General features: G+C 33.3%; 6 protein-coding genes and 4 non-coding genes across 10 annotated transcripts; 7 read left to right on the top strand and 3 right to left on the bottom strand.

Annotated features, from left to right (window-relative positions):
- The first annotated feature begins 4,765 nt into the window (after positions 1-4,765).
- Positions 4,766-9,061, top strand: LOC123884761 (probable protein ABIL5). The gene is made up of 8 exons (XM_045933959.1): positions 4,766-5,122; positions 5,260-5,342; positions 7,129-7,276; positions 7,967-8,066; positions 8,162-8,198; positions 8,415-8,563; positions 8,661-8,725; positions 8,820-9,061. Exons 1-8 carry the CDS (start codon positions 5,033-5,035, stop codon positions 8,907-8,909), a joined length of 762 nt encoding a protein of 253 aa, XP_045789915.1. The 5' UTR covers positions 4,766-5,032; the 3' UTR covers positions 8,910-9,061.
- A 745-nt stretch (positions 9,062-9,806) lies between these two features.
- Positions 9,807-14,740, bottom strand: LOC123884820 (rho guanine nucleotide exchange factor 8). Its single transcript, XM_045934035.1, has 7 exons — positions 14,494-14,740; positions 13,237-13,353; positions 12,719-12,873; positions 12,078-12,152; positions 11,652-11,927; positions 10,636-10,953; positions 9,807-10,217 (listed from the first exon to the last, which is right to left on the bottom strand). Exons 1-7 carry the CDS (start codon positions 14,738-14,740, stop codon positions 9,807-9,809), a joined length of 1,599 nt encoding a protein of 532 aa, XP_045789991.1.
- Positions 14,741-19,895: 5,155 nt separating this feature from the next.
- Positions 19,896-19,968, top strand: TRNAR-CCU. Its single transcript has one exon. It is a non-coding gene; the product is annotated as a tRNA-Arg (tRNA).
- Positions 19,969-27,876: 7,908 nt separating this feature from the next.
- On the top strand, positions 27,877-33,537 carry LOC123884391. Its single transcript, XM_045933476.1, has 5 exons — positions 27,877-28,487; positions 28,980-29,046; positions 29,181-30,873; positions 31,005-31,149; positions 32,517-33,537. Exons 3-5 carry the CDS (start codon positions 29,209-29,211, stop codon positions 33,215-33,217), a joined length of 2,511 nt encoding a protein of 836 aa, XP_045789432.1. The 5' UTR covers positions 27,877-28,487; positions 28,980-29,046; positions 29,181-29,208; the 3' UTR covers positions 33,218-33,537.
- A 1,710-nt stretch (positions 33,538-35,247) lies between these two features.
- On the bottom strand, positions 35,248-36,245 carry LOC123885705 (dynein light chain 1, cytoplasmic-like). The gene is made up of 2 exons (XM_045935013.1): positions 36,050-36,245; positions 35,248-35,594 (listed from the first exon to the last, which is right to left on the bottom strand). Exons 1-2 carry the CDS (start codon positions 36,185-36,187, stop codon positions 35,451-35,453), a joined length of 282 nt encoding a protein of 93 aa, XP_045790969.1. The 5' UTR covers positions 36,188-36,245; the 3' UTR covers positions 35,248-35,450.
- A 2,412-nt stretch (positions 36,246-38,657) lies between these two features.
- On the top strand, positions 38,658-38,755 carry LOC123887819. Its single transcript, XR_006801812.1, has one exon. It is a non-coding gene; the product is annotated as a small nucleolar RNA Z43 (small nucleolar RNA).
- Positions 38,756-39,187: 432 nt separating this feature from the next.
- On the top strand, positions 39,188-39,310 carry LOC123887747. The gene has a single exon (XR_006801747.1). It is a non-coding gene; the product is annotated as a small nucleolar RNA SNORD14 (small nucleolar RNA).
- Positions 39,311-39,528: 218 nt separating this feature from the next.
- LOC123887746 lies at positions 39,529-39,651 on the top strand. Its single transcript, XR_006801746.1, has one exon. It is a non-coding gene; the product is annotated as a small nucleolar RNA SNORD14 (small nucleolar RNA).
- A 3,388-nt stretch (positions 39,652-43,039) lies between these two features.
- LOC123887051 (NDR1/HIN1-like protein 12) lies at positions 43,040-46,472 on the top strand. The gene is made up of 3 exons (XM_045936324.1): positions 43,040-43,838; positions 44,999-45,184; positions 45,775-46,472. Exons 1-3 carry the CDS (start codon positions 43,389-43,391, stop codon positions 46,051-46,053), a joined length of 915 nt encoding a protein of 304 aa, XP_045792280.1. The 5' UTR covers positions 43,040-43,388; the 3' UTR covers positions 46,054-46,472.
- Positions 46,473-47,499: 1,027 nt separating this feature from the next.
- Positions 47,500-52,099, bottom strand: LOC123884296. Its single transcript, XM_045933370.1, has 3 exons — positions 51,762-52,099; positions 48,463-48,757; positions 47,500-48,301 (listed from the first exon to the last, which is right to left on the bottom strand). Exons 1-3 carry the CDS (start codon positions 51,961-51,963, stop codon positions 47,674-47,676), a joined length of 1,125 nt encoding a protein of 374 aa, XP_045789326.1. The 5' UTR covers positions 51,964-52,099; the 3' UTR covers positions 47,500-47,673.
- Between the last annotated feature and the right edge of the window lie 19,420 nt (positions 52,100-71,519).

Genomic DNA, 71,519 nt, shown 5'->3' on the forward strand with positions numbered 1-71,519 from the left:
AATGAGTCAGTGAAGTAGTCCCACGTGCTAAGCGTAGGACCAGTATAGGTGTCCCCAAAATTGCTGGGGATAGTAAAATCTTCTAGTCGGGATATGCTCATAGCTATTTGCTTGGCGTTGTTCTGCCCGGCTGGTTGTGGAAGTTCCTCCTCGACCGAGCTTGTCTCCGCGGCCTCTGGTCGAGGGTCATTGTTTCTTTTGACGAACTCCCTCAGGTGTCCGCTCCTTATCATAATTTCAATAGCATCCTTCAGCTGGATGCAGTCGTCGGTCCTGTGACCATAACTCTTGTGGTATCTGCAATACCTATTTTTGTCTTGGCCAGGCTTCAGAGGGGTTGGTTTTGGTTGTTTCACACCTGCTCTGTTGAACTCGGAGATGTGAACTGCAGCAAATATTTCTCCCCGAGATTTGATGAGGGGGGTGTAAGTGCTGAATGCGCTTGGAGGGCTACGAGACTCTCGTCTTTCGCCCCTCCTTCTGTCTCTGCCCCTCTCGCCACCCCTGTCGCCGCCTCTGTCGTTTCCTCTGTCGCCGCCCCTATCATCGTTCCTATGGGAGGACACGCGGGCAGGGTGGCTGCTTCCAGGTCGGGCAAGTCGGGCGACATCAGCTGCCTGGACTTCCTCGTACTCAATGTATTTTTGAGCTTTTAGGAGGAGGTCGTCCCAGGTGGGTGGTTTTTCTATGCCCACAGCCTTGGCAAAATCGCTGCCCGGGCGAAGGCCCCTCTGCAGCAAGTACTTCTTCATGTCGTCGGTTGTTTCGACCTGCACAGCCTCTTTATTGAACCTCTCGACGAAATTGCGGAGAGTTTCTTCCTCGGCTTGGTATATAGCCTCCAAGGCGTGCACAGTTTTCGGGTGCTTGCGGGAAGCAGTGAAGTGTCTACAGAACTGGTCTGTAAGGTGCTTCCACGAGTAGATAGATTGAGGGGGCAGGCTTTGGTACCATGCCATCGCTCCCTTCCTCAGCGTGGTCGGAAAAAGTCTGCACCTGATGGCACCGCTAATATTCCTGAAATCCAGGTTAGCGTTGACATTAGCTATGTGATCGTCGGGGTCGGTCAAACCATCGTACGCGGGGAGCGTAGGAGGTCTCTCGAAGCCCTTTGGAACACGCTTCCTCAGAATGTCTGCGGACAGGGGGCATCGGGGATCACCCTCGTCACTTCCGTTAGGAGAATGGTCCTCGGAAGACCGGGGAGAATAATCGCCGGGCATGGGCGTTGGACTGCGAGATTTGCGAGGACGATAGCTGCCTGACGCGCCATGCTTGGCCATGTTTGCCAACCCTTGAGGTGAATGGCGGCGTGGAGCTTCGTGTTTCCCTTTCTTGCCCGGGGAGAGCCTGCCCTCGCGATGTGGAGGAGTGCGATCCCTCTTCCGAGGAGTAACTTCGACCCTCTCTAGGTCGGGGCGTCGATGTTTGACGGCCGCCGGACGGGGAGGGGAAGGAGTAGCCTGGTGTCTCCGCGGGGGAGAGTTGGTCTTTTTACGGCGCCGGCCTCTTTCCAGCGTGGCGATTCTTTCGCTCTGTTCGTCTAGTCGACGGCCTTGAGCCTGCATGGCCTCCGTTGTTTGTTTTAGAGCAGCGATCAAGGTCGTGATCTCGGAATTGGCCAAGATGGCGGGCTGTCCAGCGTTGTTTGCCGGAGTTTCTTGTTTCAATTGCGGGCGTTTGCCCATCCGACGATCGGTTAGGTTCTCGACGTCTTCTTCATCGGAAGAGAGTGAGGTTTCCCGTCCGTCGCGGGAGTCGGTTTCTGGACCGCGTGTTCCGGTGGTATCGTCACGCACCGGTGATAGGACGGTATTATGCTGCGGCGGCGGAGAGGGTGGAACGTTGAGCACGTTCTCGTCGCCGGTATTGGTGTTGAGTTGCTGTGATGAACTAGCCATGGTGAAAGTTGTTGAGAGAATCAGTTTTGATCTTTGTTTCTTTATGAAAGACTAAAGAAGGGGAGGAACTCAGTTCCCACAGACGGCGCCACTGATCCAACCTGATGATCAGAAAGGTTGAGGCCGGTCCGTTGAGCAAGCTTCCACACCAAAAGGGGGTTTGTACCTGCAGGTGCTCCGATGCCTAAGTCAGCAAAGAGAACAAGAGAGATACAAGAGAAGAGAGAGAAAGTAGAATGCAGAATGATTCAGAATACCTGGCTCTCCTGTCTAGGAGAGCTTATATAGTGCCCCCAGCGCTGGGCCAAAGGTTGGTCTATTGGGCCGGGATAACCGGCCCAATAGACTCAACTGCCAAGATAGTCCCCGTATCGTAGGGGAAGGCCGTTATTTGCCTCTATCTTGGTTGGAGCCGTTCCTCTATTCGCGGGTAAGGGATAGGCTCCGTGACAGCTGTGGCTGGATAGAGGAGCACGTGCTAAACGTGCTGCTTAGCTGTTAAGCTACAATGGAATGGATACGAGCACGTATTTAACGTGCTGCTTACCCATTATGTCGAGCAGGGCACGTCATTGGCTGACGTGTCGGGGAGGTCTCCCCTTAGTGGGCTGTGCCCCAAATGTCGGGCAGAAGGGATTGGGCCAGCCCTTGGCCCAGTCCAGAACAATTATTAATAAACCAATCTCTGCATAAGATGAATAGAGGCCGGAAAAAGCGGAACTACAAAACAAGGCGCTGTATATAAGCGGAACACCAATGAAGAAAGCTAAAAACAGACACCATCTAGAAAATGTTCACTTCTAATCTCATTCTTAGAAGGATCCTCAATCCATACCACCAAAGAGACCAACAACCCGACCCTTAAAGATGCCAATAGACTCTAACTCTCGATCTCGAATAAAAAGTGATCGACCCATCAGAATAAAAAATGCAGCTCCACGAGCCAAAAATTGACGTGGCAATGGTAGAATGAAAACTTAAGCAGATAAGTCTCAGCTTGCAGTCCGCCTCCAAACAGGCAACACTGACGCGGAAGAAGTCAACCAGATACAAAAAAACTTGCAAATCCCACATATATACTAATATAATGAAGCATTTGTGCTAAAGTGATTAATTAATTTAATTAAGTAGTTGAACTCAATAAAGTAATGAACTTCTATTAATTTTAAGGACAAATCATTCAGAAAAATTTGTGTTCTATTATTGGAGAATAATTATTGGCTATATATATATATATATATATAATTTCTAGATAGTTATCCTAATGCTTATCTAAATCCTAATCCACTTATATCAATCAATTTTTTTTTTTCAATTAGCCATGTCATCCAATACATCTAATTCAACCACTCTATCATGCCACATCACTTCATATTTCTCTCTAAAACTCAATTTAGTAGTTAATTTAATTCTTGCTCCTCTTCCAATGCCTACCAATCAATATTTATGTATCAGTTTCATTTTCCTTTTCATATTGCACCATTTATATGCATTATCTTTTCATATGCTCTTTTCAAGTTTTTTCCCTTAAATGTGTCTATCCGTTACCCATATATATATATATATATATATATATATATATATATATATATATATATATATATATATATATATATATATATATATATATATTACTTCATTTATGCAACTTTTATGCTTCTCTCCATTTGTCCAAATTATGTGATTATTTGTTACCATTGTTTTGTAATATTTCCTTTTTGCAGATGATGGGTGACCATCATTCTTCTTCATAATTTTTGTTTTAATCTCTTTATTTTAGTGGTTTTGGTATTTTTGTGATGATTACACCCATGGATTTTTTTCAAAACTAAATACTTCGCATTAATTTGTGTCATTTCTCTGTTCATATGATTCATCCTCTTTTACGAATCTGCAGATCTTTTGTGAGGAGTAATTCAAATTAGCATTCCTATGGTAATTCTAAACCGACATAATTATCTATTATATCCATGTATCATTTAAATGTGTCATTTTAATTTTAATTTTTTTGTCAATTAAGTGATCTTCTATACTAACTTCCAAATAATTCAAGGTGTGAGTCAGATTACCGATTCCGTTGTTGTTCCTTTGGCCGATGATTTAATGCAAACACAAAGAATGACTATTGAGGAGTTCATCAAATCCCCTATTTATAGATTTATAAAACTAGATGCTCTAATTAATTATAAATTTGATATTTTTATTTGTGGACTAATTAAGCGAAAACACTTCAACCATGCTATGATTGGAGTTTGAATCTCTGATTCTCTATTTTATTATTTTAATAATATTTATTGTTTCAATTTCTCCAATTATAATATAAAACAACGCATCACACTCGTACATCCCACGGATAAGGGTCTAGTTTTATTTATCTTTCAACAGACCTTCAAATTGATAGAGTCTCTTCATCTGAAAATTGGATGGTTAACACACTGTTCAGTGTAAACACACACAAAAAAGAAGTTATTAATAAATTTCAATTAAGGATGAATAATTCAATAGTACCTAAATTCGAATCATAATTGAACAAAACATTAATCAGACTTTACTAACTTTTTCGACGACCTCGTGATTACTAGGAGTCATTTCTCATGAAAACAAAAGAGTTAATATACAAAAAAATAATACTAATATAATTCATTATAAAATTTAGTGAACTATAAGTAAGATCTTCAAATTCCAATCCATACCTAACTACTCTACCTTATTTAAATGTCATTTAAAAAATGAGGTAATTGAAATAGTATTTAGAGTAAATGCAACACAATAAATCTTGTCTTTATCAAAAGAATTTCAGATGTTAATCTCACTCAACAGTTCTAAATAACAATTATATAGTACTAGTTTTTGACCTGTTATATGTGTCAGTCACTACCATACTATAAAAAAAATATCAAAAAATTGGAAGAACAAAATGTCACGGGACTGAAAAACTGTGTTATTTGTCATTTTCCAACATGTTTTGAATTGTCTCTTAATTGAGTTTTGTTTGTTTCATAATGTCACAAACACAAGTGTGACATAATCCCTTTTGTGAACTCTTCTTATCTTTGTTGCTTTTAAAAGCATTGTTGTTTTTTGTTTTCATAACTTCAACTTTTGTTGATTTTTTCCTCTTAATCAGTAACATGGATGTAAGTTTTAAGTCATTTTCCTTTGAAAAATCAGAAGCTGAGCCAGAAGTTGAAGAAAACATGCACTTTCTTAAGTCTCTTCAGGTTTATATCATTTTTTTTTCTGTGTGAATTTTTCATCTTTTGGTTATCTTTTTTATGAAATTTTCTAAACTTTATAGTATTTTATACATTTTTGTTGTTGTTGTGAAGTTTTAATCTTTTGGTTATGGTTTTTGTAGGAGCTTAAAGAATTGAGGTCTCAGCTTCATTATGCTGCTGATTACTGTGAAACAACATTTGTGGAAAGTGAAAAGAAGAGAGAGTAAGTTTTGTAAACTTACCATATAATCATCTTAGATAGTTATTACAGTTAACAGTCTCACATCGGTTGATTAAGTGTTCATATACTAGAGGCAATCCTCACCTTACAAGCCGGTTTGTAAGGATGAGTTAGACCCAATACCCAACTCTAAGATGGTATCAGAGCCTCTCCACGATCAGTTGGACCACCTGTTATCAGGTTTCCGCTATCGGGCCACCTACCGTTTATATCCACGCACCAAGCCCAATAGTGCTGGGCGTGAGGAGGGGGTGTTAAGAGTCCCACATCGGTTGAAAGATGGCCTGATTAAGTGTTCATATACTAGAGGCAATCCTCACCTTACAAGCCGGTTTTGTAAGGATGAGTTAGGCCCAATACCCAACTCTAAGGATTACTGTTATTTTATATCAGAAAAATGTGAATGTTATTTTCAGCTTTTAGCTTCAAATTTAGTTGTTAATTAGCTGAATTTAGCTAACATGTTCTTTTGTTTTCCTTGATTTTCATTTATTTTTTATATTTTTTGGTTATTTTCTTAGATATCTTGAAAGGTTCAGAGCCATGTCAGGACATATTTGGACTTGAAAGCTCATTTCTCAATTCTTGTTTTGGGTCTATAATTGTACATTTTGTGTAGTAGGGACCACTCACCAATAAGGTCAGGTCACTATTGGTGCATTGGCATAACCCAAAAATCAATTAATCTAAATCATCTTGAGTTAATTAAATGATTAACAAAGTTTTTCTCTTGATTATTACATTAATTCAAGATTGATTGAGAGAAATATCTGTAAGACCAAATTCAACTGAAAAATGTCTGTGTGTTTTTACAAGTGTGATCCTAGTTTTGTCTATAAACCAAAACTAATATGAATAAGTTTTATATATTGTTCAAACTTGATGATCATAGTTGGAATCTGGATCGGGTGCAGTCAATATGATTGTGCAGTCGTGCAGTTAGATTTTAATGATTGATTAAGATCAGACAGTCCTGTTTTAAAGACAATATTTTTTAGATTATTGAATGAAATTTAAATGTTTTGTTTTTAGACCGTCCGATCTTAATCATACGGCTAAAAACTCTATGACTCATGTAATCCATATTAATCATTGTTGTGATTATAGAATCTCACATAATTTTCTTGGAAAACAAATCATGCTAAACTAAAAAAGGTTTAGCTTTTGTGTCCTTTTTACCAACTTTTTAATTTATTGCTCTTTCTAACTTTAGTGTAAAAGTGATTAAGTTTGTTTGTATGTTATTTGGACATGTTGGCCCAAAAATCAATTAATCTAAATCATCTTGAGTTAATTAAATGATTAACAAAGTTTTTCTCTTGATTATTACATTAATTCAACGATTGATTGAGAGAAATATCTGTAAGACCAAATTCAATTAAAAAATATTAATTTTGTTAGGTTAGACACCTTCATTTAAATTTGAATCTTGAGAACTCGCGGTTGTCTGCGTGAGTTTCTGCTGGTGATCTAATTTTGTCTATAAACTAAAACTAATATGAACAAGTTTTATATATTGTTCAAACTTGATGATCATAGTTGTGATTATAGAATCTCACATAATTTTCTTGGAAACCAAATCATGCTACTAAAAGGTTTATAGCTTGTGTCCTTTTTACCAATTTTTTTATTTATTGCTCTTTCTAACTTTAGTGTAAAAGTGATTAAATTTGTTTGTTTGTTATTTGGACATGTTGGCCCGTGACATTAAAATTTGTACATTTTTTTTTGTTGACAGTAATTAAAATTTGTACATCTTATGTTGCAGTGTGATGGAAAATACAAAAGAATACATATGTAGGGCAATGGTCACTGTGGTTGATCATCTTGGAAATGTATCCTCTAATCTTGAAGGACTTATTTCTCACACAAATGCATTTTCTGATGCTGAAATAAGAATTCAATGCCTCAAACAAGTTAGTGCTTTTACTTGCACAAATGCACTTATTTGCACAACACAACTATATGTTATATCATTAGTACCTCACTAATTTGAAATAATATTATCTTTGTTTTTCTGGTTAATTTATCTTTCTTTTTAAATTAACTTTTTAGTAGAGGTGGATATATAGGTTATGCTAGACTTTGAAATATTTGTGTTCCTTCTACTTTAAAAATGTTAGGTCCGACTCCGAGTCTAACTAATTATCTGTTATAAGTTAATTTTGAAAGTCTGATCTGACCTGATATTTTTAAAAACGTGACAAAGCTCGAAAGTTCGTTAAAAACCTAATTCACTATTTCTTTCAAAAAAGTCTACACCACTCATCACATGGTAAGTGGTATGGTTTTGTAAATAGACTAATAACCTACTTCACTATATGACAGTATGTTTAAATTATATATATAAAATGTTAATAAATTTATGATTTAATACAAAATACAAAATTTAATAAATTACCTATATCCGTAAAAGACTTTTAGGTGGTCGATAGTCTGACATTTTTAGCTGAATAGAATTCTAAACTAGTCCTCATACTGTCTATTTTAGAAAAGGTCGTAAACCTGCGTAGATTAGACTGTAGACCTCTAGTGATCGATCTGACATATTCTCACCTCTACCATAAAAATATGCAAAGCTGATATAAGATGATGTTTTTTGACAGAAACTTTTGTCATGTGAACAATATGCTGATAAAGTTGCCCTCTCAAATATGCAATGGAAGGAGAAATTGCCAAGATTCCATACCAGATATTTATCATCACGTAATATTCTTATGATTAATACACCATTGTTTTAATCCATTGCTGTTTTTAAATTTTCATTTATCTCATTTTTCTTAATTGTTTTTTATGACCAGCTCCTATTCTTGAGAGATCAAGAAGTGAAAAATTAAGGTACCTCTCACACAAATTTGGCAATAAATTTCGACAACAATTGGGATGATTAACACTTAAAACGGTTTAATAAATATGTGATTGATTAGGTTCAGCGGATGGTTAATGAACATAACAAGATGTCGTACGTGTTTCATTAATCATCCACTGAACGTACATAATCAAAATTTTAAACATCATTAACTACAACTTTTATTAAATTATTATCCAATGCAGTGATTCTAAAAGTGAAGTTCCTTCAAAAAAAGAAGATAAACATACACAAGAGGATTTGCCACTTTATATGTACACTCAGAATCCATTTACATCTAAGAATTTGAAGCCAGCCACTGCTACTGTTAGCAAGCACAAGAATTTAGCATTTGGTAACATTTCATGTTCTTATCAAAATACTATAATGTTATGTTCTTCTCCATGTGGCATCTCTAACATAGTTTTTTCTTCAATCCTTAACTATACTAGTGATGCCTGTTCGCGACGGTTTGTCAGTGTTAGCAAAAGTTTCAAATCCTACATTTCATTTCCAAGTGAGTTTTTCTTTCCTGATTCATGTTGCATAATGAATTTGGTTTCTCTCCTATTCATGGATTTGTAACTGTAATGGCTTAATTGTTTTTTTAGGCTACTCCAAAGTCTGCGCCGCGTCATAGAAGATCCTTGCATGGAAGCGATGTCTTATGGCTCATTAGGCGCTCTAAACGAGCACATTGAAAAACTAGAGAGATATATCTTAATTGCTTCCATGTTACATATCTAGTCTTAAGCATTTATAGTGTTAGGGCTTATCCTTTCCATTTGACAGTTTAGTGTTAATTGCATGATTCAAGAATCAAATATGATTAATAAAATATTTGTATTTGGAAGCACTTTGAATGTATAGTTCTTGTTTTTGTAAACAGATACGAAAACACAAACATAGAACACACGAGATTCGATAACTGAGTTCAGCCAATTGTGCCTACGTCTCTGACTGCAGAGTGACTGCAGTACCTTTCGATTATTCAGGCTTAGGTTTACAGATTGTTCATACTCATTGAACTTAAAACTATTGAACAAAACAAAAACAAGCCAGCACAATAGGAATCTAATATATAAAAAATAACACATTTCAAAGCATTTTTTAATAAATTCAAAAGCCTTTTGAACATTTCAACAGTGATGCTAGCAGAAGGACTATATGAATCTTCCACTATTTCTGAAGAAGTGAAGAAATAAAAGAATTTACAACAAGTACAGAAATTATACAACAACCTAAGAATCTGACTTACATAATGTATGTACAAGATGGTTATGCTAAGAAGAAAACTACACCAGAGTTTAACCAAGACATTGGGCTCAAGTGGTTAATGAGCTCCCCTAGGACGGATCGTTCGGCAGAACCCGTATTCGATTCCTGCTGGGAACAATTCTTGGTCAGGACTTTCTAACCTCGCGGCCGAACTCTGAATTACCAGCACCCCCTTCTCCTAGGAACCAGAGTGCTAATGCCAAAAAAATAAGTTTCTACTAACTGCATAACCAAAGTCTCAATCTTTATGCTTACATCTACATTGAAACTTTTTATAATCTGCATTTAAATTCAAACCATCCGATTTTTCGATATAGAGATCAATGTCGCCCGATAGGAGTTCTTATAGCATTCAAATACTCGAGCTTTTCCAAGTAGTAATGTTTCTTTGGAGATTTTTCATCTTTTTCTTTCAAGTCATCTAAGTCACCTGTTGAATTAGTCCTTTTCATGCTTCGTACACCATCATCACCCCATCCCATGAAATCTGAGAGAGTCATTGATGGTGGTGTTCCTGAAGAATTCACGCTTCGTCCACCATCCTCGGACTTTGGAGATGTTTGTTCAGCAGCTTGCAAAGAATCCAATGAGAATCTCCGGCCGGCTATTGCCAATGATGGATTCTTTATCATTGAGTCTACATATAAAACATCCTCAATCCTTGATATTATCGTGTAAGCCAAGCTTTCTATTACTCTTGAATAGCTCTCTAGAATGGCTTGTCCTACATCCTGTGATCATTGTAGAAGCAATCAAATTTCATTAGTAAATGTTAGAACAATAACATTGATTCAAAAGAAAATAGATATGATAACAAAGAACGGAAAATATTTGATCACAAATGCAATCGTGTCTACGTCTCCGACTATTAGGTTTTCTATAACTTGTGAGTCTAGAAATAACATTTGAAGATATGTAACATGGAAATGTAAAGTTATCAGTGTTTGGATACATTCACATAAAAGTGAGTTGATTAACAAGTTAGAGGCTAAAAATAACTTGCGAAGATACGTAACATGGAAACATAAAATGATTTGTGTTTGACTATATTCATATAAAAGTGAGCTGAACAAAAAAATCGAGGCTAAAAACAATATTTGAAGATATGTAACATGAAAAATTAGTTATAATGTTGTTTGTTATTATTACCCTGTTGAATTGGATTTTGCTGATGTCAAGTGAAGACTGTGGAAGTCCTGGAAACTGTTGTTTGATCATGAGCATTATTGTCTCTGCTCTCTCTTCAAAGACTTCCCTCTTCTCCATGCTTATTGCTGAACTCCATGAAGATTTTCCATCTTTGTTCATCTTCCTTTTCCATATCACTATGGAAGCTTCAATCCTATTCTTGAGGTCAAGCACTTTGTGTTCTGTGGACACATCCATTGACGAGAGGAACTGTCCCGGATCAAAGTATTCCACCGTAATGCACTTATAGATCGATTCACCGAGGCTTTCTCTACCATTCTGATGAAATAAACAAGCTTATTAGATTACTTCTTTTGTTATAAACATCAACCAAAATCTAAAGTAATCGGTGTAAACGCAAACAATCGACAAGACACAAATTTAACGAGATTCAGCAGTGTGCCTACATTGTCTTGAGCAGAGCGGCTAGGTTTTTCTTATTATTGTCGAGAGCATACGCTGACGTGGCATGTGCGTCATTGTCCTCATGGCAAGACATGCTGACGTGACATGCGAGTCATTTGCCACATATGCGTTGACTTGGTTAGGGGGCCAAAATCGCAAATTGGTGAAAGTTTGGGGGCCAAAATTGCTATTTTGAAAGTTAACATGCCAAAATCGCAAGTTTGTGAAACTTAGGGAACCAAAAATACAATTTAACCTTTTTCTTATTATTTTGGAATAAGGTTACATCACGAATATAAATTACTACACGGCTTGTCCACCTATCATAAATAAGAGCCATGCACAACAAATTTTGGATAAACTATTTCTATAACACGAGATAAAATAAAGTCAATCTGTTTTTATATAGACGATAAGATTTTTTTCATAAACTATCCTGAAGAGCTTATGAGAATAAGCTGAAAATAGTTTATGGACATATCATAAGCAATCTCAAATAGTCTCGAAAGTGTTTATATCAGTAGATAAACTTAAATAAGTCAATTCAAACGGGACTTTAATTATATTAATACCTTAGGGAGAGATTCAATGTAGTTATCAGGTATCTCCATCTCTGATAGTACTTGGGCATTAATTGCCATGGTTGCTTTAAGTACTTGGTGAGCATTGTCCATCTGAAACAGTATCCATTTCAAAGCTGCATCTGATAATCCTGCTGGAGGAACTTTAACAACTGGTAGCCACCATTTTTCACTCTTTCTTTGAGTCACAACGTTACCTTCAGCTTCTTCCTGAGCTTTAGATACATACCAGAATTCATTTTGATCTTTAAAGTCGTCCAAAATGTCCTATAATTACATTGTCATCAAGTTAGTCCAATGTTGTTGATTATGCTATAAGCGCTTATCTATTGGCATAAACACTTTATGAAGTGTTTATGCTATAAGCGTTTAATTAAGCTGTTTATCCAAACAGAACCAAAATGTAGTTTTACTTACAATGAGCATTAAGTCAAGCTTGCGCAAAGCGGGAATGTTCATGAGCAGATCGATTCTTTGTCGAGTCGTCATGATCTACATAATGTCATAAATAATATGTTATTTTGGAACACAAAAATACCTCCAACGATATCTAGAAATTTGACGTCGTACGAGAAATACTTATGCATACAAATTTGTATCGCTATCATAATTTTTCTCTATTAGTTTTTTCTTGATAATGTTTAGATTCTCTACAGTCCGGAGGTCCCACATTCACGTAGTCAGAACATCAATTTGAATTATTTAAAATACCGAGCTTGAGTCTAGATTGTCCAATCTTGATCGAACTACAATTGATGTTCAGACTGCGTGAATACAGAGAATCCCTGGCTATAGATAAGTCAGATACGAAGAATCCCTTACTACAGAGGAGTCTGATCCATGATATTCATAGTAGATAAAGCTCTTTCAACCGTTACAATGATATACTAGTAGTGTCAAAACTATCTCTAAAAAGTATAAATAAATACAACTACTAACATACACCATATTTTCTAGTTTCTAAATTTTTTTTTAGAAAGATCATTAGTTTACTCTAATTCTGAAATATTTTGTTAAGAGACTTTATCAATGAAATTATTTTCAAGATGATTTTTTACCTCCATGGTTGATCCATCCTTAGCTATTTGTTGTGATGGAGCAAATTCAACAATGTGATCAGTCACAGATAGAAGCCAATCAATTTCTCTTCTCCATCTAGCCTTCCTTTCTTGAGACATTGGCTCTAACTTTGATTGTTCTCCAAAAACAGATGCTACATTGAATCATGAAAAAATAATAGATTAATGAAAATTTCATTCATAGAATTCATATATATCATCTAGTCACACACTGAAAAATCATAATCAGTCATATGTTTGACTTTTAGACGTAGTTACGACTAAAGTCAAACTTTTTTTTTATTTTTACCATCCGTATCCGGTCCATTAGACCGTCTAATATGATTTGGGGGTTAGTTCTGGCATCAAGTGGTTTCAGCCCCCTTCCGATCGCAATTGTATGAGATCGAACCGTGGTCATCCCTACCAAGTGCGGCGCCAATCACCACTTGACTAGCTAACGACCGGTAAAGTCAAATGTTTTTAATCATCCAACAAATTTGGAAAAAAGTATTTACCAGCCAGATTTGTTATGGCATTTGACAAAGCCAATGCTGAAGAAACACCATTCCCTGCACCTGACATGTCTTCTCCTAGTAGCAGCTTAGCAAATTTTTCCTTCATCATTTCAAATTCTGAATAAAAGCATTGAAAAGGAAAATTTTCAGCAACTTCTATTATCTCTTTCATAAACTAGCAAAATTGAGAAGAAAAAAAATTAAATATGTTTTGTAGTTTCAAATGTACCCTTTTTGCACTTTAGTTTCTGTAAAATAAATTTTTTATTTTAGTCCTTGTAAATATAACATTATTTTACATTTAGTCCTTATTTTTTTTGTTTAAACCACTATAAAATTTGTTATCTTAGAAGATACAGAATATTTTATTGCAGTCCCTCTAATATGAGCTTTCATAAGAACTAAAATAAATAACACATTGAGGTTGGAAAAACTAGTGCAGGACACTTTGTACGGGACCATACGGGTCAATTCATCATGGCGGGAATATCATGGATTCAAGGAAGGTGCTCTATTATTGAAGGGGAAGTTATGACATTGATGGAAACAATGAAGGAGGTGGCTAGTCGAGGCATCAATCAAGTCATTTCTTAAACTGATTTTAAAAGAGTAGTTGATGCACCACAAAAGCTACATAGGGGTGTTTCCGAATTCAGTTTTATTATATATATAATATTTAAAGTTTTTTGTCTTTAAATTCTAACTTTAAGGTAAATTATTATATGTAATTATTCGAAGTTTTCTAAGCGACAAAAAAACATAATTGCTCATAGACTTTTTGTCAGATTTTACTTACCTTCGTTTGACAAAAAATCTATGAGCAATTATGTTTTTTTGTCGCTTAGGAAACTTCCCCTTATAATTGGAGGTTAATACAAAAAAAAAAAAAAAAAAAACACTTAGGCAGAAGCTCATGATCTTAGTTCATGACTTTTAAATTACTTTAGCTACTCTCTCCGTCCCAAATTGAGTGATCCAGTTGACTGTTGCACACTATTCATATATTTTGGTTTGACCATATTTTTCTACTAATAAATAAAAATTAACATTAGCATATAAGATGCCATTGGATTCGTCTCGATGAGTATTTTCAAAATATCAACTTTTATTTTTACTATCATACAATTAAAGATAATCATCAAAGTTATGCATTGACATATGTGAACCAGTCAACTAACTCAGTCATTATATATATGACTGAGGAGTACAATCTTTTGACTTAGTGTAGAGACTAGAGAGAGAGGAAAAAAAAAATACCAGTTGGTGGCTTAGGAGGCATTTTAGGTGCTTCTTGAACATGATCATCATTGAAAGCAATTCCTATGGGCTGAGTTTCCAAGCTTGTTGAGTAAACTTTATCATCACTATGATCATCATCATCTTCATCATCATGATCCCTATCAAATAAACCCTGGATATGTTTTCCAGGAATCTCAAACATTCTCCTAAAATGAAAAGACCTTGATTTTTGCATGCTGATTTGGTGACGAAAAGCCCTAACCATTGTAAATTAGAACCTTCTTTTTTTTTTCTACCTTTGTTTTTTTATATTAAAAAAACAAAGGACTAAAAAATTTGACTATTGAAATTTGGCCTTAAAACTTAAAAGCAATTTTTGTTGTGTTCTTTCTTCTTGTTGAAATTAGTATTTGATCAATTAAAGAAAGAACATAAAAGAAGGGTAAGAAAATTATAACCCTCCTTCAATCTAAGGTAGTACTAAAGAATTATGTCACAATTTTTTTTTTCTTTCTAAAATGTTATGTTACAATGACTTTTTGTTTGCATGTAAAATGGTTTGGTTGGTTTTGATGCTAAGAAGAAATTTGTTGAGTTTGTTTTATGAATGAGTGGATGAGAGGTTAATGCATGAAATTGATTGCCATAAATAAATGAGAATGAAAATTTACATATTTTCTAACTTTAGTTTCTAACTATAGTAGTAGTTATTATCCCTTATTTCTCTACCATCCCTTTGCACAAAAGATGAAGAATTAATTAGTTAATTAGTGGGTGAAGAAATTGGCATATAATAGAGTATGCACAACTACCTTTTTAATGGTTATAATTTCTTTTGTTAATTACAAATGATATTTGTATTATTTTCCGGATAGCCACATAATGAGCTCAACTACAATTAGAATAGTGCATGCATGGGATGAAAAATGCTTTTATTCTAACCCCTTGATCCTATTGTTTTTAACTATTAATTAAATGTTTAAAATTATAGTAATATCTTATATAAGTTTTTTGAAAATAAAAAAAAGCTCAAAAATATGTTCTAATATTTTTCAATTAATAAAATAATGATTTCATAAGAAAATTTACATTATGAGCTTGCTTATGTGAAAAACTCCAAAAAAGAAGCAATTCTATCCTAGCATTAAAGTTTATTTCATACATGAATGATCCAAATGCTGAAAATAGAGACATGTGAACATAAACTTTGTGAAAATTTAGGTGTACTGCAAAAAATGGGGGTACTTGTAGTTGTGCCCTTGGATAGTGTATAAAATTATCCACATTTATTACATTGTATCCTTTTTGGGCTTTTGCTGTTGTAAGAAAGGCTGGCTCTTAACACCACCCCCCTCCCACATATCTTTCTCTTTATTTTGTGTGCCAATTTTGACCCTCTACAGAATAAAGATGGGTATATGATCAATTCGTTGTTGGGAACTTTCAGGCACTTGTTTGCTTTCTTGAAATGAGCTAGCTAAACTCTGATTGGGACAAGGTAAGAAGCACTGACTCTCAAGCCTCAGAGAAAGCTGAATAAATCTTATAGATTATTAGGGCAGCTGCAAGGAAACTAACTTGCACCTTTGTTTGTTTGAAACTCGCAATGGAAATGACTTTATGTCTTTACTTGTCTTGTATGACGTCTACGTCGTCTTTGACTCTTATTCCAACACTAGTCCCTTTGTGGTGCCCATGGTGCGGTTTCCCTGCTTGGTCCCCCGACACGATGGAGGTCCAATCAATTCGGACGAGATTTGTCTAAAAATATACTTCTGAATTTTTTATTTTTTTTACACGATATACTTCTGAATGTTAAAGCCTGCTTCATGTGCAATTTTGAATATTAAAAAAATATCCAAAAATATACTTTTGAAAGTATGTTGGGTTGAAGAAATAGGCATCCGAAATGAAAGTATATCGGAGAAAATAATTGGTAATTATGAAGATTTACTAATTTATACCCATCAATTTTAGTTGGTGTAAATTAACAAGTTACACTTTAGCTTATCAAAAAAAAAAAAAACAAGTTACACTTTAATTAAGGTGAATATCACAAATTTTTAGATAACTTGTTAATTTAAACCCACTCACCGGCTGTGTAAGTTAGTCAGTTCGTATAAGTTTGCTAACATGTGTACTATTAAGGAAATTCGTATATGGACCACTTCTTCAAGTAGTTCATGGTGGATCAGTCATGAATAATGTTATAACGAATATGAATTTTACAAAATTCACTGTTAGATTGAAAGTTTATATCATATAGATCATCTATAAACAACTTTAGAAAAATTGAAAATCATTTGATATGTTATTGAGACCCATTAAAATTAACGGTTTATGAGTTTTTCTTAAATACCGTTATCACCATAGTGTTTTGGTGTTCATGCTAAAAATTTCTCATTTATTCTTAACTAATGAATTTTCAGTCACTAGACTACTTAAAAAAAATATTATCATCAAATTCTTCGGTGTTTTAAATTTCAAAATTTTACACCACAAATCAAAAACCTTGACCCAATCCAAAGGCATATATATAGCTCAAGGTCATCATTTGTTACAATGGTTTGTTATATATGAATTCAAAACAATCAAATTTAATAATAGCAATTAGATAAACTAACACATGTTTTTTCTAGTTTAAACCAAAATTTCAAGTTTGAGATTGAACTTAGGCATGCAGAATGTTAAGACTTATCTTAAGTAGAGTTGTTATCTATTTAAGATAAAAATTACAAAAACTCATGGAACACTAAATTTATGGAACACTAAATAAGCGGTTTTAACAAAAAAATCTAAATTTATGGAACACTATAGAATAAGGTGGTACATATTATAAGATGTTGGGGGTAAATTCATGTCCATACATAAATAGTGTAAAAAACAAAAATGAACAGAAAGTACTATAGGCCACACTTGGGCACAAGGTAACAAAATATGTCATTTTACACCCCAATCAGTGACCACAAAAATACAAGAAACAGCACCTACCTGCTGGCTGCTTTCAGTTTTTATTTTTATTGTCTGATTTAGTTTTTGTTTTATTATTGTCTGAAAGTGTGTGGGGTTATGTATATCTATCTATATGAGTATCCTTGTTCTGTTCAATCCTTCAAATCTAGTTACAAGAGTTTTTAAATATTATGATTATGATACAATATATTTTTTTTTGAAAACTTGGTATCCGGACTTTGGACCGACTAATCTAAGGGGACAAATCCCACCGCCCACTTGCGGGGGCCCCATTTAAAGCCAGAGTTTTTTTGCTCTGTATGGACTTAGCCCACCGAAATTGGCACCAGTGGAAATCAAACCTGAGACCTTGAGAGGAGCATACTCCAAGGGCCCAAGTCAACACTACTCGACCAACCCAAAGTGGATTTTATGATACAATATATTATTTCTTAAATGAGTCTCACTAGCTAATCTTTACCTGAGTCCATCTTTCTCTTAAATGGATAATAAATGGAGGAATAGTAAATGGGGCAAACTTAAATTTCTCTCTTAGTCGACGGTCACTTGCATTATAGGAGTATCACAATATGCCATTTATAATGTTTTTTAAAAAATTATATCAAAATAGTTTAGATGAGTCGCGTCTCATAGACATATCAAGATTAGAGCAAAATTTTAACACAAGTGAAGATTAATGAAACTCAATAATAAGTGGAATCTGCCTTAAATGGGTCTTACTAATCTTTGTTAAGATTTGCATGGTTTGGGGAAAATGGAGAAAACTTTAGAAAGTCTTCAAGATAGTAAAATTCAGAAGGATTCATATTTGATAAAAGATTATAAAAAAAAGAGTACAATTGTGGCTCTTATATAGAGTAATTTAAGGGTTAACTAACTAATCACCTAATAACAAACTATAACAAAATAATAAACTCTAACTAACTAATGGAAGCTACTAACTAAAAATCATCATATATTCTTAACAATCTTCACTTGTATCCATCTCTCTTAAATGGACAACAAATGTAGGAACAGTAAATGGGACAAACTTAAATTATTCTCTCTGTCGACGGTTACTTGCGCTATATCACAGTATGTCATTTAAATTTTTTTTAAAAAATTATATCAAAATAGTTTAGATGAGTCGCGTCTCAGAGACATATCAAGATTAGAGCAAAATTTTCCTGACGGTAAAATTAAATTCATGTTTTTGTGAGATATGAAACATGTTTAGAAACTAAATAAATCATTTTTTTTTTGCTATAATAATCAACAGAAAACATAGCATTACAAGATGAGTTTGACTGAGTTGGGACATGCCCTAACTTAGTTGACTAATTGAAATTGAAACTTGCAATAGTATATATACTAGTTAGGAACCCGTGCAACGCACGGGCGAGGACAATTGTATTATCCGATTAAATACAACACTTAGACAATTAGTTGTTAACATAAGACAACCATATAATAAAGACATGTAATAATATAATTGTCGTTAGAGTTCGATCAATATGATTAATGTAGATAGAGTTCGATCTGAAAAACATAATAAACTACATTACATCAAACATAATTACTTATGTGAATACTCAACACAATAACCCTACTTACAACTAATACTCCATGATTACAATGACCTCCAAATCTAGTTGAAATTGGTTGACTAATTGAAATTGAAACTTGCAATAGTATATATATTTGCCGGAGAGTGACATAGAATAATTTGGGAGTCCATCAATTCAAATTCATATAAATTAAATGTGTAATATGTATAGAGTCTACACACAAGCTCTACATGCCACTTGTCAAAGTTACATGTCAACCTACCATTTTTCCTTAAATTCAATTCAAATTCAAATTTTATAGATAGTGACTTTATGATAGAGATTTTGCAACATTTGGCTTGGTTGTTATGTTGTTATTTAGTAGAACACTAGTAATGTGAATGTGACATGAGAAAAATGTTAATATCTAGAATTAGCTATGTGACCCATCTATGGGCAAAAATTCATGAAATTTCATTTTGGTCACAATTAATAGTATTTATTATATGATACTTACTATTCTTTTCCCTATATTTGCTTGACCACTAGAAGAATAATTTGAACTTTTGAATTAGATTAGACTATAGTGTGAGTTGAGTTCAAATGGGCTTAATTTTTCTTTTCTTGAGTTTAATCCATTAATTGCAATTAGACCAAACTTATATCTATGGTTGCAATATTTACCTTTATAAAGTAATATGTGTTCTTGAGGCGGGACATTCAAAATATTTCTTAGAATATTGTTGTCACATTTCATAAAAAATTAAATAAAAAATATTGTTTTTTTAAGGAAAATAAAATAAAAATATTGTTGTGACATCAGATAATTTTTATTTCATCATATTAAGGATTGTGTTACGAGTAATATTTTTATTTAACATTGCAAAATTAACCTTTAACTATGCATAATCAAGTAAACAAGCGCTTGTAGCTCAGTGGATAGAGCGTCTGTTTCCTAAGCAGAAGGTCGTAGGTTCGACCCCTATCTGGCGCGTGTTTTAATTTTATTCTTCACAAACTAATTAATTTGGTTTTTTTTTTTTCTGCAACGGAAAGAATGAGAGAGACACTTAATTAATTGGGTTGGTTTATTCAATTGCTACTGAATGTACATAGTACTGTAATAATCATGTCTACTCCATCCATTCTTAAAAAATTGATGTGTGGTATTTTGTATTTTTAAGGAGCTATAAAACACTAACACAGATATTAAATACGACATTGACACGTCAATGAAAATAATGTTTTGTGAAAGTAAATAAACTAATGTATGTAATTATGTGTTGGTATTAGTCTCGTACACCAACTCATGTCAAATATCGGATACGTCTTCAATCAGAAGTGTTGGTACAATAAAATTTATGAGTAAATTTGAACTCTAAATTTGTGTCAATTTTTGAAATTTAAAATATTAATACTGACTTGGATTCAAATTAACAACCAAACAAGGAAATAAAACTGGTGAGAGTTCAGTTACATTATTTATTATAGACACCAATAGCAGTGTTCTCCAACAAGAGTCCTGTGACTGCATTTAAAAAAATTACCCGTTTGAATAACTTGGTTTTATCTTCATATATATAGTACTATGACAGATGTAAAATACAGATACAGTTAAATTAAATGATGAAATTTGCAATTTATTGTAGATATTTTAGATGGTGACTTAGGAAAACAAAAATGGTCAACATTATGATATTTAAAAATGGTAAAAAAAAAAAAAAGTGTTTCTTTTAGTATATTTTCCGTGAATGTTCACATTAATAATTTAATTCGGGTTCTTTCGAATGATATTCGTCTTAGGAGGAGTTTATTAACCACTTGAGTTTAATGTCTTAGTTGGGTCAATTATATACATGTCATATTTTTATATTTAAATAATTTTAAGTATATAATAAAAATTTGATAATAAAAGTTGTTTATTGGAATTTGGAAAAGTTTAAAGTGCTTCTTTTATTTTAGCAACCAACCGGAAAAAACTGCTTTGAGCCATAAAAAGCAAAAGGAAAAATTGTCTTTGAGGTATATATAAAGCAAAAGAGAAAAATAATTTTCCAGCAAACTTTCATTTGAGTCTATTTTCTTCTTTTCTTGACAAATTCATCATGAATCTCTTTAAACCATAAAACATGGCACCTCTAATTACGTGTGTATTTTTATTTATTTTTTAATTTATTTTTGGTCTTGTGTTGTTGCACGTGACTTGTATTGGTAATTTGGTATTTTGTGTTATTAAAATGTTTTGGGTATTTATAATATGTGTCCTAAGAATACTTAATAAACTTAAAGTTAAAAAAATACATTAAAAAATATAATATCTTTTTGAGATAAAAAAAATATAATATCTCAACTTTTACAAAGTTAAATGTACGAATTTTAGGTGGATATATATTTTTATATTAAATTTCTTAATATTTTTAAGACACGCTTTCTCTATTTATTTATTCTTATTAAAAAAGTGTGTTTGGTGTGTGTATAGGTGAAAATTCTCCGAACATATTTTTTAATGAATTTGATTAAAATTAAGTTTAAAATACAATGCATTAACCATACTTGCACACAATGATATCACATGATTGGCCAAACTTAATATTGAATATTACAAAATAAACTTTTGCCAAAACAAGTTTAAGTAAAATGAAAACCAAAATATAAGACATCAATCTCCCTCTTATATCTACACTTACCCGCTCCTCACACGGGTCTTATGCGATATTTTATACTAAACATTAAAAATTATTTATATAGGTAATAAATTTAAAATTAAAACAATAGTTATTAGTATTAAAATAATAGTAACAATAAATTATTATTATTTTTCGTGTCATTTTTTTTGCGCGAGTAACAATAAAAGTTATTTAAATATAATATAGATATCAAATATGTGTTTATATACATTTAGAAAACTTCTTTATACACCATATAATTGACCACAAGAAAAAATTGATGTTGGATTGGAGCATTATAAATTTTATTGGAGGATTATAAGTTGGTTAAACTATTTTATTACCGAACTTGTCATTTATATTCATTCAAAACATATTGGAGAAAAGATAAATTAACCAACTTAAACCATGCTCCAAATCGAATATGATCAAAATCACGCAAAGCATATCAACCTTTAGTCAATTTTATTTTTCCTCTTTTTTTTTTATCAACATTTCAAATTGATTTTTTTTGGGTCATGAGGGGGTCCGGGGATCATTACATTGGGCCTTGAACAACTACACAGGTAAGTTGGACACGATATTTTTGCTCAAAACCTTAAGACATTAGATTTATGAGTCCTATCACTTATAAAGTGTTCAACATCTACTTTTCGATCCGATGTGGGACTCAACTCACACTTGAATTAATACCAACAATATCTCCCCCTTAAGTGTGAGTCCATCCATTTTTTATGGGTATGATCTCCCTCAAACAGAAGCTTTTTCATCCACTTGCACCGACGTTGTGAGTCGTCAATGGGACACGCCGCCTAAACACTTTCTCAGGAAGACTTTTGACACAAGGAGCCTTGTTGGAGTCAGTTTAACCATCGGCTCTGATACCACTGTTGGGTCATGGGAGGGTCCGAGGATCATTACATTAGGTCTTGAACAACTATACAAATGGCTTGGATACCACACTTTTATCCAAAACCCTAGTAATTAGATTTATGGGTCTCTCACTTATAAAGTGTTTATGATATATTTTTTCAAGATGGTGATTTGGTTCCTAAATATATGAGAAGTTGTGGAGAAGCTAGCAAGTTAGGTTAGTGATAAATGTTTGATATTTGTCCTTAGAAATAGACCAATATGAATAATCAATAAACTTAGTTGAAGCTTTAACTATAAATTCAATACTTGAAAATAGTTGCTTTTAATGATTTTTTGTGTGTATATGATGAAAATATTTGATCAGTTTCTTTCAATGGTAGTATTAAAAATTTAAAATATACTTGCAAAGTTAGTAAAAAGTGTCATATGAGTTATGTGAATAAATGTATTTGGTGGTTTGATCTCTCCTCGGTGAACGAAAAGAATAATGTCTCATCAAGGCATTGTACAACCAAACAAGAACAATTTTAAAGATTATTAATCCAAAAAATTAATCCACACCTAAAAAGTGTACAGGCGATTCCTATTTTTCAACCAAAATCTGTCGGTGGATTTGTGTTTCATTCAAATATCAAATTTAAAACATCAATTGTGTATAAACATTTTTCAACTCGTCCCATAAATGTAGCTCAAATGATAGCTACCACAAATATTATTGGAGTGACTGGGGTTCGAACTTCGGATTTCACATTTCTCAATATTTAAATGTATAAAAGTAGACTACTAGGCTACTTGAAAAAAAAATATTTTTCAACTCTTATTTAATATGTGTTCCCTTACGTAAATAATTTACTACAACTAATATTAGAACTAATAATCTCTTCATTTCCATATTTAGATACTCAATTAGTAGAGATATTTTATATGTACGGCCGGAATTCGATTACAGGAATTTTTTTATTTTTTTGGAAATTGCTAAATTTTATTCGATAAGTGAAATTTAGTTGTTTCCAAAAAAAAAAAAAATCCTATAATCGAAATTCGATTACATGATCTCCCATTTATTTATCTCAAGAATGTCGAAATTGTTAAGTTGAATATTATGATCAAGGTTCAAACTCATGTGTCATTCACTTGTGTGTGTGAATTTACAATGATTATGGTCATTTTGTCTATCCAAAAAAAAATTAATAACTCAAAATATTTGGTCAATACTAAAAATATATGTCTTGGATATAAGATGTTATGAATTCGAGCCTATCAATCTTCTTGAAGAGAGTTAAATATAAATACTTTTGCAAGTTTTTTTTTGAACTTTAAGATATTCTCTTATATTGGACCGATGATATCCATTCACCTTATATTTATCTAAAAATAAAAGGTAAAAACACCAAATATTTTCCTTCTGATTTGTATTGAAATTCAACTATTCACTTTATTTATTTAAATATAGTTATATTTTCCCAAAAAAAATAATAAGATAACATAATAACGACTAGAAGTGATCGTATTCAGACCAATCCAAAAGTAAAACCGCAAACCGAACCAATCCAAACTGAAACCGCAAAAAACCGCATTTAGTTTTAACCGCGCGGATCATTTTTTCTAAACCGTACCGCACGGTTTGGTTTGTGATTTTCATTTCAGGAAACCGAACCAAACCAAACCGCAATACTTAACTTATGCTATCAACTATTATCAATCAACCCAGATTGAGTCCATAAAACAGTATGTTGTCAAAAACCATACTTTTGGTACTAAAAATAAGTTATTAGATATATGCAATTGCTCTATATGCATATTGTATCATGTAAACAATAAAATAAATTAAATTTTCCTATGTTTATTTTGTAACAAGTTGGAAATATTGTCATATTTTTTATGTCGTGATAAACAGCACAAATCGAACCAACTCTAACCGCATTAGTTTAGTTTAGTTTGGTTTGGATGACTTTTTAAAAAACAACCGAACCAAACCGAACCGCATGCATTTTTATCTCGCAGTTAGGATGACTTTTATGCTTAAAACCGAACCAAACCGCACCGCAAACACCTCTAACAACGACTAAGATTTTATCTAAACAAAATGAGTTAGACTCTCACGAAATATTCAAATCATATTTGAGACAGTTGTCAACATTAATGTGTTTCCAAAAAAATATTACATTTTATGAAAAGAATTTATGAGAAATGAAAATATAATACTCTCTTCGCCCTTTTTTATAAGAAACAATTGGTTTTTTAAATTTATTGATAACTGATGAATTTGATCTATATTATAGACCAGATATACTAGTTTATTTAATGAAAATAAAAATTGAGTTTTCTTATAAAAACTACTCAAGGGAGTAATTAATCAATTAATTATCTTCTCTAGAATATATTTACCTTTTACTTACTCTGATCCTTTTAAAGTGTCATTCGAGAATTGTGCGTACTACTTTGATCATATTTTTTTTTATTGATATATAAAAACAAACGTTAGCATATAAGATATTGTTAAATTTGTCTCAATGAGTATTCTCAAAAAATAAAAATTTCATAATTTTTTATAATATACAGTATAATTAAATATATTAGTGATTAAAGTTGTGCATTAACATGTGTGTCGTTATCTAAAACGATACTTAAAAAGGAATAGAGGGAGTATATATTAACAAAACTGCAATTAAGACATTGAGTTTAAATGATTAATAAGTTCTCTTTATGACGAATCGTTCACGCAAACTGAATTTGATTCTAGGTATGAACAATTTTTTACTATACTTTACGTACTTGGTAATCAAATTCTAAATTATTGTGATCTCATTTCTTTTAGAAGGAGAGAATTAATAAAAAAAATAAAACTTCAATTCCAAATCTTCAAACAATTATTTTCTTGCCATGAATCATGACCAGCAATATGCTTTTGAGGAGCATATGTCACGACTCGTTTCTTTTAATTTCTTGTCAAGCTACATGACAAAAAATAATAATAATAAAACCTTTTTTATGGGTCAATTCCATCATAATAAAACCTTTGAATGACATGAAATAGAGGCAATATTTTTGGGCCATGATTCCATACTTCCATTTAATAATTAAACTCACAACTATATTAAAAACATATTTTTTTATCCATTTAATAATCATATTGCATGCCCTAGGTGGCATGGTATGAAGCCAATCCTTTATGTATGTCAACAATTAACCAATTATTAACTCATTATTACTGATCTCAAGTAGATCAATTTCTGTATTCCAAAGTCAAAAGACTCAAAACATGCAGTAATTACCTTGTAATGACTTGAACTTGGATCAAAAAGGAAACAATTGTTTGTTCGATCAGCTGATTTGATATCAAACTTGATAATTTTAGTTTTAGAAAAAATCAAAATATTTTTCGAATTATCCAAAAAAAATTGGTTTGCAATGAAGTTGAGGATTGAACCTATGACCTCTAACATATTACTCAAACCTCTCATCACTAGAACAAATCTAGTAACTTTTATTTTGATTTTGATTAAATGGTCCTGAGTCTCTTTGAATGTGAAATCAACAATTATTTCTTTTGACAGAAGTGTAATCAATAATTTATTAAATGAGAAAAATTATATAAACACACATTTTGACAACCACACCGTATTTTTATACGGTTAGTGGCTTTAATTCACTTTTTCACAATTTTTTATTCATGATCGATTTCCGTGCAATACTTAAATTCACATGTATCATGTCATTTGTCGATATGGTGTTGGCAAAAAATATGTGCAAATAGCACAACTCTTATTTAATTTTTATGTCGAACTTAAGTCATTTTTATATAATAACAACTTGTAAAGTGAAATGTCCCACTCTTTATATAATTTTTTTGGGCTTTATATTTTTTTATATGAGATTTTAATACTCTATTTTACGTTAGACACTATTAAATTTGATGCGTGAATATAAATATTGGGTGGCCTAAATTGTGTTGGGTCACGAGAGGGCAGCCGATTGATCATTCACATTGAGCTCAGAGCAATAATACAAGTGAGTGGAACACCACACTTTTATCTAAAACCTTAAGACATTAAGTTTATGGATCATCTCATTTATAAAATGTTCAACATCCACTTTTCTAAGTAATGTGGGGCTTAATTCACCTCACCTCACACTTGTCACAACAATCCCCCCTCAAACGGAAGCTTTTGTATCCATATACTTGCACTGCCATTGCCATTGCTCAGCGGATGTCGCTGCATGACCACCTTTGTCATGAAGATTTTCGATACAAAGAGTCGGTCGAAACCTTTGTCGAACTATCGACTCTGATACCATTGTTGGGTCACGAGGGGACAGCCGAAGAATCATCCACAATGGACTAAGAGCAACAATACAAGTGAGTTAAACACCACACTTTTTCCCAAAACCTTAAGACATTAGATTTATGGGTATTCTTACTTATAAAATGTTTAACATTCACTTTTCTAAATAACGTGAAACTTGCCTAAAAAAAAACAATGCAAGACTTAACTCACCTCATGCTTGCCACAACGATAGACTCTAATACCATAATTGAAGAAAAACTAAATTACATCTTGAATTTTTAAACATTTAATCTTCTTTTTAACAAAAAAAAAAAAAAAAGTGTTCCAATGATAAATTCAATTTAAATTCTTTCAAATAATTTGTCTTTAACCGATCAAATCACTTAATTTTTTTTTGGTACATACTTAATATTCTTTACTCCAACCAAAATTAACTCAAAATTAACTCAATTCATCCATAATTAAAAAAAGTTAAAAAAATAAATAAATATTAGAAATTACTGCAAAGAGTATCAAAGATAAACACTCTTTACCAAAACATGAGCAATATCATTAACTTGTTGTCTATTAAAAATGGAAAATGCTAAATAGTGCCTGGTTAAGGATATCAAAATGGAAATTTTATTTTGTAAATTGTGCATTCAATACCTTAAAGATGTTAAAAATTATATCTCTCATCATTAATTTTGTCATTTTTTTTTAATATGCTTAATTAGTGCCCCGAGGACACCGTTTAGCATGACCCGTTAAAAATTACCAAATAATTCACACACAAAAAAAGTACCCACAAAGTCGTGGAGTGGTTCATTATTTTGCAATTTTTTTAAGTTAACCCTTTAGTTATCAGGGAACGGAGGTTTTAATAATTCAGAGTTTGAATGCGGGGGGTCTAAATAATTCAGAGTTCGAACGTAGGGTAAGTAAAATCTGACTAAAAATTATTCACACAAAAAATTAAACACAAATTTTCATGAACAATTAGTCTTAGAGAGAGTTTATTAATAGTAACTTGAGTCCAATATTTTGCTTATTATTTTGCAATATTTATCTCAACAATAAAGGACTATAAAAAAAACACCCTTTTTAAGCTAATTAATTTCAAAATATAATAAAGAGTTGCTAACTTTGATGAAAGAAGAAAGAAAGTTCCAAATTTATTATTTTTGCTTTCATCATCATGTGAAGTTGCGTGGAGCCATTTTCTTTCCTCCTTACTCTTGTGTTTTTTTCAAACACCTTTTGCTTCTTTATCACTCTGCAACACAACAACATTTGTACAATCAAACCCATTTTTTTTCCTATTTTTCATATCCATAATCCTTCAAAGATTTCATTGTCTTGTCTCAACATAAATAATCATTAAACATATCAAAAAACCAAACACCATCACTTGCTGTTTTTTCAAGCTTTTATTGTTCTTCTACAAGTTGTTATTTTTCTAACAAAAGTCAATGCACCCCATTTTTTTTTTACCACACCCCTCATTTGGATCTGAATCTCTTTTATTTCATTACCATTGATGAAATTTCTCAAAACCTTTTTGGGTTTTCACTAATTCACCATAAAGATTAAGTTTTTATGATTTTTATGTGATTTTTTCATGAATTTCTCAAATGGGTCATTTTTTCTTCTCATGGTTTTGATGTTGGTGCTTCTGATCAGCTGAAAGAAAAATTAAAAGGGTAAGTTTTGTTTCATGAAACTATGAATTTAGCTTATTTTTATGTGATTTTTGGATTTTTAGTTTTATTTTTAGTGTTTGATTAAAAAATAAAAAACAAATTTTTAGTGTGTATTTTGGTTTCATCAATTTTAAAGAAGAGTAACAAAAAGTGTATATTTTTGTTATCTAGAAAAGAAAAAAAAAAAGAAAAAGAATAGAGAATCACAAAAAAAAAAAATCATTTTTAAATGAAAATTATGACTCTGAGATTAAAGTTAGTGTTTTTAGCATCATTTATAAGTTGTGCACTTTCTGGAAAATTATTTACAGATCTTCTACTCTTTTTTGCATGTTGCTTCAAGAATCTAATTGGAAACATAACATAAGCAAATTGTTAATTTTTTTCAAAATTTTATAGAGCTAATGATTTAGACTTTTTGGTTGTTCCTTTCTAGATGGGATTATTGTGTTGTTTTGATAGAGACTGATTAATATAATGTTTTTGTTTCAGTGGGACAGACATGTATTATTTTTTGTCTAATGTAGACAAGCTGTGAGATCCAAGAGGACAATATCATGTAAGTATTATTCTATTTTTACTATGTGATTTTAAATTTTTAATAATAAATTTAGTTTTGTTTTTGGTGTTTGTAGTATAAACTTGTTTTAATAATTTTAGAATCTAAGTTAATTGATGAAATTTTTGTGACAGAATATCCTTAAAGAGTAAGGACTTAGTCATGTATAAACCATTTGTGACATGTGATGATCCAAAAGGAGTTGTTGAGTGTGGAAGTATAAGAAGGTATAAGTCAAATTCTCATAAAATGAAGGACAAGACAAAGAGTCGAAAGACGGCCGAAAATTTAGAGACAAACAAACAAGACAAAGAAGAGAAAGTGTCATCAAAAGTTTCGAGCGAAAGAGGTTTTGATCCATCTTCTTTGCAGCTTGTGAAGGTGTCTAGAGGTGCCGAGAAGTTGAACAACATGATTGAGTCATGGTCTAGAGGTTTGAAGTACGGTGCAAAATCCGAAGATATTGCGAAGGATTTGTTAAAAGGGGCTCTTGATTTGCAAGAATCTCTTGAGATGCTTCAAAAGGTGCAAGAAGTTTCGAATAATATGGCTCGATCGAAGAAGAAACAAGATGAGGAACGTGAAAGAAGTAGAATTGATGCAAAGGTGAATGATGGAATTAGAACAATGCATTCCAATCATTTTGTTGAACACAATTCTGCTTATGGTTCTTCGAGTAGTTGTAGAGAGGAACTTAAGAAAGTGATTAAGGAGAGTTTGGTTAGACAGAATCTATTCCAAAGCACAAGCACTTCTGAAGGATTAGATTCAGCTTCAGCAGCATTTCCTTCTACAAGCTCAAGTCAATCTTCTGTTGTTTGGTATGACAAACTTTCCGATTCTTCATCGTCACCGAATTTTCCAAGGAAGGAAAAAAGTACCAATCTTGTTGCAAAGTTGATGGGATTAGAACAAGTCCCCTCAAGAACATTTCCATCTGTTATGCAAAAACAGTTGGAGAATCAAAAGATTGTGAATCAAAAGAGACCTGTATTCGAGATTGACACGCCGAAGGCAAGAAAGAATAGTTCATTTATTGAGAGGGCTAATATCGAGAAACAAAAGACTCTGAGGGAAATTCTTGAAACTACTCATTACAATGGATTTTTGAAGAATAGTCCTATTAGAGAGCACAAGCTTCATAATCATGTTCATCATTCGGATGATCTTGATCACCAAAAGTTTGATGATTTACCACCGATTGTGCTCATGAAACCTCGGCGCGCTACATATCAAGAATTTGTAGAAACTTATGAGCCAGTTCGTCCGGAAGAGTTCTCGTTTAGAAATCTAAAAGAGAAAACAGTCTCTTCAAAAACCTTCAAGCCAAGGGAAGGTTCGGATACAAATATGAGAAAAGACGTGGAAGAAAATCTATCCAAAAGGATTATCAAAGAAGAAAGACCGAAGCGCGTCAAAGAGGTTGTGGAATTTGATGTGAAAGAAATCAAACCGGTCGAAAACAAGAAGGTGGTTCAAAAAGCTAGTCGCAGATTACAGGCAAGTGAAAAAGTCGATGAAAAAGTTAAGGTAAAGACTATTAATATTAGCAGAAAGCCGGTAGAGAAGGATGTTTCAAAAGCTAAAGCTATAACGAAAGCTCAAGATCAAGGAGAAATCAGGTCTAGTAGTGAAAAGTTGAGGAAGCCGAGAAGTGTGTCGAGGATTGAGAAGAATGAGATTCCATACAAAAAAGGCACTGCTTCTTCAAATTCAAATATCATCACAAAACCAAAGACACCAAAAGTTAATAACTCAAAGGAATTGAGAAAAAGTCCGATGAAGAAGCAAAGGTCTGTTGATGAGGCTGAAGCAGCTAAACCACTTGTAAGTTTTACCGTCATTTTTAAGTCTCTGATGAATATATAGTAGTGTTTGAAATTTGAACTATCTGGCATCATAAGAGTTTAGCTTAGTAATCCTCGAACGAGTTTTTAATTCACTATTCTTCTGCGCAGGATGAGCAATTAAGGGAAGAAGAGGGAATGAGTATGAATGTTTCTTGTAAAGATGAGTGTACCGAGATTAAAATAATCACTACAATAACAGAAGATCTCATCATGGATCATGAAGAAGTAGACACCTATGCAAATAAGACTAATGGTAAGTTTCTCAAGCTATCACTGATTCAACATTTTAGATGATTAGAAGCACGTGTATCATTACACTTGAAATAAATTCGAAGCTTAAGTTCCTTAGGCCCTGTTTGGATAAACAACTTAATTAAACGCTATAGACACTTATCATGTAACTGCTTATGTATAAGCTATTTTTATAACAAAATATAAAATAAAGTCAAACTTTTCTCATAAAATAAACTACAACCTGTTTTCATAAGTTATCCTGAAGAACGTATGAAAATAAGCTGAAAACAGTTTATGGATATATAAGTTGTTTCTTTAAGCTCTCCTACAGAGTCTCACAAACATCCCTTTTCTAGAATATCAGAAGAACACATATTGTTGTAAAACGGTTTACTGACTTTATAAAAAACAGAAAAACGAATTTTCAAAATTGGCAACGAATTAAATTATTGGCTGAGTCGCGTACTAGGTCGCTTTCTTTAAGACGTTTCGCGGAACTACTCGAAGAAGTGCACTGTAGTATATCGACCGCGAAGTCCCCAGGATAAAACAGCCGTTTTCAAAGAAAATACCGATAAACTACTGCACTGTAGTATCGGTCAGAATAACACCAAATATGGTACGAAATATCGAACCACTCTATTGATATACGAATATCAATTCTACGGTTTACAACCGTTCAAATTTTGAAACAACAAAAATTTAACGAAGAAGAAAAATTAGAGAGGAAAGAAAGCAGTTTCTCAGAATTCAGAGAAAAAGAAAAGTGATTTAAAACTGAAGAGAGTAAGTGGTATTTATAGGCAAGCAGGGAGCTGGAATCAGAGGATTTTCAGGAGCTGAATTAGCTCAGTCAAAGTTCCAATCGTGGCACAAAAATAGGGACACGCGGGACACATCATTGTTGACCGTTTAACAGATAGAAATCCGTTCAAGACTTGGTCGAAGCACATTTAACATGTGCGAAATAAGGGACACACATAAAAGAAATTTAAATTCAAAAATCTCTTTTTTCTTAGTATTAAAAAATTAATATATCACCCAAGCCCAAGCCCGGCCCGGCCCGGCCCGAGCCGAGCCGGCCGGTCGGACGGCGGCGGCGCGCGTGATATTCGACATTGTGTGTGGTCTCCCTTTCTTACAAAAGTGGGTACCCCAAGGGCACACCCTTGGTTGCCAACTTGTGATATATAAACACTACCAAGTGGTGTGATTTTTCCAATGTGGGACTCAAAAGAGTCTTTTTTCAATTCACACTTCACATGGTTCTAACAAATGTGTTTACTTCAATACCAAGTTTCCTCTTATTCCTTCATCATGTTCCAACACATATCATTACACTGAATAAATCGGAAGCTTTAAGTGACTTATTTCACCCTTTTACAGATAATTGCGAGGTGGACCGTCATAATTCTTCAAGTGATGATGTTTTGATGATAAATTGTGAACATGAAAATGATACCATCTCAGCCGAGGAAGCTCTTGACACCGCCAGCATCAATGAAACTGGTTTCAAGCAAGACAAAGACATTGATGACACCACGAGTATCAGTGAAACCGATTTCCAACCTGATAAAGACACTTCTGAGCTGAAATATTTGCTTCTAACAAGTAAATCATTTATTGACCATGCAGATGAGCTTCTCAATCTTGATGTTGATTATCCTAATATCATACCAAAGATTGAAACTAACGGAATAGCCAATACAAAACTCTATTTGGATTGTGCAAATGAACTCGCCGAGCGAAAAAGTCTTCGAGACTCATCACAAGTAGTTCACCCTTTATTGCTAACTTATGTTGGGAATTCAAGATTGCAAATATCTTTGAGCAGCTTGGTTGAAGAAGTGAACAATGCAATTGAGAATTTGACATCTTATAGTGAAAATTCTGAGACTAAACTTATTTTGGACAATGTTTGTGCAATGTTGGAGAGAGATATGAATTGCAACAATAGATTGATGAATGGAATATGGAACTGTGGTTGGAAGCATGGATTTTCTTCTGATGAAGTTGAGCAAGTTGTTCATGAAGTAGAAAACATGGTTTTAGGTGGATTAATTGAGGAGATTATTGTAAATTTATGATTACATATTTTGAGACATTTTGAATATACAGCCCTTAGATATGTATCTTGGCTGCATCACAATCCAGTGACTGCATGCAGTCAGCCACATCTAAATTGAATGAACGGTTCAGATTTTAAGCTCAATATTTTAAATTTGCAAGTAAATATGAACCTTTCGATCTTTGTTGAACTATCTAGTCGTGGCTGACTGAATGCAATCACGCTGCACACAATTCAAATAACTTAGATATCAGCATCTTCACCTTGTATATAATAAGGACTAATGGAATTGACCACATGATAGAAGAGTTGAAGAAGTTGATTGCAGAAGTTGCATAATTTTGCTTATGAAAAAGTTTTCTTATTCTAGAATACTCATACATTTGATTTACCTATAGTGCATTTTTTAAACATTTTCATTCTTTAGTAAAAAACAAAAATTCATTCTAATTTTAAGCAATTGAGAATGTGCCAAAGAGAGCATCATGGTCATTTGGTTTGATTTTCAGTTTAATTTAAACCAATTTAAAAACTGAACTAAAGGAATATCATTACTAACAAGTTTTTATTATTTTATTTTATATAAGAGTTTGTCTATATAATTTCAACATAAAAAAGAAGAGAGTATGTCTATCTATAAGTCTTGTTTCAACAAGATAAATGTCGGAATTGTTACCTCGAATATATGTGGTGTCTCAGATTCAAATTCGAATCTGGATCTCTTTATTTGTGAGTTTTTATGGTATTTATCATTCACTCTATAGACAAAAAAATTAAAAAGAGTCTATTTAATAAGTGATAAAATAATATTTGTTTTACACAAATTTATTAATTAGATATTTTGAAAGGAAAAAAAAAACAACAATTTAATTTAAAGACTATAAATTATCTTACAACAAGTTAAACTAATTTTCCATTTACTTTTTAGGTGATTATATTCATTTTATTTTTTTACTTAATAAAAAATCTATATATTAAATATTTAATATACTATTTATAATTTACTATATCCCTTTTTTTATGAATCATACTTCTGGCCCCCAGCATACATGCGCACTTCATGATATTCCAAATTTACCCCTCTCTCTACTTAGAAAGCGAGTGTGTAAATAGCAAAAATGGGGGGGGGGGGCAGCTGAGTTCATTTTTTATAATGCAAATTGCAGCTGAGTTCGCTTTCTAGATAGCAAACTGCAGTGAGTTTGCTTTCTAGAATGCGAACTTGTTTTTTCATGATTTTTTTCATTCTATGGGGTGGATTTGAGCTAAAAATATTGACACTCACTACATAGAGTGCGAAAAAATGCTCAAATCCTAGAAAGCGAGAGGGTTAATTTGATCATTTCAGGGGGTGACCGAGGATATTCAGGGAGTTTGAAAAGTTGGATTCTTTTTTTATTAGATTGAATAATAGATTGGTTAACTATGCACAGCCCATATTATAGCAAAACAGACCCAAGTTGGGCTGGGCACTTTCTGGATTTAGGAGTTGAAAGCTTCTCTTCCGCCCTTATGATTCTTTTTTCACATCTGAAACTCTATTTTTGCCCTTAAAAAAAATTTGAAATGCGTTTTCTTAAGTTTTTCGAAGAGTTTTTAGTTTAAATTCAGGAAAAATTCGAAAAACACATTCCGAAATTTTTTTTCAAGGCAAAAAAAATTCGAAAAACGCGTTCCGAAGTTTTATTGAAGAACAAAAAAGGAAATCCAAGGGGGAAAAAGAAAAATGGAGGCCGGAAGAGAAGCTTTCTTATGTGTTTCCTCATTTCGCTGCTAGTACATTAGCGGCAAGTTTGTTTCTCTTTTATTTTTGTCATAGATTCCTTTTGTCGGATCGGATGTAATAATATCTAAGGTGTGTCGAACACTAAATTAGATACTTCTCTAAATTAGAATTCACACTTTTAATTCGCAATATTGTGATAATTTAGCCTTTTTTGCAAGACTCAATTATCTGGTTGAGTTTGTTTCTTTTTATTTTTTCTATTTTTTCTAAATGAAGTACTTTTTAATAAAATAAGAAATTCCAACTCATTTACTCCATGCATTTGTACGTAGAGATATCTTAATTTAATAATTAAAAAAATGAAAAGCTTACAACAATTGTGAATCATACACATCATACCTAACAAAAAGGAGAAAAATAAATGAATGAAATAGAAACAACATTTTGTTGTGGCTTAAGATAGGAATATATAAAATCTAAAAACTCTATTTCCTCAACTCTTCCACATTCCAAAATACATGTAAAATTAAGAGGAGGCTCCCTTATAGATGAGAAAATTAAGGGTCTCAAGAGAAAAATACATAAAAGTCCCTGGTGTATGGCTGAAAAAGCACCCAAAATTTGAACCTACCACACATTGCCACCCCTTTCCATAATTCTTATCAAACTCCTGAAAAACCAAACACAACCTTATTTAATCATTTATTGATAATCAAACTTCAAACTCAAAAAAAAAAAAATTAACATTAAAAACTACAATCAAATGTTAAAATAGTTTACCTCCTACCCCCAAAAATACCATGAACTTCCCAAAATACCCCTCATCTTAACAATACTTTTTTTTATGACTTCCAAGTTCTGACAAATTCAACTTTATCAAAATAAAAGTAGATTTTGGTAAAATTGAATTTGAGTTTGTCTGAATAAAAATATATTATAAACTCAAGCTTTAGATTTGTCAAAACTTATGTGTGTTTCGGTACTGTTGAGTTTGTCGAAATCTTGTAAAGCGAAGATGAGATAGTTTTATTTTTAAAAAATATCCGTCATAAATTTGAGTTTTACGAAATTCATCATCGAAAATAGAAGTATAAACAAAAAAATTAAAGTGTTAAAGTAATGCACCTTCTTGATATGGCAAGCAATAGATCTACAATGACAAACATCATAGAGATCAAGGGCTTCACAAGCATATGCCATGGCTTCATTTTGCATCTTCAAAGGCATGTCTGTTTCTTCCACCACACCTTTTCCTTCCAACATCTTATAAAGTTTTTCCACTCTCTGAAAACTAATCCACAAATGAATCCAAATTCTCTCTCAATTGTTATTTTTGTGTCTATATATTCAAAAAAGTGTAGCTCATCATTCAACAATGATACACATAACTTGGTCCACTTTGAATTGAATGAATGATTAAAGAAGTTGACAATGGCAGCATATATAATTAAGGAAGTTGAATATATATTGAAAAGTGGCATGCAGTCTGATTTTTTTTTTTTTTTTTGGTAGAAAGCATGCAGTCTGATTTTTTTCTAGAAGGATATAGAATAAGCAACTTTAATTTTCTAAATTAAGTTTTGCTTTATAATTAATTAAAAGTTGAAAAATGAGAAATTCTTTGATATCTTTTAATATTTTTTTTTGCTAATATATGAAAAAAGATTATTCGAAATATATTTATTTTTTTAAAAGTGAAGCATGGTCTTAATTTGACCAGTGGAGAAAGGATTGTGTGGCATGACTCCATGCAACTAAAGCTCTTATTAATAATGCCATAGACAAAAGAATTGACCGGTGGTTGGAGTTGGAGGCTTAGAATAGCCTGTTGATGCTCCCTTTTCTTAGTACACTCACAAATTAATGTGTTACTATATCACTATGATATATATATATATATATATATATATATATATATATATATATATATATATATATATATATATATATATATATATATATATATATAAGAAATTTACCGTCATTGTTATTGTTAGTGATTATTAATTTCTGTCGACAAATTTAAGGCACGTGAAGAAGGTTATCTTATAACTAAATTCTCTTAAGACTATTATCATTTGAATCAATTTCTTGTTTGTAGAATAAAAATCACCATGATAAAGTTATAAGCTATTCTTAAAAGATCTAAACTTAAAATTTAAGAATAGTTGTAGATCAATTGGCATTAGAATATGACTTGATGGTGGTTGTCAGTTTGATCCTAAACAAAAAAAGTTTTAAGATGGATTTATAATTAAGCCAAAAAGTTTAAAATCGTGCTCCTAGACATTTAGATGGTTTATAATTAGTCCCTAAATTCAAAATATTAGCTATAAATTATATGGAAATTAAAAACCTAATTTTAAAAATATTTTATTACAAAAACTTATTCAAAAATTTCAAAATAAACCCACTTGGGGTTATATAAACCGAAATAACATATACCCCCCAAACTTCGGTATGAAATTTTTGCCCCTTGCGGTATGAAATTTTTTTGCCAACAAACTTCGGTTTATATAAACCGAAGTTTTTAAACATGGAAAAAAAATTCAGTTTATATAAACCGAAATAACATATACCCCCCAAAAGAAGGAAAATTTATGTGAAAATTCGTGTAGAGCTACCTGTGGTAAATTTAGCATATCTCTCTGAATATAGGTCGTATGCTAATGATTTTTAATCCAGTGTAAAGAAGACAAAATTTACTACAAGATTGACACCGTAATTATTAAATTTCATTAAGTATAGTATGAGAAAATCTACCTACAAGTTTGAGCAAAGTTTCTATAAAATGTTGTAGAGATACCTGTGGTAAATTTATCATAGCTCTCTGAATATAAGTCGTATGCTAATGATTTTTGATCCAGTGTAAAGAAGACAAATTTTACTACAAGATTGACACCGGAATTGTTAAATTTCATTAAGTATAGTATGAGAAAATCTACCTACAAGTTTGAGAAAAGTTTATGCTCTGTTTCTGTACCAGTACTCATTATTTGGTCAAACTGAACCAATTGGATAGTTAACCCTCAAAACAAAAATTATATTTGTATTCTTGACACCCTAAGCTTTCCAACGAGTGGTCGTTTACTCAAATCGGACATCGTTTAGTATTTCAAATAAATTGTGGAAGTTGAGGGTCTCATGCAGAATTTATGCAGGAAAGCTGAAAAAAAATTTGGAACACAATATTTCGGTTTATATAAACCGAATTTTTTTAGCACGACAAAAAAATTCGGTTCGTATAAACCGAAGTACCCCCAAGGGCAAAAATGAAAATTCAGGGGGTAGAAAAGAAATGAGGGGGGTCGGGAGAGAAACCATCTAATTTTTTTTGGTACAATGGAAAACAATCTCAAAAAAGTTGACTAAGCCCACATATGAATTTCTTTTGGGCCAAACTCAACCCGGTTACTATACCATTTGAGATTATGGTGCGTAGGTTAACAAACTGCGCACCCTAGGAACATTCTAGACCAAACCCCAACAAACAACTCTTTAAAACCCTAACCCTCACACTCACAATTCCCAAATCACATAGCCGCAGAATTCACCTTCTCAACCTAGTTTTTTCTTCAATTCCTCTATAGGGTTTTTCAATCCCTCTTCAAAGTTTTCTCTTTTACACTCATAGTTTATTTTCAGCTTCTGGGTTTATTGTTGTTTAAGCTTCTAATTTGTGTTTTTGTTATTCTAAATTTGATTTAATTTTGAATTATCTTAAACATGATTTGGACATTGATGATTTCTGTGATAGGTCTCGTTCGTCGTAATTGGTCTTTTTTGACCTTGCCGACCATCCTGTTATATCACCACCCATATTCTGAGTCCTTTGTTCCATTCACAAATTTTCTTATTTTTAGTTGAATGAGTTTATGTTTGTTTTTTCTTTGAAGAGTTTAATGATGTTTGTTTTTCTAAGTGTTTAATGATGTTTGTTTGTATACTGTGACATTTATTTTGGGACTGATTGAGTATAATGTTTTGACCAATGATTAAAATATTTATAATAGACAAGCATATGTCTGAAGTTTTACTTTGTGGACTATCTAATCTTCTCAATGAGGTCAAATTTATACTAATTTTCAACCATGATGCAGTTTGTTTTTACAAAATCTTATGAATTAAGAAAAATTCTATTTTTTTTTAATACTTTGATCTTGATTTTGATTTCATTAGGTTGTTTGCTACTAGTTTTGGCTATGATGCAGATTTTTGTTGTGTCAATTTTTGGATTAATTCGATTAAAGTTAATGTAATTGTTGTCTATGATGATATCTTGAAGGCTTGTTTCTCAAAACATTCGCAGTGGCCGCCCAAGAGCTTTCGCCTTCGCCAGGCTTGAGAGCTAGTGCTGTTTTTATCCTTCCTTGGATGTCTGAGACAATGTTGTAATAACCATATAGTTTCATAATGTTGATCGATCCTATAATTATTAACTGATTGAAAAAATATTGTTATTGTTGCTTCTGCTTTACTAATAATCAAGAAACTGTGATTTTGAAATTTTATTGGAAAGTTGATTCATGATTTTGAAACCTAGGTTTTGGTTATGTAAATTGAACAATGACAATGTTGTATGTTATGTTTTATTGAATTTAAATGACCAATGATGATAAATCTAAGGCTTGTTTCTCAAAACATTCGCAGTGGCCGCCTAAGAGCTTTCGCCTTTCGCCGGGCTTGAGAGCTAATGCTGCTTTTTCCTTCCTTGGATGTCTGAGGTTAAATTATTCATCTGATTCTGTTTGTGATTTTTTTTATGGCGTACAATAAAGTTGATGAAGTGCCTTTGCGACCGCTTTATCATAAAAAAAAATTATCATCAGAAATCGATTACTAATTTTTGTTTTTATGATAAAGTGTTTTTCAAATGTGCTTTAACAACTTCATATGAGAAGTATATAATGTTCTTCTTGCCAGTCTTTTGTGCTTCTCCACTTCTCACCGTGGTTGCCAAATTTGTTGGTCTTGTTCATAGTCACAACAATGCTACAAATCAAAACCCTAAACTTGGTTAAAAATGAAAACCAGAGAGTGATGATGATAATAATAATAACAATGGTAACAATGATAGCTCTGTCATTATTACTTTAGAATAGTGTAAGTGGATGTTCCAAAACAATTAAGTGACTGATTGGAACTTTGTTTTTTCTAGGGTCCTTGTAAATTATAATTTGGTCCATCATCCTATGAAAATCATCAACTTAGACTACATTTTACCTTTTACATAGTCAAAACTAGCCTAATATTCAGTAACTAAACAATAAACAATTATAACTGTGCTTGTTTCGGGTTTGGGGTGAAAAAATCCGATCTCAGCGGGTGTGAGTGTGGGTTTCATTTTTCCACTCCAACACATTTGGGTTTTGGTGGCATCCGAATATATGGCTGTGGGTTTGGGGTTGAACTGTTTTAAACTGAGGTTTTGTTTGGTAAAAATAAGCTAACTTATAGTGAATGAGTAGGGGATGGCTTATTAGCTAGATAAGTTATAAGCTACTTGAAATAACGTTTGAAAAATAAACTATAAGCTTGTTTTTTAAAAATCTTGATTTTGTAAGATAGAGTTTCATGTAGATTTTCGTGTGATTGTGAACACGATAATCTCTGGAAAATAATGGCACAATGAAATCGGTTGACCTTGTTACAACACAATTTTTTCCTTATGAATTGCTAAAACGATGGGGAAAAAAATCGCCCAATGATAAACTTAAAAACTTGGCAGCATTCATGATTGTTAAATATGAAATCCTAGATTCACACTCGAATAAAAAAATCTAATTTAATAATATCTCCATTTTCCCTTGCTGATCTTTACAATTTTGCCTCAAGAAATTGTACCAATAATCTTGTGTCTGCAAATAAAATGGTATTAAAATTAAAATTTCTTTAAATGATATTAATTTTTAAAGCAACTATGTCACTCATATACCAAGGGTAGAATTATACCGAACATATTAACATTTTATATGGAAGCATAATAATATTTACATGAATATTTATCAATTCTTCAATTACACATAAAAATTAAATACTATGGAGATTTTTCTTTTCGATACTGCAGGATTGTGTTAGCCTCCTTGTTTTTACGGTAAGACTTTAGTTCATTCATTTTTTTAAGCAAATGGCGTGTGGAGGAAATCCTACGCAACGACCTAAGTATATTAAAATGAAAATAAAAGATAATTCATAATATCGGAGGACTATAACCAAAACTCCAAATTGTTTAGGGTCAATTTAGGCCTAAAATTACCCTTTCAAATTATTTTTCTTTTTATTTTAATTAAATAAGTGTGATTTTCACATATATTTAGTATTTCTTTGGTTTGTTTTTGTGATTTGATCATCCTTTGTTTTGATTTTCCTGTCTGAATTAAGGTTGATTCAGTGCAGATCCAATCAATGACTTTTGTGCCATCAATGCTACAGATTCGGAGGCAAATATTCCGGAAACTTCGATATAGTCAAATATGTAGGCTTATGCAATATGCCGTTTTATGCTATTAACACAGATGCTGTGAGTTTGTCGCAGATTCATCCTTATTGTTTTTAGCGATTTTGAATTTGTATTGCATCGATGTACTCTTATTTAGTAAAAATAAATAAAACTTAGTCAAACAACATAGTCAGCCCTAAATGGGTATAGAGATAATCAAAATACAACAAAAATGGTCTTAAAAAACATAATCAAATGCACTCCCATCATAGACACTATCCAGCGAACCCTCGTGTGGATGCGAAAATTACTGTAATCGAGTTAACTTTCTACAAAATCAAACTCCACTAAATTTGGAGTTACATAGAGAGATTAATTACCGTTTTAGTGAAATATGGAGTAAAATTCTGATTTATTCAAAATAGGAGGTAAAACTGCATTTAAGCAAAAAAAAATTATAATTTACAATTTGTATATTAAAAAATTTGTTTTCATTTTTTTTTATGTGTATATTTATAGGATCAAACGATAAATCTTTATATCCAAGAAGTAAAATTGTCAAGTGGATTTTTTTGTTATTTTGGTAGAAATAATGGTTTTGCAGAGATGGAAAAGGAAGAGGTGTTTCACCTGAAGCTTAAATTTGGAGAAGATGAAGTTTTATTTGGTAAAAAGTTGAAAATCAAAATGTTGAAAACTGGGGAAGGAGGAGCGTATAGTAGTAATGTTGTGTTGTTTGAGAGAGAGAAAAGAGAAACGGTTTTTAATTGACTAATTAACAAAATTTAGAAAAATTCAAAATGGTGTATTAATTACACTCCTTATCTTATGCAATGTTGCACAGGTTACAAAAATCCAATTTTTATTAATAGAAAATCAAAAATATTTGTAATCAAAATTATATATTGACATACGTGCAGTGGTCAATGGAGTCTGATATTTTGGGACGGAGGAAGTAAAAAATATAAACTAACACGCATTAAAAAATTCGTAAAGCAACCAACAATGAATTGGTACAAGTGGTAAGAGTTCTGATCCCCTTAAGTAGGGGTGGGCAAAAAAACCCAAAAACCAAACCGAATTGCCAAACTAGACTGAACCAAACCAAAAAAAAATGAACCATAACAAACGGTTTTAAAACTGAACTGAAATAGTTTGGTTCGGTTCATGATTATCAGTTTGGTTCGGTTTGGTTTAGTTTAATTAGTTATGGTTTGGTTTAAAACTCTAAAACTGAACCACTTTAACAGTTTGGTTTGGTTCAGTTCGAAAGACAAACAATTCAGTTCAGTTACTATGAATTTTGAAAACAGTTTGGTTCAATTTGGTTCGGTTTTCTTCCAAAACCGAACCATGCCCACCCCTACCCTTAAACATGTGGTCAGAGGTTCGATTTTTAGCTCATGCGTATGGAGAAAATTCGGTTGGGAGGGGAGAACCCACCTTGTGTGCCCCACAGGTTCCCCGAAGAAAATTAGTGATCGCTTACGACGGTGGAAACTTCGTACCAATATCATCGTAACAAAAAAAAATTAGTAAAGCACAAAAGATAATTTTCTTCTTACAATTGATTTTTTTTTTCTTCATACAATAATCATTTATTTTGATTTTTGACCGTTTTTATTTTTGACTAATTTTTAACCATCTTCTTAAAGGTTGAATTTATGTTGGAAAACATCATCACTATCCTTAAATTGAAACGACAACTTTTTTAACAATGGACGGTGTCATCTAACACTTCTAACTCCACAATTTCAGTAACTCAAACTCACTTTACCCTTTCTCATTTCCTCTCTTCATTTTCTCACAATTTCTCAATTCCTTCAAATCCCTAACAAAAACCCTCATAAGGGTTTTAAACCATTTCAGCAAATTCATCATTTACTTCATCAAATATCAAATTTTGATCCCAACCCACAAAAATTAAAACCAAAAGCTTACATTTTTCTCATCTGGGTATCAATAAATTTCCCATTTTTACAAAGATTCACTAACGTGCTTTTCAATTAATCAATTTTATCAAATATGCACGCAAAAACTGATTCTGATGTCACAAGTTTCGACCCATCACCACCAAGATCACCAAAAAGAATCCCTTATTATGTTCAAAGTCCTTCAAGAGATTCTCATGATGGTGACAAATCTTCAAATATGCAACCAAGTCCAATGGGTTCACCTTCACATCAATCTTATGGTCATCATTCAAGAGCTTCATCTTCTAGTAGAATTTCTGGTGGTTTTAACTCTTTTTTGGCTAAGAAAGGGAATAGAAAAGTGAATGATAAAGTGTGGATTGGATCTAAGGTGATTGAAGAAGAAAATGGTGGTTATGGTGATTTTTATCATAATGGTGAAGGGTTTTCAAGGAGGGTTCAATTTTTCATTGCTCTTGTTGGGTTTGTGTTGGTTTTTAGTTTGTTTTGTTTCATCATTTGGGTTGCTAGCTTGCATTACAAACCTCAGCTTAGTGTCAAGGTATAAGAATATTCTTTGCATTTTTTTATAATTAGGAAAATAGCTACTTGCTTCACTATTTTTTTTTTTTTTTTTAAATAAATGAATGGTAGATATTTTAAGGTATATAATAATATTAACAATTTGATCCCGTAATTATAGCTCAGTTGGTAGCTGCAAGGATGCTGATAAGGCTGATTTGCAGTGGCCCGGGTTCAACTTTAAGAATGCGTCAGTCCAACCACTAGGCTAACCTTTTATTGTTTTTTATTATGGTTTTTAGGAAACTGTAATGAGTTTAATTTTGATACAATGTCAGCAATTCACAACTAGTCAAATGTTGTTAGTGATATGATGGTTATGATTGATTTATAGTGTAGTTTTTTTTACACTAACGGTGTATATGAATTGGATCATGTGGCGTGATTCAGTGATTTGTGTGACTGAACTTGATAGTTGAAGTCATACTGGATGACACCATGATTCACCTGCTGCCTACTAAGCACAAGATTTTATGCCATCATTCTATTTTAGTGCGTGCTTGGATTGACGCTGAGTTTGTCAGAATCATGTTATTCCGCATTGATTTTAGAAAAAAGTTACACTTTAGAACTTCAACAAGATCATGGTGCCATTGTGATTTTGACAAACTCATCATCAATCCTAGCATGCACTTAGCGGTGTATACTTTGCCTGGTGTAGACTTATATTGGCAGTACACTAGTAACATGGTAATATATGGAGTTTGAGCAAAATTTGCATAACATGCTTCATGAAGGAATTGTTTGGGTGGCAAATGCCAAATACCCTTCCCAACTTTTTTATGTTTAATTTTTCCCTGCTGATTTGTCCGGCTAGTGCAGATGCCTTGTTACAATGTTGTCGGTTTGTGTCAAATTCCTCTATGCGACAGTGCTATAATGCCGCTGTTTGACAACATTTAGCGTATCGCGGAACAATAGTGATTTGCTCATATTCGGCTACGCTATAGCGCCACTAATTCTATAGCTTCTATTTAACAACGGTGGTTGGTTTAAGTTATCTATGTGAAGAGAAGCATATTCAAATTTTCTGTATAAGAATGGAACTTTTAAGTATCAATAGCCTTTGTTTGTTATTCATCTCCATGGTATATGTTATTTATAAACTTACTAAGTAACCTAATGAATCACTTCTTACAGAGTTTGACAGTGCATAACTTCTACGTCGGAGTAGGGTCAGACATCACTGGCGTTCCAACTAAGATGCTGACAGTGAATTGTTCGATGAGAATGACAGTGCATAACCCTGCAACTTTTTTCGGCATCTTCGTCAGCTCCAAGCCGGTGAATCTTATGTATTCTGAGATTACAGTTGCAACTGGTGAAGTAAGTATTCTAACACTGGCCACTAGTACTCATTGATTTAGAGAGTTTAGTAAAGTTCTCAAGAAGCACTTATGAAAATGAAATATTGAAATATATTATTTTGAGACAGAAGATTAAAATAATTTAAAACTGACTTTTTTGAGAAGTTATCTCTATACATCGATAAGTCTATTAAGGGTCTGTTTGGATTGGCTTATTGTTGCTTATTTTCTGGCATAAGTATTTGTACATATCTTGTTTGAGAATTGAGAGGGCTTATAGAAATAGCGTATGATATATGTACATATCTTGTTTTCAACTTATTTCCATAAGTTCCCTAGGATAGCTTATGAAAACAGTTTGACTCTATTATACATAAGCACTTATATGATATGTTTTTAAATAAGTTGTTTACCGAGACTTGTTTTTACAGACTTGTAAACTTTTCTTAATTTAGAAACTCGTATAAGTCAAAAGGTAATTCAAAATTGACCCCTGAAGGAGATTGGCATAAGTGTTTGGTAACAAATAGAAAATCTGTAGAAGCAGCTTTTTGCTTCGGATGTTAATAATGATCACCATTCTTACTGTTAAGTTTCATGTCGCTGCAGTTGGAGAAATATCACCAACAGCGAAAGAGTCGCCGGACCGTGTCTGTCAACATACAAGGAAGCAAGGTTCCATTGTACGGTGCCGGTGCAAGTGTAGCGAGTTCGGTGGACAATGGTAAAGTATCGATGACGCTTGTCTTTGAAGTTAAGTCGCGTGGGAATGTTGTTGGCAAGTTGGTGAGGACTAAACACACACAACGTGTCTCTTGCTCCGTAGCTATTGATCCCCACAACAACAAATCCATCAAACTTAAAGAGAATGAATGTAAATACAACTAAGTGGATTTTGGTCTAAAAGCAACCGGTTTCTTGTGTGCTATTTCAGTTCATTCTACCGGCTTGAGATATTCTGAGATAAATTAAGAGTATGTTTAGGTTGACTTATTTAAGCTTATCTACTTGTATAAGCGGTTTGTGAGATTGTTTAGGAGAGTTTATGAAAACAACTTAAGAGACATGTTCATAGTTGTTTTTAGTATATTTCTATAAACTCTCTAGGATAACTTATGAGCTTATAGCTTATATGAAAGCAATGCTAATTTATTTGTTGTTATAGAAATAGTTTATACATAAGTATTTATATAATAAGCGGTTGTGATATAAGTATTTCAAAATGTTATATATCCAAATTGATACTATAGGGGTGAAAAAAATCTACTAGAGATTAATGGAAAATTTAGGTTGTTGGTTAATATTGAGTCGCATAAAGCCACATGTGTGCTAGACCTAAAGTAAATCCCAATAAGCAAAATCTAGTACTCTAGCAGTGTAGTTAAATAAAATTACACTATCATCTTAGCATATTAAAATTATGAAAATGCTTAAACTTACGAAAGGTACTATCAACGAAAGGCAAGAATGACGTCACAGACCATAAAATTTCACGCGTCCCCTTTTTCGTCTTCGTTTTGTTTCATCTTTAAACACCAAAAAAGAAAAAATGAATTGGGGAAGGTATGGATAGAATGACATAGCGAGACACCATCTCCCGCACCCTCTTTCTTTCTTTTTTGGTTGATAGACGAAATGACAAAGTCATTGAAAACTCACGCACACAAAGTGAAGTGACCGGGGTTCGAACAAATTTTTTATTTCCTTCAGCTTTGGATCTCACGATAGAGATGGAAGAAGGACGGAGAGGGGAATCTGGTGGCGCAAAAAATATAAAGAGGAATTGTCAAAAATCCGGTTCATCGGTGATAGACTCAACGATGTTGGTATGGCAACAAATCAAAATCTTTGCAACACAGGAAAGATTGTTAAAAAACGTTTGATTAGAACTTTTTTATTTATTTATGAAATGAAAGCGAGCCGCACATATTCTTGCATTTCGTGACCACATTGTTTGTAAGAAATTGCAACACTTTAAAAATATATAAAAACTTTTTCAATCCGCACCTATTTCAAACATAATTTTTTTTTGTTGTTGATAGACAATAACAAAACATTGAAAACTCACAAAAAATAAAGAGATCGGAGTTCAACCCCATCGTAGCAGACTAGCAGCCAACCAACAATTTGTGATAAAAAAAATGAAGATATATTTCGTCACGTTATATTTTAAATCATCATCCAAATAATAAAAGATAATATTATCTTAATAATTCCCTCCATCTATTCGTTTTCCTTCAATCCAAATATCGCTTCAAAGGTAGTGGATGTTTTTGAGTAAAAATAGTTCCTTTTTTTCAAACAACACAAATCTGAGGAAAAGATTAGAAGGAATGAATCAAACCGATGTACCATGCATTCCAACACTATCAAAATGTTTCCCGAAGGGTTAGCTCCATTAATGGAGATTCATGAACTAACCTCTCAAACTCTAGACAAAGCTCAATATCTAATTAAGCTAAACATTACATAATAATTGACAAAATACATTCATTTAATCACCTGCAGCTAATACATTCCTCCAATTCTGTCACGTCCGACACCGCGCCTATCATCTCTTCCAACACGGTTCATGACGTTATCCCTGCGGTAGTCTTTCGCTGGTGGTCCACCTCTTATGGGAGAACGGCTTCTCTCTCTCACATCCCGAGCCCAACGATCGCCGCCGCGATGGGGAGGAAGTGATGGCAAAGGAGGTGCAGGAGGTGACAGTGGCCTCCTCTCAAATCCTTTCCTTTCATTGGAGAAACCATCTCTACCACGATCTCTGTTATCCCAGTCCAGTGGAGGTGGCCTATCAAACTTATTTCTCCCCCTGTAGGCATCATCCATGTAATCCATGCGCTCTCTGTGCAGATTGGGCTCTGGAAACCTACCTTCGTGTCGGAAGGGTGGCGGAGCAGCAGCAGCTCCGTATTCTCTAGGGCCATCCCTTGCCAACAGACGAGGAGGAGGAGATCTGTAGCCATTCATAGGCCTTTCAGGGGAACGGTCAATTGGAGGTCCCGGATAGCGTCTAGGAGGAGCATGATGAAGTGGTGGAGAACCCCTCCTAGGAGGACTTCCAGCAACAGCAGGACGAGGCCTCTTACAATTGTTACAAAAGTCCCGCCTTGCAAAATTCAGATTACCACATCTGCAAGAAAGTAAATCTACAATGATAAGATCTCGTCGGAATGATGCCACTGTTTAGACTTAAGATGATTAACAACCAGAATCCTATAAATTAAAACTACCGAGCAAGGTAATTCAAATGAAAATTGAAGTCTCGTTAGAATCAGAAAGACTAGCACTTACAGTGAATCAGGACACATCCAATCTCCCTCCCTAGGGCGCACATTGGGATTGTTTCTACCATGGGCTTCCCCTCTTCCATGTCTATGCCCATAGCCAGGTCCATCAAAACCCCTACCAAATGGCCTGCCACCTGGTCTGCCTCGATGATACGGGTGTGGAGGGTCTCGGTATCTGCCAGGATCTCTTCCGCCACCATATCCACGGTTTCGCGGGAAGTGATTATAATCAGAATTGAAGCGGTGATCAGCGTCTCTACGGTGAACAGGAGATGAGGAACCTGCACGAAATCTATATCCTGGGAAAACAAAGACATTGGGAGGGAAAATTTAGCATTGCAAACAATGGTAGGCCCAAAACATTGTGATAATGCTACTTACATATAATCACTTTGAAATTTTAAAGGAAGGTTACCACCGCAGAGGGGATATTACCATAATAAAAACAGGCTCTACGAGCAAGGTTTTCGGCTAAAATAAAAATTACCACCTGTATAGCCTTGACCGCAATTCTTTCTATGTCTGAATGATATACCATATACTCTGATATAGTTAAATAGACAAACCACTAAACCTAAGCATCTGAAATATCAAATCCATATTCAAGTATCGGAGTCAAGAGTAAGAGCTAACTTCTACAAAAAGCTAATTTGAACGTGATAAACAATAGACCAATGTCATTTCACCCAATCTAACTCCAGATCCCACAATCGGAACGTACGCCAAAAGGTAATAACCAGCAACAACCATCCCCAAAGTGTAAAAAAAATCCCAAAATTTAATAATCTGCCCTCGTCAACAAAGTGTTGGACTCCTTTTGGGACCATAGTCTGCTGTGATAACGAGGGTAGAGACAGGAAACATAATTCATGAATTAGCAGCAAGCCAAACACAAGAATGGCCCAGGCAGAAAAAACCCAATGAAGCCACCAAATTATCCCAGCAACCAACTCTACCTTCTTCTGCAATAAACTATGTCCCCAAATAACTTCAAAACAACAGGAGAAAGAATTCAGAAATGGAGAAGTGCATCAGTTTGTTTTTAGAAGATACGATCCCTTTTCTGTACCGCATCAAATTATCAAGGCTCCCGGTTAATGCATCAATATGAAAAACATTAAGAATTCAGCAGAAGCTACACAGCAACATGATAACATAAGTTCCTAAACTTGCATTCTACTCTGAAAGGAGTCTTGCATGTTGTAAATAAACAACCATCTGATCATCCCTATAATTAACCAACCAAAGAAGAAAAACCCACAGAAAATAAAATGACAACCACCAGCCAAAACAATCATTATTACAAGGAATGTTCCACAGGTAAACCACATACATGTAGAAGGAATTGAAATAACCAGGAGTTGAATAACAAAAAAAACCACATAACCAATGACACCACAAACTTTTTTCATCAGTAAACAGTATCTTTCCACGATGTCGGGTCAGCTTCTGCAGGTAGCAAACTACCAACTCACACACCCATACACTTCTTGCAGCAGAACCTAGCTATACCAACCAAAAATTATTTCTAACTTACGGTTATTCGCCAAAAACGATTTGTAACTGTCATTGTCTGCCCTCTACAAATCCTGTAACCACGTTCTACCGCATTGCCCATGCAGTACCATGTATGTCAATTACATCAAATTGTATCCCAGATTCCATTAAACTCGACTCTGTCTTTAACTTCATAAACACCCAAAAACCAAACATACGCATGACCCTGCAAAATGAGAACCCATGCAGCAGATATTGTGCTGCAAAACCCACCCACAAGTTCGAGCAGAATGGACAATTTCCATCATCCAACACACTTATTAACCCTTTAAAACGAAAAAACATTCCAATATCATGATCCAAAGCTGAGTTCAAAGCAACATGCCTTCCTCAAAGCCCAAGAACTTGAGGCAACATCAAAGCTGTAACACATAAATGTAAAATTTACTCACTGTTGACACTCCATAATCGTTAGGGTATCCATATGTGTGGTATGCAAGTAATGACTAGACAGCAGGCCTAACAAAACTGGCATCCATACATATTATATCAGTCAAAGAAGTTTTAAGAAAAAGGCACCATGATGCCATAAAGCTCCCGTCATAGAGGGATCCAATGATGACCCAGACCCATTGTAGGTCAATTATGGGCAGTCTTACTTTGCACTTGCAAGAGATTGGGAACTAAAAAAATAGTCCCAAAGTCACACGGAACCATAAAAAATAGGAAACTGCTGTGTCAAGTGCCCCCTTAGGGCATTGAATAAGCAATAAAAAGAGGTAACTTTTGCATAGTGAATTGTGTATTTATTACTTTAACAAGTGTTTGACTTATATTTTCAAGACAAAATTTGTTTTTATGGTTTCCTTAAACAATGCCCATTAGGGCACTTGTTAGCAGAATCTAAAAAATAAAGTGGAATTTTCACCTAATCCCCAAATAAACCGAATGCAACAAATTCAAATACCCAGTTCTAATTCAAAATCATGCTTTCACCTATTTGAACATTAAAAATCATGTCATAGACCATATTTCAATTTTCACAACAACGGAGAGAAAAATCATATAAATTGCTCTTGCATGTGTTAGCTTGATATTTCAATCAAATCTATTTAAATTTACACGCTTGAAAATTTCCCAAACAACTATTAGTGTTAGCATGATATTTCAATCAAATCCAATTCTAATTTACACGCAAAAAACTATTAGTGCAAAGTAAGACTGCCCATAATTTATCTACAATGGTGTGCCCAAACAACTATTAGTGTTAGCTTGATATTTCAATCAAATCCAATGCTAATTTACACGCAAAAAAATTTATTTAAATTTGCTCCAGCTTATGTTTTAATCACCCAACAATGCATGCATGTACCCGAGTCCCGAACAACTATTAGTGTTAGCTGCAATCAACTTGATACTTCAATCAAATCCAATGCTAAATACACGCAACAAAAATAAAATAACAGACCATTATTTTCATCATTTCATGTTCTAGATCCCACGAGAAAAAAAAATAATCTAAAACTTCATACCCAATCTCCTTAAACAACATAGCAAAACAATAATTCCCAATTTGTATAATCTGATTCATTTCATTTCATTCTAATATCAAAATCAATATGCTATTCCATTCAATTCAAATTAAAACCAACTAAATTGCAGAAAACTAACCTAACAAACAAATCTAGTATCGCATTCAAAATATCGAAATTGAGAATTGAAAATTGAAAAACCTAATTCGATAACAAGAAGAAAAATGAGAAAAATAACGGAAAAAATAGAGAGGTAAAAGAACAAATTACAAACCAGCATCATCAGAATAACGATCAGAGCGAGAGTAAGGATGAGGAGGAGGATCACGACGAAGTTCACCAGGCTCGTAATCGTTGGAATGAGCAGCACCGCCGCTGGGTGAATTCTCGGCGAGGGAAGGACGAACGACGAGACTGCTCAAGAGAGGTTGATGATGGTGAGGTGGTGATTGGTCGCTGTCTCGTGAAGAACCCATAACTGTGTTGTTGTGGAGAAGATGAAGAAGAAGAAGAAGAAGATTCTAGATCGGTGATTTGTGAATTGTGATTCACCAGGTTGTTTTATTTTTTTTCTTTTGGGATCCCGGTGAAGGTACGTTTATAAACCCTACATACCATGTACGATGAAATGCTAATTATTATTTTTTAATTTTATTTTTTTTATTTTTTTATTTTTTTAAATAACATACTCAGAAATTATATATATATATATATATATATATATATATTTAATTATATTTTCAGAAATGTTTAATCCGATTTTTTTTTTTTACAAACAAACTTAATTCATTTCGTTAATAAAAAAGTTATAACTACAACCAACAATGAATTGGTCCAAGTGGTAAGAGTTTTGGTTCTTTAAGTATGTGATTAGGGGTTCGATTCCTGGCTTATGCGTACGGAGAAAATTTAGTCGGGAGAGGAGAACTCACCTTGTGTGCCTCATAAGTTCCTCGATGGAGATTTGTTATCACTAACGACGGTGAAACTTTCGTACCAATATCATAATAGCAAAAAAAAAGTTATAAGTACAAGGAGAAATCGACTCGAAAGTACAACCAACATGGAAAAGGCAGCCCTTGTTGAGCAACCTTATTCGTGTGCTGCTTTACAAACTTAACCTCGAAGTTGGGTGCTAACAATAATATAGTGACTTAACCTCAATGTTTAATCCGAGTTGTATTATACACCAAGACTTTGTTTTTGATAAAAATAAATAGCTAATAATTGATTAGTTTCGTGATATCGAATGAAAGGATAGCAAAAAAAAAAAAAAAACAGATTTAATTTTTAGTTTTTTTTTTGTATTTTTTTGTATTAACCTCTAGTTCTCAGACGAATGAAACTCTGGTAATTCAGAGTTCGATCGCAAATAAGTATAATTTGATTAAAAATTGTTTCAGTCGAAAATAAAACAGGGTTTAATAAAATTAATAGTTGAATAAACTTTTTATAAATTGGTTAAAAATTGTTTCAGTCAAAAATCAAACTCTGTTTAATAAAATTAATAGTTGAGTAAACTAACTATGAAATCACATTGGTAAAAAAAGTATAAACTAATAATAACTATGATATTTTTAATTGATATTTACTTTTTTATTTTAAAACATAAATAAATTAAGGTAATAAGAGCAAAATGCTACTTAAAGTAAACTATAAAAATAAATAATTTAAGGTAATAAAAGCAAAATGCTACTTAAAGTAAATTATAAAATTGATTTTTTTTCCTTTTCAAAAGCTTACGAAATATGATATATATAAGTTCGTAAAGGATGTCGATTGCTTGTCGTAATTGTTTCATATAGTATGTGATTAGGGTCGGTCCCGATTATTTGGAGGCCCTGTTTGAAAATTAAAAATGTATCTTTAATAGAAATAAAACGTATTAAGTTTAAAAAGTGTCCATTTACATGATGTTGATTACTTGTTGGTTACAAAATTATTTCAACATAATTGATATGACTTAGTGGTAAGTATATAAAGAAATATAACTAAAAGGTCATGAGTTCGAATCCCAGTAAGTATTTTTTTCACATTTTAATAGAATTATTAGGGTAGGATTAGAATTAAATACTTTGATTTTCATTTTCGATTAATGAAAATAGTAGTTGAAGAAAAAGAAATAATATAATTATTACATCACCTGAAATATACACCGTCGCATAAATGAGCTATAGTTTGACGAAGCATGCAACAATGGTCACACACAAGGTTGTCAGAACCGGACCGGACCGGCCGGTCGGACCGGTCGGACCGTGAACCGGGCTTACATACGGTTCGGTTTAGCCTGAAAAACGGAAAGTAAACGAACCGGTAAAAAAACGTTCGGACCGGCGTCGAACCGGAACAAACCGGCGAACCGGCCAGTGCGGTTCAGCGGTTCTGCAAAAAAAAATTCCAGTTTGCCACTTAATCTCTGCTTCCACGGTTGAAGAAGAAGAAGAAAGTACATTACAAACCAACCTTCAAACTATTAGGAAGAAAAAATGCTTTAAATAAGAAGATTAGAGAATTGGACCAGTTTGATTTAGTTGAAGAAGAAAAAGAATCACAGATTTAGAGTAAATAAAAGAACCACAAATAAAATATAGAAGAAAAATAAGAGATGCAATAATAGTGATTAATTTGGTTGTATAGAGAGATGAAGCTTGAGCCATATGAAGTGTATTGATCGAATAGATAGGGAGATGAAGCTTTAGCAATGAAGGTGGCGGCTGCTTGAGTTTTCATTAATCATGAACAACAATAGGGTTAACTTACAATATTTTGGGTTGGGCTTCCATATAAGAATAGAATAAAAACAAATAGTAAGTATAAGATCCACAAAGTAAAGCTTTCAATAAATAATTAATAATTTTTTTTCTGGCATAAATAATTAATAATTGAACTTAGTTTATTATGTAATTTTTAATTTGGTTTGAAAATTTTATGTCTAATGTACTAAAGTTTTTTATTTTATATTGATTTTATGACATTTTATCTTTTTAATGTGTGAAACTAAGGAATATTGAGTAATTATTTATATATTTTTATTCATATATTAATTAAAAATGTATATTTAATTAAAAACGGTCCGACCCGATTGAACCCCGGTCCGACCAATTGAACCTCGAACCAGTAAGCTCTCCGGTTCGATGACCGGTCCGGTTCTGACAACCTTGGTCACACATCTCCATGGCAACCATTTTTTGAGTTAGTTTCTGTTTTAATAGCTTCTAAGTTGTAAGTGGTGCTTATTAAATAGTGTCCAAACTTTGTATCAACAAAAAAACACGTCCTAAATACTTGGGATACAAGTAACGGAATTGACTAGGCATGTCCACTTTTTTTTTCTTTCTTTGACAAAAGACATGTCCACGTATCCACTATATTATACATTTTTTTTCTATAATAATATGTTATACAAATATATAAATAAATACATAAATAGGAATATAGTACCGCTTATGATTGAACAATTTTTTTATAGGTTCTCTTCAATAATCTTGTTTGAGAAGTCAAAAATTAAATATTTATACATTTTTCAATTAAAATTTAATCTGCTATCCAATGTTTTCAAAAACTTATATTGGTTGGGATGCAAAAAGAATATCTGCTATCCAATGTTTCCTGCAAATGCAAAACTTCGAGGGAGTCAACAATGGTTGAATAATGAAGACTATATCCAAACTTGAATCTCCAATAGTAGGGACAACATCAATCTAATTGAAGCCTAAACAAATTAAGAAAACAATTTGTACCCTATAAGTCAAATAAATTAGAATCCTTTTAGACATTAAAATTAGTAACAAATAAAGAAAAATGTCAAAAAGATAAAGCAAAATACATCCAAAAAGCAAAGAAACCGGTGAGCAAAAGCGGCAAGATATTCATGGAAGACAGCGAAATAAATGGGGAGGACCGGTGCCACACATACAATCATATGATATAATAGGTATACTCACTTCATCAAGATGAAATTCAACATAATAAGTTTGATACTTGATCCGACAATAATTAACATACTTCTCCAAGTCAGTTATTGGATTTGGATCCAATGGTGTTATGTATTTAATAACAACAACAAAAAAATTATCAATAAATATAAAACAGGGCGAGAATGATTAGTTAGAACATATAAAAGAGAGATAAAAGCAATAAAAACATTTTAAACAACGTAAGTTGAATTTCTCTATTTTGATGATCCATATTGGCAGTGAAAACAGAAAACACGTGAAACTTCATCTATATATTGATGTGTTTTTAATTAATGATTTTTATTTAATAAAAAAAATGAATATGTATAAAACGGAAAAAAAAGGTTAAACAAACGCAGTAACATATTTGATTTTGTAGATGGAAAAAAAAGTGGTTTTTGTTTTTATAAAGAAAAATAAAACGTATTAAGTTTAAAAAGTGTCCATTTACATGATGTTGATTACTTGTTGGTTACAAAATTATTTCAACATAATTGATACGACTTAGTGGTAAGTATATAAAGAAATATAACTAAAAGGTCATGAGTTTGAATCCTAGTGAATATTTTTCCAAACTTTTTGGCATAATCGATCAATTATATGCCAAATAGTGCCTAACATAATAGGGGAAATTTTTCTTGCGTTAATCTTCTAATTCTTAAGAGAAACAAACTTTGGTAATATAGAGTTCAGTCATAAAGTAAATAAAGTTTAGCTAAATATTATTTTCATTAGGAATCTCGAATCCTCATGAATAATTCATCTTAGCGAGAGTTCGTTAACCATAAGTTCAATAGTTTTGTTTAGATGGAATGAGTTATTCTCCTTACCCACCCCACTCAATATTTCTCAATTTCCAAATTTTTCCTTAAACATTATTCGAAAAATGTTTTCCAAAATTTCTTTTATTTCGAAAAATGATTTTTGAAATGTTCATTCGGAATATTCTTCCAACAGAACCTTCAATTCTCTTTAAGTTCCAGCACTGACATTCGGTAGGGGACACTGAAATAGGTTGGGATCCTGGAACTAAGGCAACAGAAAATTCTATTTCTGTAGCCGGTGGTAAACTCATTACGTCATCCGGAAATACATCAAAGTACTAATTAAGTACTTTGATTTTCATTTTCGATTAATGAAAATAGTAGTCGAAGAAAAAAGAAATAATATAATTATTACATCACTTGAGGTATACACCGTCCCATAAATGAGCTATAGTTTGACGAAGCATGCAACAATGGTCACACATCTTCATGGCAACCATTTTTTGAGTTAGTTTATGTTTTAATAGCTTCTACGTTGTAAGTGGTGCTTAATAAATAGAGTCCAAACGTTGTATCAACAAAAAAACATGTTCTAAATACTTGGGTTACAAGTAACGGAATTGACTAGGCATGTCCACTTTTTTTTCTTTCTTTGACAAAAGACATGTCCACGTATCCACTATATTATACATTTTTTTTTCTATAATAATATGTTATACAAATAAATACGTAAATAGGAATATAGTACCGCTTATGATTGAACAATTTTTTTATAGGCTCTTTTCAATAATTGTTTGAGAAGTCAAAAATTAAATATTTATACATTTTTCAATTAAAATTTAATCTGCTATCCAATATTTCCAAAAACTTATATTGGTTGGGATGCAAAAAGAATATTTGCTATCCAATGTTTCCTGCAAATGCAAAACTTCGAGGGAGTCAACAATGGTTGAATAATGAAGACTATATCCAAACTTGAATCTCCAATAGTAGGGACAACATCAATCTAATTGAAGCCTAAACAAATTAAGAAAACAATTTGTACCCTATAAGTCAAATAAATTAGAATCCTTTTAGACATTAAAATTAGTAACAAATAAAGAAAAATGTCAAAAAGATAAAGCAACATACATCCGAAAAGCAAAGAAACCGGTGAGCAAAAGCGGCAAGATATTCATGGACGACAGCAAGATAAATGGGGAGGACCGGTGCCACACATAAAATCATATGATATAATAGGTATACTCACTTCATCAAGATGAAATTCAACATAATAAGTTTGATACTTGATCCGACAATAATTAACGTACTTCTCCAAGTCAGTTATTGGATTTGGATCAAATGGTGCTATGTATTTAATAACAACAACAAAAAAATCATCAATAAATATAAAACAGGGCGATAATGATTAGATAGGACATATAAAAGAGAGATAAAAGCAATAAAAACATTTTAAACAACGTAGCGCAAATTGAATTTCTCTATTTTGATGATCCATATTGGCAATGAAAACAGAAAACACGTGAAACTTCATCTATATATTGATGCGTTTTTAATTAATGATTTTTATTTAATAAAAAAAATGAATATGTATAAAATGGAAAAAAAGGTTAAACAAACGCAGTAACATATTTGATTTTGTAGATGGAAAAAAAAAAGTGGTTTTTGTTTTTATAAAGAAAAATAAAACGTATTAAGTTTAAAAAGTGTCCATTTACATGATGTTGATTACTTGTTGGTTACAAAATTATTTCAACATAATTGATATGACTTAGTGGTAAGTATATAAAGAAATATAACTAAATTGTCATGAGTTCGAATCCCAGTGAGTATTTTTTTCACATTTTAATAGAATTTTTAGGGTTAGGATTAGAATTAAATTAGGTTTAGCTGGAAGCATTACAATTTTTACTAGACTCACACCCGTGCAATGCACGGGTGTTATATTCGATTTTATATTTTAATGTTGAAAAATTATTTGTATAAATTAAAACGATAAGTATTATAAAAATTATAATAATAATAAACTCGTGTAAATATAAGATAAATATAAAAGATGTGTAATAATCATTACCAACTATAAAAAAAGTACATAGAGATGACAATAACATAATATAAGGAAGTGTGTGGTTTAATTGGTGTAAGTGGCTGATGTGAATTAGAGTTTAAAAGAGTAGTAGGAGAACTATTTAAAACAATATTTGCTAATCATAATATATATATATATATATATATATATATATATATATATATATATATATATATATATATATATATATATATTATGATTAGCAATTCATAATTTATAATATAACTTAAAAAAAATAGATAGTAAATTGATAATTAAAACAATTAATATTATCAAAATAATAATAATATGTCTCTATACAAAATTTATTAGAAAAAATAAAGTTGAAATAACTTAAGGATAATGAACCTATAGTTGAAACTTAGGAATAAAAACTAAAAACATACATTCATCGAGTTCTTCGAACTTTGTAATCAAAAGCCAAACAAACAAATAAACTATTAAGCATAAATATTGCTTAATAGTTTTTAAATATAAAGAAAATAAATAAATTAAATAATAGGAAATTACTCTTAAAGTAGAAGACATTTTTTTTAAAATGAAACTTTATATACCAAGTTAAGAAAAAAAAATTGTAATATAACCTTAAAATGCATTTAATATTTTAAAAAGAATATTTTACTCAAAACTTTTGTTTTTATTTCTTGATCTGAAGCATCGTTTGCATATCCTTATTTTTTTTTATTCAAATGCATTTTTGCTAATAAATTGTAATATTCTATGCATTCTATCAAGAAGTATTAATGGATCTAAATCACATAGTAGTACCACGCTAAAAGTCTAGTTTTGTGCAATAAATAAAACATGAGCATGTACACCAATTGTATTAGAGTCCCCACAATGAATCTTTGAAGTGAAAATTACGATCTAAATTAAATTTAAGAAGACACTCCGGTACAATCTTCAGAGTCTTCAACCAAATTAACTTTTGAAAGGGTTTCCGACAATGCAAAATTGCCAAACTCATTGCTAGAAAACATGTAAAACCATACTAATGTTAACCCAAACAAATGGACTTAATTACAATAAAAAAGAAATAAAATATAAAATAAATTAAAAAATGAAATTAGTTATATATTATCAAATAGTTAGAACTAATATCGCATGAAGTCAACCAAAAAAGCATCACAATGAATTTGCATACTAAAATCATCAACAAATAGTCCGTCAATCGACCAATACCGTACCCTATACAAACAAGATCAAACAAAAGGTTATTAGCATGGAGTATATAAAGATAAGACAAAAAGTTATGCACAAAATAATAACAAAATAGAAACTTACATAATTTATATCGAGTATAATATCGTAAACTTAAGTTCATTATGTTGAGATATGTCCTTTTCTCCGAATTAGTTTAGATACCAACCAAACTTTCAACATTTGCTTTGTAAGAGCAATTTAAACAACATACAAATCTAATTTAAGAATCAAGAAGAGATTGTAAACACACAAAGAACAACAAAATTGTTCTTCACATATTTATAGTGTGAAACATCCATGTCCAATGTGCATATGAAAAAGAATAACGTATGAGTGGTATATGAAAAGGAGAATGGCCGTGATTAAATGATGCAGCTTGAATGTTTATTAAAGGCTTGAGTGAGTTATATTGAAAAGTCATTGGAATATAAATGTTATAAAAATATATAAATGCAGGCATATGAAAAGTATATAGGGATCATAATTTTTATTGATAATTATGTAAGTAATATGTAGTATTGTAGAGTGATTTAATTGGATGTAAGTGGTTGTTGTGGCATTGCAGAGTGATTTCATTGGTTTGAGTGGATTAGGGTTTAGAAGAGTAGTAGGAGAACTATCTAGGAATTATATATATAAATATAGGGTCATGTTAACTTGTGCCCTAAGGGCACATGTTAAGCTACCTAAAAATAGAAATATAGCATTAAATGATACAAAGAATTTAATGTTTAGATAATTGAATACACCACAAGTTTAATAAATTTTTTCCACATTTATCTTCTTAACATGTGCCCTTAAGGGCACAAGTTAACATTCTCCATAAATATATATAAAGATAAAGATAAGTGGAGTATTCAAGATTCAAACTCTAGTTGCTGAATATATAATGTGATGTCTCTATCAATTGAGTTAAATTCAAACTTTTTGGCATAATCGGTTAATTATATGCCAAATAGTGCCTAACATAATAGGGGAAATTTTTCTTGCGTTAATCCTCTAATTCTTAAGAGAAACAAACTTTGGTAATATAGAGTTCAGTCATAAAGTAAATAAAGTTTAGCTAAAAATTATTTTCATTAGGAATCTCGAATCCTCATGAATAATTCATCTTAGCGAGACTTCGTTAACCATTAAGTTCAATATTTTTGTTTAGATGGAATGTGTTTTTCTCTTTACCCACCCCCACCCCATATTTCACCCCTACTAACTCAATTTCCAAATTTTTCCTTAAACTTTATTCCAAAAACGTTTTCCAAAATTTCTCTTTTTTCGGAAAATGTTTTTTGAAATGTTCATTCGGAATGTTCTTCCAACAGAACCTTCAATTCTCTTTAAGTTCCAGCAGTGACATTCGGTAGGGGACACTGAAATAGGTTTGGATCCTGGAACTAAGGTAACAAAGAATTTTATTTCTCTTTCCTGTGGTAAACACACTACGTCATCCGGAAATACATCCAAGTACTCATTAACTACATGAATATCATGGTGACTAGGATGCAAAGAAAAATTATTTTCAGCGAACCAAAGTGCAATTCATGCTCTCTATCTAGGGCCGTTTTGATACAGATGAGATTATTCTTTGGTCTTAAACGAGGTTATGTATTTGTCTAAACGAGGTTGCAGGATCTTGGTGTACCAGAAAGAAAGGCATTGTGACTGACTCAACAATACAATTTTTTTTTGAACACAACTCAACGATACAAGTTTTTTTTTTTAAAACATGGTATCCAGCTTTAAGACCGACTAATTTAATGGGACTAATCTCACCGCCCACTTGCGGAGGCCCCATATAAAGTCAGAGGTTTTTTACTCTGTATGAACTTAACCCATCGAAATTAGCGTCAGGGGAAATCGAACCTGAGACATTGAGAGGAGCATATACTCTAAGAACCCAAGCCAACATCACTAGACCAATCCCAAGCGGTTCTCAACTATACAAGTTAAGTACAATAAATATGAAGATCAAGTGTGTACTATTCTTCAAGAATAATAATAGCTGTGGAATTGTGATTAATACAAAGTTGAAACTACACAAGTGAAAACATAAATAAAACACAAATAAAATAAATTCATTCATTTTATTTATTAGATTATAATGTCTAAGAAGAACACTACATATACATATATAATGACTTTTACTTTTCCTTAAAAAAAAAACTTTTACTTTTGTCATCTATTGGTTTCCTCGCGCACCCTACGTAATTATCAAAATATCTCTATCTGCTACTTAAGTAGCGGACACCCCTAAAAAACACCATATCTTTATAATGTCCGCTACTTAAGTAGCGGAAGAAAAAAATGGAAAAGACGTAGGGCACGCGAGTAACTGATAGTGTGACAAAAGTAAATCTCATATATAATACTCGTAATCGGCCTAAAGACATAAAGCCCAATTTAATCTGGTTCGGAGGTTTGTACTGACATCAAATGGTTTCAGCCCCCTCCTAAATGTAGTTGCGCGGATCGAACCGTGATCACCTCTACCAAGTTCAGCGTCAATCACAACTGAACCAACTGATAAGTGCTAAATATTGGTTAAAATACATGTTTAAAAAGCACTTATTGAATGAATTGTGATAACAAATCCTTGGAATATAAATCACTTTTGATGTAAATATAGTATGTACTAAGAAATTGTGCAAGAATTATCAAATCCAACCATTTTGTTAGGTTCATGCTGATTCTAAGAAAAGAAACAAAATTCTGAAGCATTCGCTGCAGCGAGCATGCAGCGAACAAAGGCCGGGAGTTCAGGGTACTTGGCGAACACCCAGCGAACCTGCAGCGAACAAACTCGCTACAGCGAATCCACAGCGAACACAAAGCGAACAAAGGCAGGGAGTCCAAGGCACCTGGCGAACACCCAGCGAGCATGCAGCGAATAAACTCGCTGCAGCGAACACCTAGCGAGCATAGGATGAGTCACAGCTAAATACACGTGTCAGCAAACCTCTTCAACTAAGCAACTTCTTCGCGTAGCGAACAAATATTCGCGTAGCGAATAGGCCTTTTCCAGAAATCTATAAATAGCAGTTCAGATCACTTTGTAAAATATCAAGTTAGATAATATCAGATAGAAAAACACTATTTTCATAGATATATCCTGTTAGTGAGGCTTTGAAGGTGGATTCCACACAACTTGAGAAATCAAGCCCAATGGTTTTTCAATCCTTCTTATCTTCACTCTTTTGTAAGTTTATCATGGCTATTCATAGCTAAATCTCTTTTGTTGGGATTGGATGTAATTGAATTATGATCATGAATCTAGTTTAACCTTGCTATATGTGTTTTATTTATCAATCATTATTAGTGATATCCTTGTTTTCATGCTTTTATTAAAAGATTTAAATGATATAGACATATGTTATTTGAATCAAAGATAGGATAATCACTTGTTAAAGTTCAAAGTTTAGACATAGATTTTGAGATTTAATAGTCACTTAAAGTATTAGAGCTTAATGCTATTTTATCGATTAATGATTCGAGACATCGGAAAATTAATAGATACAATAGATTTCAAGACATATTCCGGACACGGATATGATCAACGAGTAATACGTGACGATATTGATTGGTAAATGAAATATATATATCAATAGAACCATGATACATGTGAATGATTTGATGAAAGCCAATTCCAACAAGTTTTTATCTTAAAAGTTTATCACGCACTTTTATCGCAATTTTATGTTACGAAACCAAATCAAAACAAACCCGCACTTAGAATCATGGAATTTGTGTATGTACAATTGATATCGCACTAGTCCCTGTGGATACGATATAACGAAAATACTTGCTTCTGTACTTTCATCAAATGGCGCCGTTGCCGGGGACTGGCGTTTGATATTAGTTGTTTAATCGCAATTTCTATCGTTTTAAGCAATTTTGTACTTTTTAATTTCAGTTACTATTCGTTATCTTTTGTGCACGCTAACTTGTCTGGTTAGATTGTTGTCCTGTTTATGCGAGGAAAGATTTCTGCAGAGAATTTACTGTTTGATCCAGAAATCGAAAGAACAGCTCGAAGGAATAACAGTCAAAGAAAGAAAAGGAAACAATTAGCCAAACAAAAGAGGTTGCAAGAAGAAAATTCTGCTTCTATTTCTTCAACATCCTCAATAGCTGAAGAGATGGCTGAAGATCCGCCACGTAACGAAGGTGCCGGTATGAGGCCATGTCACAACAGTCCACGAAGGCTTGCTCATCTTGCAAGACCTCCCAGAGGTGCAAGACAGACGGAGATGAAAACCGGTCTCTTGCAACTGTTATATGCTAACCCTTTTACAGGTTTATCACATGAAGATCCATACAATCATTTGGTGAAGTTCTATGAAATAGCCGGTTCACTTGGTGCTCCTGAAGCGGAGGAGGAAGCGGTGTTCATGAGAATGTTTCCACATTCATTGATTGGAAAGGCCAAAGATTGGTACCTTGATTTACCAGCTCAAGTCATGACAAATTGGAATACTTTGGAAGAGAAGTTTCTTGATCGGTTCTTTCCGCATCACAAGTTCATGGAGTCAAAGACATCAATCGCGGTGTTTTCTCAAGGCTCCAATGAAACTCTATGTGAAGCATGGGATCGATATAAAGCAATGCTGCGTAAATGCCCTAATCATGGATTTGATGAACTAACCCAAATTCATATTTTTAGAAATGGTCTTTTGCAGGATTCAAAGCTCCTTTTAGATGCAACAGCAGGTGGTTCTCTCTTATCATTGAGTGCTGCAGATGCTACGACTATCATTGAGAAAATGTCACTTAGTGATCGACAAAGTGAACGCAGCAAAACTCAAAGGAAGCCTGGGATTCTTGAACTTGATCCATCAGATGCTGTATTGGCTCAAAATAAGCTTCTTACCAACACGGTGGAGGAGTTATCCAAACAAATGTCAAAGTTGATGACTCTTCAAGAAGGATCGGGGAAAGCAAAGCAAGTAGCATCTTGTGAATTATGCACCGGAAATCATCCAACTGGTCATTGTCCTCCATCTCATGAAGAGGTGAACTTCATGGCAAATCAACAAAGACAAAGTCAGTATCCGAATAATGCTGGCTATCAGAGGGGAAACAACTCAAACTATGGTCAAGGTTGGAAACAAGATGGTGGCTCAGCAAATAGGCAAAGACAATATGAAAGCTACAGTCAACCACCGGTGCAACAAACTCCAAATTTAAATTTGGAAGAAGCTTTGAGATCATTCATAGAGATGCAGACCAAACAGAATCAACAACAAAATGTGATGAATCAACAACAAAATCGGTTTGTGCAAGAAACCCAAGTCTACCAAAGAGGCAATGATGCGGTGTTAAGAAATCTTGAGACTCAGATTGGTCAAATAGCAAAAGAAATGGCCAATAACAACAATCAAGGAGGATCATTTGCAGCCAACACCGAACCGAATCCAAAAGAACAATGCAAGTCAATTACAACAAGAAGCGGTAAGGAAGTTGGCAAGGGAATAGGTGATAATTTGAGGAAGGAAGAAGAGGTTATGAGACGAGCAGATGAAGAAGAGGAAGGAGAAAGTGAGAATGAAGCAGAAAAGAATAAAAAGGAAGATTTAGTTGAAAAAGAAAAAAATGAAAAAACAGAAAAAAATGAAAAAAATGCAGAGAAGGGAGAGAAGGAGGTTGAAGTGAGAAAAGAAAAGAATAGTTTACCTCAACATCTGCCATATCCACATGCTCCATCAAAGAAGGATAAAGAAAGGCAGTATGCAAGGTTTATGGATATCTTTAAAAGATTGCAAATCAACATTCCATTTTCCGAAGCCTTGGAGCAGATGCCAACATATGCAAAATTCATGAAAGAAATCCTTACCAAGAAGAGAAGGTACAATGATGATGAAGTTATTCAACTTGATGCAAGCTGTAGTGCCATTATTCAACGAACTCTTCCGACTAAAGAAAAAGATCCGGGGAGAGTCACGTTGCCGGTTACCATTGGTAATGTGAATGTTGGAAAAGCCCTTATTGATTTAGGGTCAAGCATCAATCTTATTCCTTTATCGGTGATTAAACGGGTTGGTGGTCTTGACATCACACGTACAAGAATGACATTGCAACTTGCTGATAAATCCATCACTCGTCCGTCGGGAATGGCTGAAGATGTTCTTGTAAAAGTTGATAAGTTTATGTTCCCTATAGACTTTGTGGTGATGGACATTGAAGAGGATGATGATGTTCCGTTAATTCTTGGAAGGCCATTCATGAAAACAGCTCGTATGATGATTGACATTGATGACGGGGTGATGAAAGTTCGAGTTCAAGATGAGGAGGTTAGTTTTAATTTGTGGGAAGCTATGAAGCATCCACATGAGAAAGATATGTGCTTCAAACTTGATGCAACTGAAGAAGCCATATTAGATGTGAGGAAACAAGCACATCAACCTTCATCACTCGAACAAGCCCTAACTGAAAGTTTTGAGGCACTTGATCCTGAGAAAGAAGAAGAAGTTGAGAGTTTTCTGAAACAGCTGGATGCTTTGAAGGAAGTAACTCCTTTGGAAGCAAAGATTGAGGAACTTAAGAATGAAGAAAGACCGGGTGAAGTGAAGCTTGAGTTGAAAACATTACCATCTCATCTCAAGTATGCATTCCTTGAAGAAGAAGAAAAGAAGCCGGTGATCATTAGCAACTCATTGTCAGCTGATGAAGAAAAAAGCTTGATTCAAATTCTGAAAGAAAACAAAGAAGCAATCGGGTGGTCTTTATCCGATCTCAAAGGTATTAGTCCATCTTATTGTATGCATAATATTATGATGGAAGATGATTACAAACCTGTTGCTCAGCCTCAACGTCGATTGAATCCAACAATGAAGGAGGTTGTAAGAAAAGAAGTGGTAAAGTTACTTGAAGCTGGTATGATCTATCCGATTTCCGACAGTACTTGGGTTAGTCCAGTCCAGGTGGTTCCAAAGAAAGGAGGGATGACAGTAATTACGAATGACAAAAATGAATTAATTCCATCAAGAACCGTCACCGGGTGGCGTATGTGTATAGATTACCGGAGACTCAACAAAGCAACCAGAAAAGATCATTTTCCATTACCATTTATGGATCAAATGCTTGAGAGATTATCCGGTCAGAAGTTCTATTGCTTTCTAGATGGATATTCGGGGTACAATCAGATTTCAGTCAACCCCGAAGATCATGAAAAAACAGCTTTCACATGTCCTTTCGGTGTTTTTGCTTATAGAAGAATGCCTTTCGGATTGTGCAATGCACCGGCAACATTTCAACGGTGTATGCAAGCAATTTTTTCTGACTTGATAGAGAAATGCATCGAAGTGTTCATGGATGATTTCTCCGTGTTCGGTCCGTCATTCCAGTATTGCTTGAAGAATTTGGACACCGTACTGAAGCGGTGTGTTGAAACGAATCTGGTTCTTAATTGGGAGAAGTGTCATTTCATGGTGACCGAAGGCATTGTTCTTGGTCACAAGATCTCTTCCAGAGGTATTGAGGTGGATAGAGCAAAGGTGGAGGTCATTGAAAAGCTTCCTCCTCCGGTAAATGTCAAAGGAATCAGAAGTTTTCTAGGTCATGCCGGTTTCTACCGAAGATTCATCAAGGATTTCTCAAAAATTGCCAAACCATTAAGCAATTTGCTTAATAAAGGTACGTCTTTTACATTTGATGATGAATGTTTAATTGCTTTTACTGAATTGAAAGAAAGATTGGTGACTGCACCCATAATCATAGCACCCGATTGGAAACTCGAATTTGAATTGATGTGTGATGCTAGTGATTATGCAGTTGGTGCAGTCCTTGGACAAAGAAAGAACAAAATTTTTCATGCTATACACTATGCAAGCAAAGTATTAAATGATGCACAAGTTAACTATGCAACAACCGAGAAAGAATTGCTTGCTATAGTGTATGCATTTGAGAAATTTCGTTCTTATTTGATTGGTTCAAAAATTGTTGTGTATACTGACCATGCAGCTATCAAGTATCTGATTACAAAAGCTGATTCTAAGCCAAGACTCATTCGGTGGATGCTTTTATTACAAGAGTTTGATCTTGAGATAAAAGATAAAAAGGGAACAGAAAACTTGGTAGCTGATCACTTGTCAAGACTTGTAAACAATGAGGTGACCAAACATGAACGTGAGGTTCTTGAAGAATTCCCCGATGAAAAACTGCTTATGATGCAAGAAAGGCCATGGTTTGCTGATATGGCTAATTTCAAAGCATCCGGATTAATACCGGATGATTTCAATTGGCACCAAAAGAAAAAATTCCTCCGTGAAGCAAATCAATATGTTTGGGATGATCCTTATCTGTTTAAAATTGGAGCTGACAACCTGTTGAGGAGATGTGTTACCAAAGAGGAAGCCACAAGCATCATGTGGCATTGTCATAACTCACCATATGGAGGTCACTATAATGGAGAGAGAACAGCAGCAAAAATTTTGCAGTCAGGATTCTTTTGGCCGAGTTTGTTCAAAGACACTTATGAACATGCTCGGAGATGTGATAATTGTCAAAGAATTGGTGGAATTTCAAGGCGCAATGAAATGCCACTTCAAAACATGCATGTTGTTGAAGTATTTGATTGCTGGGGTATTGATTTCGTTGGCCCTTTTCCATCATCATTTTCAAATGAATACATTCTTGTGGCAGTAGATTATGTGTCTAAGTGGGTGGAAGCAATTGCGTCACCAAAAGCCGATGGCAAAACGGTGATAAAATTTCTAAAAAGAAACATTTTCACTCGGTTTGGAACTCCTCGTGTGCTTATTAGTGATGGAGGGTCACATTTTTGCAATTCTCCACTAGCCAAAGCACTTGAGCATTATGGAGTCAAGCACAAAGTAGCATCACCATACCATCCTCAGACCAACGGACAAGCAGAAGTTTCGAATCGTGAAATAAAGAAAATTCTGGAAAAAACTGTATCCGCATCAAGAAAAGATTGGTCATTGAAGTTAGACGAGGCATTATGGGCATATCGAACTGCTTTCAAAGCACCAATAGGCCTTACGCCTTTCCAGATGGTATATGGTAAGGCATGTCATCTTCCGGTCGAACTTGAACATAAAGCCTATTGGGCTTTGAAATTTTTGAATTTTGATGAAAGCCAAGCCGGAGAGCAAAGAAAAGTTCAGCTTCAACAGTTGGATGAATTGAGATGCCAAGCTTATGAATCTTCTAAGCTGTACAAAGAGAAGGTCAAAAGCTATCATGATAAACGGCTTGTCAACAAAGAATTCAGGCCAGGCCAAATAGTTTTGCTTTTCAACTCCAGACTGAAGTTATTTCCGGGAAAGCTTAAATCCAAATGGTCCGGTCCTTTCAAAATCCGTGAAGTGAAACCATATGGTGCAGTTGTGTTGGAAGATCCAGCTACCAATGACACATGGACTGTGAATGGTCAAAGATTGAAGCTCTATTTTGGTGGTGAATTTGATCGTGGCACTACCAAAATCTCACTTTCCGATCCTTGAAGCTCCAAAAAGAACGTCGAGCTAATGACGTAAAACAAGCGCTTGTTGGGAGGCAACCCAATTTTGTAAGTATTTTTGAGTTTTAGCATGCATTAAACACTTTTGATATGAAGGAAGCAAGTTGGCCAGACACAGCAGGCCAATTATGCAGAAAATTTTTCTGGTGTGTGTTCGCTAAGCGAATAATCCATTCGCTAAGCGAACAGTGCGAAATCTGCAGTTTTACAATTAATTGACAGCTGGCCATTTTTGGCCACCTCACATGCCACCTCACACTCCCACTTCCACAAAATCAGAGGGGAGTACGAATCTCACCCTTTTTCAACCCTAATTCCACTTTTCTAACTCCCTCTTCTCACAAAATTCTCAAAACCACCATCTCCATCCTTCACCATCTCAAATCTAAGACAACACCCACTACCCCATTCATTTCTACTTTCAGTTTGTGCATCTCCATCACTCAGGTATGCAGAATTTTAACTTCAATTTTCAATTTTTATCATTTTTGTTCATAGTGAAAGATGCATGATGTTGTGGGTAGAAAGATGCATAATTGTATAGATAGTTTGAAAATTTTGATGAAATTGTGGGTAGCCATGTATGTTCTTCAATGAATTAGGGTACACAAATTTAAATCTCTTCATGTTGAAATTCTTCTTGACAAAATTGTGAACAATTGTGAATAAATAAGTTGCTTTTGAATTTCTTTTGTGTAAATTTGTTCACACATGCTACAAATTTGTTTCAAGAAATTGGAAATTTAAACCCTAAAGTTAAACTCTCTGTGTGTGTATAGTTGTTGTCTGCTAAAGTGCATCTTGCAAAACCCTTGTGTTAATTGTTACTTCATAACCGGAAATTTTCGCTAACAATTTGCGACAGGAACTTTCAAAAGTTGACATTCATGCTCTGTAATATAAATTATCTAATTATCTGAGCAAAAGACTTATGTGGTTTTTCGAAGTAATTTCAGGAATGGCACCAAAAAGACCCGCAGCTAGCACCGGAAAGAAGCAAAAGACTGGGGCAAGTTCATCGCATACAGCCTTTGACCCCAGCAGGTTTCGTGGACCGGAGCAATTTGAGCGGTACCAAATACTTGAAAAGAAAAAGATTTGGAATGAAAGGAAATTCGAGATTTTTGAGCATGGCAGCTATGAGAGGTTTGCAACAATCATCAATGATAGGCGTTGGGGTAGAATTATTGACCCACCAAAATATTTTAATTCTACCTTTGTGAGAGAATTTTATGCAAATGCTTACCCATCTGAGGGTGAGCCATTCTCTTTTACCACTATGGTGCGCGGAAAAACCATCCGTTTTGACCGCAATGCCATCAATGAGTATCTTGGCAACCCTTTCACCCTACCCGCCCATGAAACCTTGTGTGATTTTCAGAAACAAAGAGCCCGCAAGACTTGGGACATTGACACCATGCGAAGAAAACTTCTTAGGCCTAACCATGACTTCGTATATGGCACAACCAACAAACCTTTGAGGGCCCTTAGAGATGATATGCGCACCTTCACCCTACTCCTTTTCCTACTTGTTTTATATAACATCCAACCTAATTCTCACACTTCTGATGCTGTCATGAATATACTTGGCCTCATTCATTACATAAATGAAGGCCTTGAAGTGGATTTGGCCGGTATCATCTCTGGTTGGATGAAAGAGATTACCTTGTGTGGCCACCCTGACAAAAACCTTAAGTCCACTGCTGTGAGATCCGACAGTCCTTTGGGTTTCCCGTGCTTAATTATGGGATTGTGTACAGCTAATAGGATACACATTCCTGAAATTGGACGTGAGGAGATTGGGAAGATTGATGATAATTATGTGGATCGGTACTGCAAACCGAAGAGGAGAAGAGCTGCACAACAACCACCACCACCCCCACCACCCCAGGCCTCCACCTCTGCTGTTCATGATCAGAATTTTTTTAACCATTTTACTTATTTGTATGATCAGAATGATGCAGGATATAGAGCCATGAGTGCAATGCAGCAATCTTTCTATAATCAGCATACCGGGCAGTCGGTGATGACACCACAAGATTTCGAAGCCTATGTTGCATGGCCTGAGGTCAGGCCTACTTTTCTCGGAGGGGGTAATGTAGCAGATGCTGAAGCTGCTAGTGAAGGAGACAATGCAAGTGAAGGAGAAGCTGGTTCTGATGCATCTATGCAAGAAGGAGATGAAAGTGATGCTGGCTCCGAATCTGGTTCGGAGGCCGGTTCTGAATCCGAGTGAAGAAAGCAAGGAGATGGCTGAAAAGCACGCCAAAATGAGTGAACTTTAAAAGCTTTCAGTCATTTAATGTTTAAGTTTTAGTAGTTTATCTTTTGTATTGACTATGTGGAACATGTGGAAGTATGAATGTGTGTCTCTTGTTTTGTGTTTTGTTGTGAACATATGATGAATGTTTGAAGTTTAATGCATGATAATTAGTAATTTAATATAGTAGTATGATAGTCTAGTAATGTGAAATATTGTAAATAGCATTTTGAAGAACAAGCTCACATGTGTTTGAAATTGAAAGATAGGTTTGTGATAAATCAA

The sequence above is a fragment of the Trifolium pratense genome, linkage group LG5, assembly GCF_020283565.1.
Source record: "Trifolium pratense cultivar HEN17-A07 linkage group LG5, ARS_RC_1.1, whole genome shotgun sequence".
Classification (NCBI taxonomy): Eukaryota; Viridiplantae; Streptophyta; class Magnoliopsida; order Fabales; family Fabaceae; genus Trifolium; species Trifolium pratense.

Excerpts from the sequence above, each read along its gene's own strand:
- LOC123884820 (XM_045934035.1), bottom strand. The coding sequence starts at position 14,740 with ATGGTTAGGGCTTTTCGTCACCAAATCAGCATGCAAAAATCAAGGTCT. Across the intron at positions 11,928-12,077 it reads AGCTTGACTTAATGCTCATT|GACATTTTGGACGACTTTAA; the intron begins GTAAGTAAAACT and ends ATGTAATTATAG. Across the intron at positions 10,954-11,651 it reads ACATTGAATCTCTCCCTAAG|AATGGTAGAGAAAGCCTCGG; the intron begins GTATTAATATAA and ends TTATTTCATCAG.
- LOC123884761 (XM_045933959.1), top strand. The coding sequence starts at position 5,033 with ATGGATGTAAGTTTTAAGTCATTTTCCTTTGAAAAATCAGAAGCTGAG. Across the intron at positions 5,123-5,259 it reads ACTTTCTTAAGTCTCTTCAG|GAGCTTAAAGAATTGAGGTC; the intron begins GTTTATATCATT and ends TGGTTTTTGTAG. Across the intron at positions 8,199-8,414 it reads TCAAGAAGTGAAAAATTAAG|TGATTCTAAAAGTGAAGTTC; the intron begins GTACCTCTCACA and ends TATCCAATGCAG.
- LOC123884296 (XM_045933370.1), bottom strand. The coding sequence starts at position 51,963 with ATGGGTTCTTCACGAGACAGCGACCAATCACCACCTCACCATCATCAA. Across the intron at positions 48,758-51,761 it reads TCGTTATTCTGATGATGCTG|GATATAGATTTCGTGCAGGT; the intron begins GTTTGTAATTTG and ends TTGTTTTCCCAG. Across the intron at positions 48,302-48,462 it reads TGGATGTGTCCTGATTCACT|ATGTGGTAATCTGAATTTTG; the intron begins GTAAGTGCTAGT and ends ACTTTCTTGCAG.
- LOC123885705 (XM_045935013.1), bottom strand. The coding sequence starts at position 36,187 with ATGTTGGAAGGAAAAGGTGTGGTGGAAGAAACAGACATGCCTTTGAAG. Across the intron at positions 35,595-36,049 it reads TTGCTTGCCATATCAAGAAG|GAGTTTGATAAGAATTATGG; the intron begins GTGCATTACTTT and ends TTGGTTTTTCAG.
- LOC123884391 (XM_045933476.1), top strand. The coding sequence starts at position 29,209 with ATGTATAAACCATTTGTGACATGTGATGATCCAAAAGGAGTTGTTGAG. Across the intron at positions 30,874-31,004 it reads CTGAAGCAGCTAAACCACTT|GATGAGCAATTAAGGGAAGA; the intron begins GTAAGTTTTACC and ends TCTTCTGCGCAG. Across the intron at positions 31,150-32,516 it reads CTATGCAAATAAGACTAATG|ATAATTGCGAGGTGGACCGT; the intron begins GTAAGTTTCTCA and ends ACCCTTTTACAG.
- LOC123887051 (XM_045936324.1), top strand. The coding sequence starts at position 43,389 with ATGCACGCAAAAACTGATTCTGATGTCACAAGTTTCGACCCATCACCA. Across the intron at positions 43,839-44,998 it reads AACCTCAGCTTAGTGTCAAG|AGTTTGACAGTGCATAACTT; the intron begins GTATAAGAATAT and ends CACTTCTTACAG. Across the intron at positions 45,185-45,774 it reads TTACAGTTGCAACTGGTGAA|TTGGAGAAATATCACCAACA; the intron begins GTAAGTATTCTA and ends ATGTCGCTGCAG.